The sequence below is a fragment of the Silurus aristotelis genome (assembly GCF_946808225.1).
Source record: "Silurus aristotelis genome assembly, chromosome: 17".
Lineage (NCBI taxonomy): Eukaryota > Metazoa > Chordata > Actinopteri > Siluriformes > Siluridae > Silurus > Silurus aristotelis.
The window spans coordinates 8,919,833-8,982,035 of NC_139590.1; the positions used below are offsets into that span (position 1 = coordinate 8,919,833).

General features: G+C 39.1%; 1 long non-coding RNA gene across 1 annotated transcript; it reads left to right on the plus strand.

Annotated features, from left to right (window-relative positions):
* Window positions 1-569: 569 nt before the first annotated feature.
* Window positions 570-38,190, plus strand: LOC310740592. Its single transcript, XR_014537686.1, has 3 exons — window positions 570-591; window positions 35,753-35,831; window positions 38,157-38,190. It is a non-coding gene; the product is annotated as an uncharacterized lncRNA (long non-coding RNA).
* The last annotated feature ends 24,013 nt before the right edge of the window (window positions 38,191-62,203 follow it).

A 62,203-nucleotide genomic window follows, 5' to 3' on the forward strand; every position in this document is an offset into this window, starting at 1 on the left:
GTGTGTTGTTTAATTTTCTGTAAATCTAGCTCTGACAGTAATGCCTGTTATAATTCAAATGAAATATTTTTTTAAATGCTTTGTTGTGATAAATAATGCTTTCTATTTAAGCAATATTGTTTAAACAAGAGTGGAGTTTATACTAAATGTCCAAACAGATGTGATTTGAATGCTAAGTGCTAGAGCTAAGATATTGCTATCAACATTTCTATAAATCTGGAATGAACTGAAATTTTGGACACAATACACACATGTACCTGTTTACTATAAAAAAAAAAAAAATCTCGGAATGCCACTTGACCAATCAGATTAGTCATCTGGAACAAATGGTTTTACACTTTGTTTTTGGATGAATTCACATAATCTAAAAAGTACTGTTATTTAAAAAAAGAAAGGTATAGATTTATTAATATGGTAAAGTTTTCTTTAAGGAAATGTTTAGGGTTCATAAAAGGTGTCTCAGTCTATGTTTTCCCCTATTGGAAGGATAAAGAAGTTTGTGATTTCCTGTTTCTCGGGACATGACAGGTTGTATTTTTTGTCTCATATTCTTCAGGACGGACAAAAAAAGAGATACTGGTACAGAAAACAGTGAGTGATAGCACTAACATGTTTCATTGACATGACACAAAACTTAATGTAACTATAAAAGGTTCAAAATCATTATATAACTTAATGCAACAGCGCTATTTTTCCTAATGTTAGCATGGCTGTGATGCGACCGTAGACACGAGTGCCACAGGTAATCACAACCGTGCTGAGATTCAGTACAACAGCATGATTGCAAGTCCAATATTGCTTTCATACAACAGTTCTATCAACCCAAAATTAATATTGACTAACTGACATTTCTGACACCATAACGCTGAATAATTTTATTTAATTTCACTCCATCAATGAAATTATTTCCCAAAGAAGCCACAGCTGGATCGAGGGTTGTGAGTTGCCATGCCAGCACACATTGATTGACAGCCTGTAGTTAAGTATATTAATGGTTTTATTAGCAAGCATAGCAACAACACTGCAATCCCAGACAAGTGAAGTGATACAAACAGTGATGTGTTATACTAAATGTCACTTTCCGATCAAATTAGTGGACCAGAACTATCTGTTATATAATATTAAACCTCCTCCTGTCTTTTGGCAGCTTATATCTGGTCAAAACAAGCTGTATTTTTTATTCCCAAGCCACAGCTGTCTACCAAAAACACGTGAGGACTGCTAAAGTAAGCACTTAAAACTGGCAGTTTCTCAAGCAGCAAACATTTTATGGCAAACAACTCAGGAAGTTGAGACAAATTGCCTACAAGTGTAAATGCATGTGATTCGATTTTACAATACATTAAAAATACAGCTATATCTGACCTATTATCATGTTCTTGACCATATTACGCATGCTGACATTAAATAGTGTTTGCTAAAGCTACACAGACTCCCTCACTAAGAGAAAACAAGCAGCTTACATTAGGAAACGTGTGGTTTCCTCAGGCAGTACACAATTTGACTCTAAAATGTACTTACGTAAGCCGGTGCACTGTCTCGCACACAATTTGCTCTATCTACTGCCTTCATCCCAGGAAGCTGTAATTTATAGTTATAACTGTAACATTACACCTTTAAATCTCTTAGGTCATTACTTTTAATTTATGTGGTGTCTCACACACATTTTAGATCTTTGTCATACGGCAGCTTATTCATGTCATGTCATGAACACACCACTTTGACCATGTGATACACCACCTCATATATGTCATACACCACCTCGGCCACATCATACACTACCTCATATATGTCATACACCACCTCAGATATGTCATACACCACCTCGGTCACATCATACACCACCTCTGTCACATCATGCACCACCTCGGTCACATCATACACCACCTCAAATATGTCATACACCACCTCGGTCACATCATACACCACTTCATACATGTCATACACCACCTCGGTCACATCATACACCACCTCAGATATGTCATACACCACCTCGGTCACATCATACACCACTTCATACATGTCATACACCACCTCGGTCACATCATACACCACCTCAGATATGTCATACACCACCTCGGTCACATCATACACCACCTCAGATATGTCATACACCACCTCGGTCACATAATACACCACCTTTGTCACGTCATACACCACTTTATACATGTCATACACCACCTCGGTCACATCATACACCACTTCATACATACCATACACCACCTCGGTCACGTCATACACCACCTCAGACATGTCATACACTACCTCAATCACATCACCACCACCTTGGACATGAGGTACGTCATACACCACCTCAGACATGTCATACACCACCTGAGGTACATCATCCCTACCTCAGACATGTCAAACACCACCTAAGGTATGTCATACACCACCTCAGACATGTCATACACCACCTGAGGTATGTCACACACCACCTCAGACATGTCATACACCACCTCAGACATGTCATACACCACCTGAGGTATGTCATACACCACCTCAAACATGTCATGCAGCACCTCAGACAAGTCATACATCACCTCAGATATGTCATACACCACCTCGGTCACATCATACACCACCTCTGTCACATCATACACCACCTTGATCACATCATACACCACCTCAGATATGTCATACACCACCTCAATCACATCATACACCACCTCAGATATGTCATACACCACCTCGGTCACATCATACACCACCTCTGTCACATCATACACCACCTCGATCACATCATACACCACCTCAGATATGTCATACACCACCTCGGTCACATCATACACCACTTCATACATATCATACACCACCTGAGTTATGTCAAACATTACCTCAGACATGTCATACATCACCTGGGGTATGTCATACACCACCTCCGACATGTCATACACCACCTCGGTCACGTCATACACTACCACAGACATGAGGTACGTCATACACCACCTGAGGTACATTATACGCTACCTAAGACATGTCAAACACCACCTGAGGTACGTCATACACCACCTCAGACATGCCATACACCACCTCAGACATGTCATACACCACCTGAGGTACGTCATACACCACCTCAGTCATGTCATAAACCACCTCAGGCCCGTCATACACTACATCAGACATGCATGTACCACCTCACCGATTTAAAAACTGGCCTATTTGTAAATATAACAGCATGAAAGCTAAAAGGGTTTCATTGTGCAAAGATTTCATATTCCACTCAAAAAAGCCAAACTCAAGAAAACTCTGTTTGAGTTTTGCTGCAAGTGAAATTTGTTCACTGGGGAAAAACATCCATTCATTTTAATTAAGTGTCCTAAATGATTGTATGAGATCGTATCTATTTTGTTGACGTGATTTTTTTCATCTTAGTAATCTAAGCTGTTAAATAAATATTGAATCTGACTCTCAGCCTGTGTGTAACTCTGAAAGTGAGTTTGCATGTGTGAGAGGTGTGTGTGTGTGTGTGTGTGTGTGTGTGTGTGTGTGTGTGTGTGTGTGTGTGTGTGTGTGTGTGTGAGTGTGTGTGTGTGTGTGTGTGTGTGTGTGTGTGTGTGTGTGTAGGGTCTGTGTTCTTCTTCCAGACCTGCATCTGCAGAGAGATGTGAATCAGAGCTGAAGGAAATTCATGAAAAAAAATCACCCAGTAGAAAAAAAAAAACTTGAAAGAGAGGGAAAGGGGAATAAGATCAAAAACAACAGGCCACAGATGTGTGAAAATATGCACCAAATTAATATTGCTGTGTGTTAAGCGTAACGCTGTCACTCAATTCTATACAAAGCTTGTTAAAGTATTCACTTCCTGTTACAGTGCAGGGCAGAGAAGCTGAACCCAGTGCCTTTTTTTCTGAAGGGTTCGTTTCATACAGTGCCAGCACAACGTCTCTTTCTGGTCCTCTGAAGCCGCTTAAGACTGTAACTCACAGTGACATCTTTGAAGTCACAGAGGTGTTTTCTCAGGCATAATTTTCATGCTTCGGTACAGGACAAAGCCAGGCTTTTCTCTCATAACAACAGAGTGAATATTTTTGCTGTTGTTGACTTTGTGTGCCACTGACACCGGTTTATATTTCAGAGAAATGCTGTCTCTTAAAGTCAAGAACAAAAGTGTCAGCACTAGCGTTGATAAAAGGGGGGGGAAATCATTCAGTGAGATGAGAGCTGTATTACATACTGCCTAGAGGTAAATCTAAATTTTGGCAAAATGTCAGACTGTTTTGAAGACCATAAAAGGAAATAAGTGTTAAGGCTGTATTGTGTTTTTATTCTCAACAATTCTATCACTGGTAACGGTTGTTTTATAGTGCAGGGGAGAATATAACCATCTCAAAGTCAATCTAAAGGACTTTGCACATGGATTCTGCTATACTGGATTAATACATATTTTTTTGCACACATTCTGACCATGTTGCTATTTTGCATTTTGTATTCTGCAGTAGACAGGTTCAAGGCCAGAACTAGTTAAATTTAAGTCATGACTGAATATTATAAGAGCAGAGACAAAGACAAGAACAAGTTCAAATGAAGCAAGGGCAAGCCAAGACCTTAGTCTTGGCCCAAAGCAGGACTCTGAAGCGCGGCAGGACTCTGAAGCGGCGGTTCAACGCCCTTGTCGCGTGGAAATTTATCCCGCTTATAAAAAAAAAATGTATCCCCCCTTATAAAGGTGATAGGTAAATGGGGAACAGGTGTAGGCAATTAGAGCAGGAAGCGGCTGAGTGAGAGTGCGAGCCTTTGAGAGAGGCGTGGCTGGTGGTTCTCTGACATACAATTAGTAAAATTCTTTACAATTAGTTCACCATATTTCTGCACTGAGCCAATACCTGGTTTTGTTTTCTAGAAAATAAGAGTTACCTATTGTCAAACTTTGAGCAAGTGAAAAATGAAAGGCAAGCATAATTTAATTCAAAAATCATATGCAAACCACTTTTAACAATGAACATTGTCACAAAGCATCTTTGCAGAAATAAATATAAATTCCAAATGTATACATTCATCCCCATAGGTTTTCCTAATGAGCAAGTTACAGGTGACTGTGGCAAAGAAAACCTCCTGAGCTGATTTGTGAGGGAAACCTTGAGAGAAAAAAGACTTTAAAGGAAACCCATCATGCTCATATGGGTGCTACCAAATAGTAAATAATTTCAGTAAATACTTTTCCCTCTATATTTTTGTAATATATGGTCAGAATTATGAAGTCTGTTTTGTTACCAGCTGTTTACTGATACAACTGTTAACCCTATGACCCATTAACCACATAAATTATTACCACTGCATCATTAAATCATTATCATCAAACCTTAGAAACCATTTTCTGGATGTATGACAATGTCCTATTCCCATTGATGTCCAGTCGATGGGTCTTCTTGCTTCCTATTGATGTCCAGTAGATGGTTCCTATTGTTTCCCAATTGATATCCAGTATATGGTTCCTGTTGGTTTTCATTAGTGTCCAGCAGATGGTTCCTGTTTATTCATATTGGTGTCCAGTAAATGGTTCTAATTGGTTCTGTTGATGTCCAGTAGATTATTCCTTGTTATGTCCAGCAGATGCTACCACGTGATCTACAAGCTGCCAAAGGTGATGGTCTTTAATGGTGTCCACTAGACATAACATGCCACTAATGAAAGACAAATTACCAGTACCACCCCAATTGGACCATTACACTAGCCATTAAATCCAATGCAATTCCTATTACAACCATTACAAATTCTATGAGGGTTTCAAATGAGTGAGTAATGTCCTTTCTACAGTCTTATACAGTTAGGCAACGTTGTGGAACCAGACGCTACTAAACAACTCATAAAATAGCATTTGAGATCATCATAGATCCAACACCAGCCTTTCCATGCCAGAGCCTTTAAACATTCAAAGAGGTCCAATGTCCAAACTCCACATGAAGTGGGATCCAAATGGCACTGGTACATCTCTAGATGGTTCAGGATGATTGCGGGGTTGGTATCTACTTCTTTAAAGATCCTTAAACTTCATGAGGTGAGACACAACTGGACCTTAGGATACCTCGGAATGGGTAGAGGAAACAGTGGCGCAGAAAGAAGCACATGAAAGAAGATCAGGGAGTTCAATGCTCTATGCGGGATTCTCCACAACAAACCAGTCTAACCAGGTCTTGCTTTGTAGATCATGTGTTGTGCACCGGTGCAAAATCATGCTGAAACTAGACAGAGCCTTACATAAAGTCTGACATGTTTGCTCTGGCATTAACATTACCTTCACTAGAACTAAGGGATCTAGCCCAAACCTGAAAATACATTAGCCTTAGATTGTTATCAATCCTTCAACAATTTTACTGTTGGCACTATGCATTCTCTCTATCCTAGCATCCACCAAACAGATTCATCTATCAGACCACCACATAGTGAACACTTCAGAACACATTTTAACTGCTCCAAAGTCCAGTCCGGTCTGCATGCGTTACACCACTCCACCTGATGCTTGGTATTGTGCATAGTGATCTTAGGCTTGTGAGCAACTGCCTGTCCACTGAAAACCCATTTTTTGAAGCTCAGAACACACACGCACTTCTTGTGCTGATGTTGCTTCCAGGGGCAGTTTGGAACTCTTCAGAGAGTGATGTTATTGAGGATGTTAGGGAGGATTTTAGGGAGGATTCGTCAGCCCTGAGCTTGGTGGATTTGCATGGTCTGCTGCCCAGTGGCTGAGCCGTTGCTTCTCACAAGACACTTCCATTCCACACTAAAAAGCAATTATATTTGACCGGGTCTTACTATCGCGCCGCTCGAACGTTTTCATTTCCGCATGAGGAATTTTTAAGAAGTTTATCTTATCGTATTATATATTAAACCTACATTATTGGCATACTTGGAGAGAATGTTATCATCATTATTATTCTTATTCTTATTAAAATTCATTTATTCATTCATCTCTAGTAACTGCTTCGTCCTTGTCATCGTGCCATAATGGAGTCAAAGAACTATACTGGGAATGTTAGGCGTGAGGCAAGAATACACACCACACACACACACACACACACACACACACACACACACACACACACACACACACACACACACACACAGAGACTCATTCACACCTTAGGGCAATTTAGCCTACATCTACCAAGAAAGCCCAGAGGAAACCCACATGAACACAGGAGGAATGTAGAAATCTGTGCAGACAGGAGACGGAGCTCAGGATCAGGTTCCTGGTTTGAGACAACCGACTGCACCTTGCATTTGACTCCCATCCACCCGATGCTACCGATGCCACTCATGCTCCATATCACAATCCATTCCAAGCGTGCGTTTGGATTTGTGGCTATGCTGCTCTCAGATTCTGTAGATTGGAAAGACTTGGACCTGCCCTGTCCTCTCGCCGGGCTGATGCCAGTTTGTTGGTGCGAGTTGGCATAGGGTTTACCTTGAAGCTGGAAGCCTGGCAGCTCTATTCAAATTAGACACAAATAAGCATGTGGTGGACGAGAAGACTGAGCTCTACAGGGACCGTAAGAGAGAAAAATAGAACTTTAATTAAAGTGGCAATACCTTCCTCCCACACAGATGCGTAAACACACACACACACACACACACACACACACACACACACACACACACACACACACACACACACACACACACACACACACAGAGGCAGTAATTTTTCCTCATTGTTTCAGTGTGTCTGCATGAAAGGTTTTTAATATACTTCTTTATTTGCCTGCCCACTTTAGTCCACATGGCCCAACCTGAGAAAAAGAATCTGGTTACCTGCACATTAAAGAGGGAGACTGTAAGGGGAACACACACCAGGGAACGCAACTAAACGAATGCCAAGTGAGAGTTGAATAAAATGAAGAAAAGGGAGGCAGTAAGGAACATAAAACGAATTAGGTGTTCTGCACTTCTGTGAGGTTTTAAGTTTTTGCCTATGATCACTATTAACACCAAATGCAGAAACATATTCCTTGTGCAGTGACTGTTTGCCATGCGCATTTTGACGATTAGATTGCCAGACGTTGCGTAATTACACGTCAGATAGAAAAAGAAAGCGCAAGAGTGATAAGGGAATATTGAATTTGCACTTCAATTAGAGTGTTTATAGAGTGTGGATTACACACTGGACTCTTGGGCCACACTGCTTTCTCAATTATAACACCATAGCGAGCGAGAGGGGGGGGGGGGGGGGGGGGAGAAGAATGATATAAAGAAGACTAGTAGAAGGAATGTAATGGGGAAATTATTTTTTTTAATATTATAGAGGAAGTGTGTCGGTGGGATATTATGTGTCTCTGTTGCAAAATGTCAGGAGATTTTATTCTCAGTTCGAGTTTATGGGTGAAGTATTTGTAAAGTGTGAACGTGTGAAAATGACACTCAGAGGCCTGACTCATGGTAGCTTCGATAACGTGTGCATGTTCCACAGCGTGAAACAATGAGTTCGACATTTGGTATTTAAGGATTTGCTATGATGTTGAGGTCAATTACAAGAAGTTGCTGTGGTAAATTATTATTACATTCACCAATGATTTAGTAGAACAACAACGCATCAACAACCCCTCCTCTTATTGCATAAGTTTCTACACCTTTTGCTGTAAAGCACACATCTTTTCTGATAAAAATTTTCTTAGTAGCACAGATTATACCCTTTAATTTCTTGCTTTATTTTCTTAAAAGGATACAAGGACTTTACAATTCAATTGTGGTCCACGATGATTGAAAATCACAACACAGGTCATATTTGACATGAATTTGGTGTTGTGCCGGAATAGGACCTTCATCAGACTGGATCTGGTCAGATCTATGAAACCCCAATCTAAAAGTTGAAACTTTAATAACCTTTTATGAGTATCTCCACAGAACACAGACACTTCTAATGAGCAAATGATTTAAAGAAACAATTACACCAATCTGCATGCCACACTAGATAGAGACTCTAACTAGTTAAAGTGGACGAATTTGTGGTCGTAATAGTGCATAGCTCAATTCATTCAACAAACTGTAACCATAAAATATAAAAGCACACAATTATGGAGAATGTCTATGTATGCACTAGCTTTACAAGTTCCCCTCACTGGAAACCTGATAAGGCACAAAGCGAGCTCCATGGAGACATTGTTTAATGGTGTTAAGGTTGGATTGGAAGAACTGGAGTGGAGGGTCTGACCTCAACCTCACTGAACACCTTTAGAATGAACTGAAACTGCATCCTCCTCGACATCACAATATCACAGTCTAATCTCATTCATATTCTTTTAGCTGAATGATCACAAATCCCCACAGCCATACACCAAACTGGAGGGAATAAATGTAATGAGATGTTCAACAAGCAAACAGCAGTGTGATGGTCAGGAGTACACATTCTATATAGCCAGCTATCTGTTAGATGGCAGGAGAATATTGTAGAGGTGACATGTGTGTGTGTGCAGTGGGTCAAATTGCTGTGTTACAGTGCCATGGTCCCCCGTTTAATCCTTGGGTTCTCTGGTTTCCTTCCACCTCTCAAAAACATGCCAGCTGGTCGATTGCCGATGATAAATTGTCCCTAGGTGTGAATGTGTGTTCATCGTGTGCTGCGATGGACTCCCCCATCTGTCCTATCCACTTTGAATTTCTGGGACGGGCTTCGGAACCCCTAATGACCATGATCAGGATGAAGCAGTTTCTAAAAGTAAGTGAGTCAGGAAATCATTTTGAGCTTTTCCTACGCAAGTTTAATAGTTTAATCACTGTGTTTAATCACTTAATCAAGTTTAATCACTGTGTTGTTCAACATCTCTTATTGCAACAGTTATTTCCACATGAAACCCAAAGCACCCAAAAAAATATTCGAAATTTTGTGAGGAGCATATTCATGTAGATCCTGAGAAAATAGAAAGGTTTTCACGTGAAAGAGAGTGTTTTTGAGATCTTTGCGAGTTACTCCAGTTGCTTCATTCAAACCTCTTTTTGTTCCTCTAGAGATTGCCTTTGCTGTGAAACAGTTCTATTGTTTTGAATGGATCAAATTTACTATTGTTCTCTTTTCTTCAAACCACCAGGGCGATTTCCTTAGGAACTATTGTAGTATTTGTGTTTGCTTTTATTTATGGCAAGTACCAACAAGTAGCAAAGTGGCTCCTTTGTCACCCTGATCAATGTAGGTAAAGTATAAAAGGAAAGGTTTTCATTCCATGTTAAAAAAAAAACCTTAAAATATCCAAGTGCTAAAATCTGTTTGCTCAACAACAGTCAATCAGCAATACTATGGTAGATTTCCCTTCAGTTCCAGGCTGTTTATTATGATGTAACATTTCACATGGTACTGGATGTTCTGATATGAATTGCAGACTGGACAAACCGTTTTAGCTCAAAGGCTCAGTTGGTTATATATAAATCCATATAGCATGGGGCGTCCATGGCTATATTCTAGGGTTTTTGTGCTAAAATTCTGTTTTTTTGCAAAGGTCATCTTGTTAGCAGTGCCACCCCTATGGGAGTGCTCGTAGCTCATCATTAGAGCAGTCTGAAGATCAGAGTGTAAAGCTGGAGCACAGCACAGGAGTGGCCCGGATACACTGCCAAATAGTAGAAAGGCTCGTAATAATAAAACCGGATCCTCAGCTTAATACAGCTGGTGCAAGTTCCATACATAACCTTCCATTTACCAGTCATAGACTGTGCTCATATTCACCTGCATTTCCTCTGAGTGCACAATCAGGTAACTTTTTCCTATACAGGAATGCGAGGAAAAGAAAGAGAAGGGAAACAAATCCTGAAAAGTGGGTAAAAAAAAAATCATGTAACCACAGTCTTGGGGTATATAACCCAGTGGATTATGGGTGTCTTAAGTGTGTAGCCTTTTACAGCAGGATTTGCCTGTGAGCTTGCGATAAATACCAGATCGCCTTTCATCAGCTTAGCCACTCTGCTCTGAAAGCAGTACTGCTCAAGGACATGCTTAGTTTTTTTTTAAACGAATAAACCAGAGAAAAGAATCAGGACAGGGTGAGAAGGAAAGACAAGACATGGGAGAGGAAAGCTAATTTCATTGCTTGGCATTGCTTTAAAAGACAATATGTGAGATAATGTGAATAATTAATTGAAACAGTCTCCTATTACGAGGGTGCTGGCGGCTTAATTACTGAGTGTGTTGTTTGCACAAGTGCCGCTGAGATTAGGGTATTTCAAAGAGAAATCTTGAACAGCAGCTACGAATGAGGGAGGGGGGGGGGGTGCTTTGGAGCAAGGGGGTAGGAAAGGGAAGAGATTTTCTGCATCTCAATGACATTCCATCAGTAAATCTTTTCGAACCTATAATTTAGGTTTTTACAAAAACCTATATTTTGTGGCTGATCGTGTTTGATGATGTTTACTGGCCCTGGTTTGAGCTGTTTGCACATCTGGAAATAAAAAAATGTTGCTTAAAAAGAAACCGGGACGGAAGACAGGGCACGTTGTGACAAACCATGTGTGGTTCTATTGGTTTGTATGTTCACACGTCGTTGTAACGTGAACTGTTTCTTCAGCTCCTTGGAGAAGCGGATGTTGAGAGGAAATCTGCATAATAATTAGTCGGGGAATAGAAAGCAGCCCCTTATCATGTCTAATAGAGATGAATACAAAAACACAGCAACAAATATAGACATAGACACACACACACACAAAAACACGGACACCTAGGTACGCTGCGTCAGCTGTATAGAAGAGTGCACACAATTGCAGTACACAAATTTCCCAGGCTTGTATATTTGCCAGAAACCAGAAACACAAAGACATAAAGCACTGTTTATTCTTTTCCTCTGGTGAAACCCTGAGTGTGTCGTTGTGAAAGCCTACAATAGTCTCCTTTTTTCTATTCAGAGAGGGTGTCATGTAAAGAAAGAAGCAACAGTTCAGACATTCACAGTTCCACAAATCCAAATATAAACGCAAGATCAAAATCCAACAGCAGGCAGAGGTCAGGGGATCGGCATACAGACTAAACTAGAGCAGACAAGAATCCAAAACAGGAATTGAATTAGGTCAACAGAGAAATAGTATTCAATAGAGACGGAAAATATGCTAGTGAGCATATACTTTGCGACATGATGATTAAAACAGTCCTTTTAGTGTTTATATGTGTGTAAATGGATGTAAATGCAAATGTTAGCATTCAATTACTATGCTGGTGAATGTGATTACTGAATCCAAATATGGCCGCTACAGATTCCACTTCATGGACACTACAGCAATGTGCTGTGACATGACAAAGGATTTAAAGAAGAACCCATTTTACAACATAAGATCCTTTACCGTTTCCAAAGCCGTTTAAGGAACCCTTTTTTCTATATGATTATAAGAATGCATGTAAAAAACTAGCAAAAGAGCACTAGCGTGGTTGAGCAGAAGGCACATTTTAGTTGCTATTTGTGGGAGGAATATACACCATTTACAGCATCTCATCCATTTTGGATTTTCCACTATGCATTTTTTTTTGCCAAAAGTTTAAAAGTCATAATTATGGTATGTGCTTTTTGACCATCGCATTCCACATTTAGTCTCAGTTTGCCCTTATAATCCCCTCCACTTCTCTGGGAAGATGTTCCACTAGAATTTAAAGTGTGCTTGTGGACATTTGTGTTCATCAGCCACAAGGGTGTAAAGTCAGGTACTGATGTAGGTGATGTGAGGAGGCCTAGGGTGCAGTGAATGTTTAAATTAAATTCAAAGGTGTTCAGAAGGGTTGATAACAGAGCTCTATAGAAGGCCACTTAAAATCTTCAACTCCAAACCATGAAGCTCGCTTTGTTATGCTTGAATAGGTATGGATTTCTAAGTTCATGTGAACGCAAAATGTTATTATAGCGCAACCAAAGACATCCAATTCAGGTGTGTGCCTCCAACTTGGTGGTAACAGTTTGTAGAAGAACCACATATGGCAGAAAAGGTCAAGTGTCCCATTACTTTTGTCCATATAGTGTATGAATCAGACACTTGATGTTCATCATATTATTACAATAAAATAATGGACAGAATGTTAAACGATTAAATACAGTACTTACAAAATATATTGGCAAAATGACAAATGTACATTGCACCGTAGTCTCTCGTATAACTGGCCAAGAGCACATAATATGACAGAAAACATATTTCTTTCGGACATCTGCTTATTTTTGCCATTAAATGTTACGTGACATCTCATCGTGTACTGTTATGTAACGATCGCCGTGCTAAGACACCACACTTTTCCCTGGAGTGAATCGAGGGAGCTGACCGGACTGGATGCTACAGCAGCACAACTATCCAACTATAGCACTACAATCCCATATGAACAGTGTTTAGAATTTCAGTTTGCACCTCTGACACTCTGAGCCTGGATTTAATATGTGCGTGTGGGTGGGTGTCAGATGGACTGTTGATCCATATCTTGTTCACTGGCTTCGTTCTGCATATCAGTGCTCCTCCATTCCATCCTGCTCACCTACTGACTGTCTCCTTCCTCAGCATGATTTTGTGCAGTGCTACAGGCTGAAGCTACTGTCTCAGCATCCATGACGAAATCACTGTCTCTCTTTTACACACACACACACACACACACACACACACACACACACACACACACACACACACACACACACAAATATAATCACTTCAGCTCGGGTTGCTCGGGCCTCTGTCTCCACTGAGAGCAGCCGCCTCCCTGCTGTAGGCTAAATCTGATTGTAGAATAAACAGAAAGAGATACCAAGACACAGAGAAAGCAAAGAATCGGCAGAGAGTAGCACCTAGCATAAAGCAGCGCGGGTGGCTTTAGCGTGTGCGCTTAGAGCTTTCTGGTATGGACAGACAGAGGCGGAAGAAACAAGAGAAGGCCTTTAAGCCAGTAAATCCACGACATAGACAATAATAGACGCAGGGGAGCTTTTAATAGATGTTTAATGAGTCTTCGCTAAAGCAAGTGGACTAACCACAGTATTACACCCCCCACCCCCCACCACCACCACCCCACTATGCATGATCCAGCACCAGCTATGTTCTATTCCACCAATTAGCTGTATTCACTGGAAGACTGGCCTAGATATTCCAGATGAATTTATTGCTCACTCTTTCTTTCTTTTTTTTCTTCCCCTGAGCAGCCTCTGTGCTCCATTCCGTGCTAATGAACTCGTTTAAGCTGAAAGAAAAAAAAAGCTTAGCCATAGCACACAGCGAGCAAAATAGTCATTATCGGAACAATTACATGTACAGAATTCCAGAAAACATTTTGATTTGCCGATCAAGTCCTTCCAGGGACTACATGGATACCCGCACGGAGACGGTACGGGCGCCTGCGCTCCATCAGCATGCACGGGGTAGAAGCACTTTATTGGGAATAATATGTTTCCACAAGCAAGCCAATAACTTCAGTACTCAGCGGATGAGTGTCCTATTTGCTATTTCAGAGCTTCCTGCTTGCATCCGCTGTCAAAAGAGCCAATTATCAATATTTTAATTAGCCAGCCGAAACATGAAAAACGAGGGTGAAATATTTGAAGTGAAAGGAGCTTGGATGCAGGCGGACCATTGCCAAAGATTTTGCTGATGGAATTCTAATTACTATATATTTGAGAGAAGCCGAGGGAAAGGGAGGTTTTCTCGATGCAGGGAGAAGCAAGGATTTGTACATGATCTCATTTAGATGGTGTGAGCTACATAGCGAAAATGTGGGCAGAAATCTTCTCAGTCAGAATGCACTGGGAAAAAAAACCCTAATGTGTACAAACGCATAGGGCCAGAGATTTTGAAAAACTTATTGTGTTTCTGTGCAGCTTGTAAAAAGAGCACAAGTTCTAATGCAAAAAGAAAACTTGTGAAAAATGGAGGAGCAGCGATGTGTAAACAATACAATTCCATCCATCAGGCGGCTGAAGTAATGCTTGTGTTCACACAGTCCACACAGTCCAGTGGCCTTTGTTTGTGATGTTACCTTTTGTTACCTTCGTTGGATTCTAGTGAGTATATCAGCTGCTATGGATTTGTCTTGTGATGGTGTGTGTTTTTGTGATCAGCTTGTTTTCACATGGATACCTAGTGTTAGCACAATCAGCCAGCATCAAGAATGCTATTATTCCAAGTATAATGTTGTGTAGTTCCGAAATTTTCATTTCTGTAGTTCCCAAATACGAAACAAAACTTTTTTTTATCCATATTGAAAAGTCTGACAAGCTCCCAGACACCAAAACATGATTTGCGTCATTCAATCTGCTTGACCATTTTTGCTATCTGATAGAAAGGAAACACAACACCTTTATCGATCAGTTCAGTGTAGTAATAAGAAAGACAGGTAATAATTTACCAGCTAGCAAAGATGGTTTTCCAGTTTGACCAGCCGAGCCTGTACTTTGGAGACTGGAGGCTAATTAGATATTTCAACACTGCAGTGATATATAGTTATTGAGTAAATGTACTTTGCTAATGAATTTTTTTTGTCTACTTTCTAGTTTTACAGAACAGCTATATAAGATATAAGCAACTTTTACTCTCTACTCAATTATATTTATGATTCAATACATGTACCTTTTACTCCACTACATTTTAATTGACAACATCCGTCACCAACTGTGGCTTATTTATTCTGCAGAAGAGGACAAATTTTCCATCGCCATTTGATTTGTCTATTAAATATTTATCTTTGAGTCTACATTCAAAAGTACTGTTCAAATCAGATACTCTAAGACTTTTACTCAAGTCATATTGGAATTAGTGACTTCTAACTTGTAATGGAGTAAGTTTTACTGTAAAGTATCTAGACCTTTATTGAAGTATGATTTTCAGATACACGTTATACAGTACCTCTGCAACTTATTTCTAGTACTTTGTAGGATTTAAGCTATGAATTCATTGACATTATAGTAAAACAACAAATTATTATTGCATTACCATTTATGGCATTAGCACTGTTTTATACTGTGCAGGTGAGAGTTAAATGCCTTGCTCATGGGTCCAGCAGTAGCAACTTGGTGGTGCTGGTTTGGTACTGGGACTAGCTTTCGACAAGTCCAACATCTTAAAAACTCAACTACCATTTTCCCTATATGGTCAAAAGTAATGTGACACCTGACTTTTCCAGCCATATGTGGTTCTTTCCAAATTGTTATCGCAAAGCTGAAGGCACACAATTGTATATAATGTCTTTTGGATGAAGTAGCATGACATTTTCTCTTCACTTGAAATAAGTGGAAGATTTCCTTCTATAGAGCTCTGACCTCAACCCTATTGAACACCTTTGGGATGAATTGGAATGCTGACTGCACCCCAGTCCTCCTCACATCACCTACATCAGTACCTGACTTTAACTTTAACTTTTATCACTGTAGTCAAGTCAAGTCAAGTTTATTTGTATAGCGCTTTTCACAACAGACATTGTCTCAAAGCAGCTTTACAGAAAACAACAGTGAAGGTGAATGGTGTGCGTTTGTCCCTGATGAGCAGCCGTGGCGACAGTGGCAAGGAAAAACTCCCTTAGATGATATGAGGAAGAAACCTTGAGAGGAACCAGACTCAAAGGGGAACCCATCCTCATATGGGTGACATCAAAAGTTTGGTCATAAATCTTTCAACAATACAGAACAATTTGTGATCATCATAGATCCAGCATCAGCTTCTCCATGCCAGGGCCTTTAAACACTCGGCATCTACTTCTCCATGATCATCCATAGGTCCATAATCTTCACGAGGTGGGACGTGACTGGAGCTGGCCAAACCTCAGGATGCCTCGGGATGGGGAGAGAAAGAGAAGCAGTGGAGAGGAATTAGCGTAGCTGCTGTTCATGATATTAACAGCACAAGTTGATAATGTGCATGTGATCAGATGTTCTGGAGCACAAGGTTATGATGTGATGTGTGTGATGTGTGTTATGTGTAGGCTTTGCTAAAAAGATATGTTTTTAATCTGCACTTAAACTGGAAGAGTGTATCTGAACCCCGAACACTGTCAGGAAGACTATTCCAGAGTTTAGGAGCTAAATGTGAAAATGCTCTACCGCCTTTAGTGGACTTTGCTATTCTAGGAACTACTAGAAGCCCAGAGTTTTGAGATCTCAGGGAGCGTGACGGATTGTAGCGTGTTAAGAGACTGGATAGATACATGGGAGCCAAACCATTTAGTGCTTTATAAGTGAGTAGCAGTAGTTTGTAGTCTATTCGAAACTTAATAGGAAGCCAATGTAGGGACGATAAGATTGGGGTTATATGATCGTATTTTCTTGACCTAGTAAGAACTCTTGCTGCGGCATTCTGAACTAACTGAAGCTTGTTTATTAATGATGCAGGACATCCACCTAGTAATGCATTACAGTAGTCTATTCTAGAGGTCATAAACGCATGGACGAGCTTCTCTGCATCAGATATAGATAACATATTTCTTAGCTTAGAAATATTTCTAAGGTGAAAGAAGGCTGTTTTTGTAACTTGATTGATGTGATTTTTGAAAGATAAGTTGCTGTCTAAAATAACTCCCAGGTCTTTTACCGTTGAACTAGTAGTTACAGAACAACCGTCTAAATACAGGCTGAGATGCTGGAGCTTCTGTGTACTATTTTTTGGGCCGATGAGCAAAATCTCCGTTTTATCAGAATTTAATAGCAGAAAGTTATGGGTCATCCAATCTCTTATTTCTTCAACACACTCAGTTATGCGAGCTAATTGAGCTGTATCGCCTGGTTTGGATGAAATATATAGCTGGGTATCATCAGCATAACAATGGAAGCTAATTCCATGCCTTCTAATAATATTTCCTAATGGAAGCATGTATATTGTAAAAAGCAGGGGTCCCAGAACTGACCCTTGTGGCACGCCATAATTTACTAGCATTATCCTGGATAGCTCTCCATTTAAATCTACGAAATGGTAACGATTGGACAGGTAGGATTTAAACCAGCTTAATGCCTGTCCCTGAATACCGATGTAATTCTGTAAGCGATCGAGGAGAAGATCATGATCTATAGTGTCGAACGCAGCACTAAGATCTAGTAAAACTAATAGGGAGATGTAGCCTTGGTCTGAAGCTAAAAACAGGTCGTTAGTGATTTTAACTAGAGCAGTTTCTGTGCTATGATGGGGCCTAAAACCTGACTGAAACTCTTCAAAGATATTGTTCTCCTGCAAGTGGTTACATAGCTGGGCAGCAACAATCTTTACACTGTAGTGTATGTATAAAAGAGACTATTGAGACAGGGACTTACAGAGAGCTTTTTTTTACATAGGGACAATAAAAATCATCCTGAGCATCACTGTACGGTTTGGGATTTGTGTGATTTCTATTCAAAATGAAAATAAAAGCCTCTCTGTCTTTGAAACAACATGTTACAGTTAATTTATACAGGACTAAATGCACCAGAGCCAAACATTTTAACATAAATGATTATCTATTGTTCTATCCAGACTAAACTATCATACTTTATCAAATTGTCTGTATTGTCTTGTATAGTCTGTTTTTGTCTTGTCTTGTCTTTTTTTCTCATGTACAGGTTTTATTTATGTCTGTACCTTTGAGAGTCACAAACAGCTGGAACCAAATTCCTTGTGTGTGTCAACACACTTGGCCAATAAACCTGATTCTGATTCTGATTTAGTTTGACTTATCTGCTGGTGTGATTGTTACCAAATTAGCAAAACTCAGTGCTTGTTATTAAAATGTACAGATCTTTGTATCCAGAAAATAAAAAGAATGGAGTGCATTTTCAATAAAAAAGAATTCACTGTCCTGGCTCACACAGCTTCTTTTAATGTGCGATTTGGCTCACTTACAGCATGCATCAAAGGTGTTAAAACAAACAGTATTAAACTATCATAACTATTTTTATACACAAAATTAAATCTATTTTTAACTGTAATTTTTTTTGTAGTATTACTAATTAACTGTTGCTAATTTAATACCTGTTTTTTTTTCCAAACATTTTATTTATTCAATATTCATCAATAGCAGGTGATTTTATTAATGAATAAATAAAGTGTCAGACAATCCGGTGAAATTCTTGCCTTTTCTGAAAGACGAAAGACACACTATCCTTTGATCTGCCATATTGATGATATAGGAGAATTGTGACGTATGTACAGTGCCAGTCAAACATTGGGAAACACCAGTCTATTAATGTTTTCCAGAGGCCCATGCATGTTTCTTTCGTTTTCATAAAACAAACTAGATGAAGATTTACTTTGACCAAACAAATTTATAAATGTATAGATATATAGACTTTATAAATAAGAACACACTATTGTCACCCAGACAGTTTGTTTTTCCAAACATCAGCTAAAATACGTGGCTATGTCTCTTGTAAAACTTGGTAAAAGTGTTTGGTTCTAGTTGGATATTTCTTTCTGATCTTGCGACCCAGCTCATCCCAGAGCAGTCCAATAGGATGTGGGTGCGGTGACTGGGCAGGTCATTGCATGAGAGATAACACACCAGCTGACTGTTTGCTCTCAAAATAATGCTTACAGAGCTTTGATGTGTGCTTCGGGTCATTGTCTTGTTGAAGTTGGTTTTACTTAGTGGCGGTTCAGATAGAATTGCATGGTGCTGAAGTATTCAATGGCGGCCATGTTGGTTTAGTTTTCTTTCCCCGGACAAAGTCTTCATCCTTCTCTGCTCCAAAACAACCTCAAACCATTCAGCTTCCTCCTCTATGTTTGACTGTGGGTGTGAGGTAGAGACCTGCACAAGACAGGTTTTTCACAAAATAGTTTCTCCCGCAAAAAAATTATTTTATTATACTCGTGCAGCCTGCAGGTAAAATGTAGTTTCAATGCACTGACTGCTTATTCCTGCTACTCTGCTTTTTACTTTCATTTGCTTCCATTTTGAATATGAATAAAAAAGAAACGGAAAATTAAGAAATATGTTTAGTTTTATTTAAGATTATTTTGTGTAAATAATGAACATAGACATGAACAAGGAACTTTTCAGAACATCAGCTGGAACGATATTTTATAACAAATCAGGCCACGGTTTTGTTGTGTTGTTTGTTCCTTTCGTTAATAATGAAGTGATACCTGTAGCCCTCAGTGATTCTCCTCTGTCTCCTGTCTGAGACATTGTTCCTCAGTGCCCTTTAGTAATTACTGCATACTTTTGTGCAGTAGATACATAACAGTTTATTGTTTTTTAGTACTTATTATTATTATTTAAAAATAGAATATTTAAGACCATTTTGTGGGAGTCCCGTGAATGATTTTATTCTCCCACAACCCGCACACACGAGTATTTTCCCGCCCGCACCCGCACCCCATTATATCTTGTCCAGCACCGCACTTGTTTGCATCGGGTTCCGCAGGAGTGCAGATCTCAAGTGTGAGGTAGTAACATCTTTTCTCCTGTTCTCCTGTTCTCAAAAGTGTCAAATTTGAACTTATCTATCCACAGAACATTCTTCTAGTCATTAGCTGTCCAATGCTTATGTTTTTACCTTTCCCTAGTTTGCTGCATATAAACCGAAGGAACATGCATGTGTCTCCAAAATAATAAAAGGACTAGGTGTTTGCAAACTTTTGACTCTCACTCTATATAGGTTTTGCCAATTGTAAATTAAAACCTCGGCACAAAATCAGAGTGTAGATGAAAAAGTTGACAAACTTGCGAAAGTGACGCACAGAGGAAGTGTTTCCTTGCGTCATCTCTTTTTCTTTGGAAGACTAAAGACTAGAATTGTACTATAAGACAGATCAGATGCTGAGATGAGTAATACATACCACTTCAATTCTTCTTTTCAGTTCCAACTCCCTAAATTCAAAGCATGACTTGTACATGGTTGAATCCTTTTAGTTTGACTGACACTGCTTAAATTGATAAAAAATTTTTACATTTCTTAACATATCTTTAAATTCACAGAAATCTCTTTAATAGGGTATGCAGACATGCATTACAACCCGTTAGCTGCTCTCAGTGAGACTATCCATTGATAGGGCCTCTGTAGTAAGTAAAAAGCTCCACCCAACCTTGTGCCACTCTGGTAATTGATTTATCTGACCATTAGAACAGAGTCTGAATGAATCAGCACATGGCAGTGTGTCAGAACCGATAGGAAGAATCTGACAGCTGAAAGACTTTCCTCACTTCCAGCTACTTGATTGGCTTTCTCACACCAGGGCTCCACACCACCTTGTGCCTCTGTGGCATCAAATTTTACATCAAAACAGATGAGGCATCATCCGTGATTACTTCTTTCCAATGGAACACAGCTTTCAAGTGTTTGGTAGAGTCCAGCAAGGTCACCAGTGAAATGCTCTGTGAAGTAAGAAAGGACCTTTAAACCTTTAAGGCCTACAGGTCACTAATAGGTTACAGATGTTAAGAAATTCCAGCTTCATATATTCTGAGCGAGAGAATCAATTGTGATACCTTAGAAGGATTAGCGAGATAATGAAGGATTCTGAATGAATTTCTGAATGGATACCATAAATGATAAAAAGAAGACACACAGCACAGGCGAGGGGATAATAACAGTCTATCACTAGCTTTTGGAGTTGCAAGCTGCTACACAGATAACTCCATAAAGCATACATACTTCAAACAGTGTACAATTTGCATGAAAGAAAAGCAGGGGAACGATGGCAGAATGATAAATACAAAAATGGCTGGTTTGACTATGCTGGATAGTTTAGCAGCGACATTTTTCCACAGCATTTAAGCTAGTTTTTATTAGCTTACCAAATTACAGTTTTATGTACGTCCACAATTTAAAAAAATTGGGACACTGTGTAAAATGTAAATAAAAACAGAAATCAATGATTTGCAAATAATTTTTTTTTTTAATTATATTAACAATAAAACATATTTAACATATAAAATATATATATATATATATATATATATATATATATATATATATATATATATATATATGTTAAAAGCTGAGAATATATACCATTTTAAGGAAATTTTGAATTTGATGCTGCTACAGGTCTTAAAAAAATTGGGACAGGGCCATGTTTACCTCTGTGTAGCATCATGTCCTCTGTCTGTATACATCTTGGAATTGGAAGACGTTTTGGGAGAGGAATGTTGTCCCAATCCTAATATGTATGTAGTACTGGATTTTAGCTGTTCAACAGGTCTGGGTGAACTTTGTTGTGTTTTTTGTCATTGTACTTAATATAAGTACATAAGCATAGAAAAATATTAATAACATACTGTAAATCACTTCATATTGCTGTATTCATACTAAACTAGTATACTGTACCCAGGACAATTATTACTTTGTTCAAATATACTGATCTCTGTTTCAACAAAATCAAAAGAATGGAGCTTGTTTTCATACAGAAATAGGACAAGTATGTCAGATTTGTGTGGGCCCACTGTGCTGGCTCACACACTGTTTTGTTTTCATAATTTAGAGAAAAGTAGAGAAAGAAGAATAAGGCAAGGCATGACTTTTTATTATATTGCATCATGAATCATGAATAGTACACATGGACGAAGTTTAGGAGGGGTGAATAGGCTATTTAATAACTTAATAGTGTAACAGGCAAATTGTTAATATACAAAATTTCAATGAGGGCTATTGATTAATTATATATATATATATATATATATATATTTTTTTTTTTTTTATTTATTTATGTGACCCCTGTTTTGGGAAGCTGCAACTCCACTTCCAGAACAATGTGGCTGGAGCAAGTGATTTGACCCTCTTTTTCTCTCTCGCTCTTTCTCTCTCGTATCCTTTCATTTTCATTCTCACACTAACACACACACAGACACACATACTTTGGACAGTGTGTAGTTATTAGCCGAACGCTTACCCCATAACACAAACAGCACAACAGTGGAACTCATTAAAGATGGCGTGGCTTTCTAATGAAACCTCATTAAAGTGCAGTCCGCTCGCAGCAGAACCCGAAACTCCTGCAAATGTACCAGTGTGCATGCAGGGGGAAAAAAAGAAAGTATAAAGAAAGAGCCATTTAGTATCATATACACATATTAGCGTGTTATAGCCTCCAGTGTAGCTGTAAATTACATCTAGTTTGTGAGAGAATATGACACATGCACACTCCTGCACATTAGTGTTCCATTTGTTCCCTCTCATTCTTTCTCGCTCTTTTATTCTCTTCATTCTCTCTCACTCCATCGCTCGCTGAGGCACATTTTCTGTCTAAGTTCTCTTCATTAAGCAACACACAGCACTTAACATTTCAGCCAAAGCCAAGCCCTAATCCCTCATCAGCAGCAGGGCAACTCGGCTTTTACTTCCATAACACAACTCTTCATCCTTCTAGAATCTCATATATGACTCTCTAACTAACCCGAGCCCACGTTCCCGCTCTCTCGCTATGAGAATGCAAATAGGATGGGGGGGCAATACACGTTACTGAAATGAGAAATGAAGAAAGTGAATGGTGAACGCAATGAGAGAGAGAGAGAGAGAGAGAGAGCGAGAGAGAGAGAGAGAGAGAGAGAGAGAGAGAGAGAGAGAGAGAGAGAGAGAGAGAGAGAGAGATGCACAGCATAGATTTGGTGGTCTTAGGTCACACTCGCTGTTGCTTTCAAACAAAAATGGAATTTCAATCCTCTCATTCCTTCTGTAGAGGAGTCCTCTAGAGAACACACACAAACACACACACACACACACACACACACACACACACACACACACACACACACACACATATATATGCACACACTGAAGCCAGTCATGGTGACCTTGAAGCTCCAAATCCATGCCCCAAATCTTTTACAGCTTAGACCGATTTTTGTTCACAGAAAGAGCAAGCCACACATCAGACACACCACTCATCATAGGCACACACACACACACACACACACACACACACACACACACACACACACACACACACACACGGCTGGCCACCATAAGGACAGATTATATTTGTTGTATTCGTCAGGCTTCCTGCAGACAAAGGGTTTGAGTGGAAGCATGTTGTCAGACATGCTGAAACACCTAATAAAATGGCTTTAAGCTGCCTGTCCCTCGGCAGCGGACTGCACAAACACAGCACCGATATTACACTCTCGTACTCAGGCCACGCTAGCAAACAGCCAATGGGCTTCAACGTTGTCTCTCGCAGCAAGATTTTGGTTTTGTTTGGTCCAGTGTGAAAGCCGTTTTTGAACTCTGATGTCGAAAACATCTGAAAGCCACCTTCTGGCCTCTGATTCAAATATGCCCAGGTGCAGCTCATGAACAGGATCTGATTTCAAGCCGTAGGGGGGCTATTAGAAATAACAAAGACTAAAGCCCGATGTGATCCGGATTAGTTTTACTGATAAATGTAATTAATACCAACAAACATCTCAGTGTTTAATTCCATTTCCTTTCATAGTCTTGCTCCACAGGACATTACTGACCTTTTCAACTTTTACTCTTCTACCAGAATGCTAAGATCTTCTATTTGTCTCTGTAGCTTTTCTAAGATGAAGATAAAGCTTTATTTTTAAAGCTAAAACAGTCTCTCATTTTACATTTACATTCATTCCATCCTTTTTCAAAGGAACTTCTAAAAACTAAGCTGGTGAGGTTAAGGGCCTTGCTCAGGGGCCCAGAACTGACCGCTTGGTGGTACTAGGATTTGAACTGGTGACCCAGCAATCCAAAGTTTTAACCACTGAGCTCCCACTTCCCACTTTACAGGAGGTCTCTCTGTCTTTGGACATGTTTTTTGTTCATCATGTGATGTTAGTTCGTGCGATGCTCTGTGATAATCTACAGCGCTGGATTTAAAATGTGGTCTATGAATAAACTTTGTCTTGACTATGCCTTGAGACCACCACAATCCCAGTTTATTTCAATCTCGTCTGTTAAGTTTCGACTCTTCAGTACGAATACATTTTAAGAATCATTCTCTTGTGTACATTTCTTTCATTTATACAAAGATCACTTTTCCATTGTAAATCTACCATAAATACTACAAATATGTTCCAGCATCATTAGCTGGCAGACATACACTATGTGGACAAAAGTTTGTGGACACCTAACCATGAGTTTGCTTTGTTCTTTATAATGTGTTATAATAACCTCCACTCTTCTTTTCTCATTTAGCCGCAAGTGCATTAGTAAAGTCATGTAGTGGTGTAGGTGAGGCGAGGAGGCCTGAGGTGTTTCACGTCATCCCAAAGGTGTTCAGTAGGGTTGAGGTCAGAGCTCTATAGCATGCCACTCAAGATCTTCCTCTCCAAACCATGTAAAGAACATGTTCATAGAGTTATATTATTATATTACATTATTATACACCTATAAAATGGTGTACCTCCGACTTTGTGGTAACACTTTGAGAAAGAACCACATATGGCTGGAAAAGTCATGTGCCCCAATACTTTTCTTCAATTCAGTGTTTGTTTAAAAGCCAAATCCAATCGGAACAATTCAAGTCTAATTTATATGTCGTTACACATCACCTGCACATACTGTACATCTCAGATCTTTCTTACTATCAGCTCCTCTTTTACTAAATGTCCCTGACCTTTCAGCTCTGCAACTGACAATAACATTTTTCTAATGCACAGTGCATCAGCTATATTACATCCCTAAATATAAGAATAATCCAGTATGATTTAATTAAATATCTGACTTAAATATATATAGTAAGAATTCTAATATATGTGATAGTGCTTTTGGAAAGATCTTCATTCCTACATAAAAACTGGAAATACAGTTCAATTGCTGTGTTTTGGGAATACTGGTAAACATCCCATCCAAATGTATACATGCATTCCAACCAGTCTAGAGTCTACATGAAATCCAATCTATATCAGTAATCTCCTGCAAGAGTAAGGACAGTTAAAGATACTATAACAAGTGAGGAGGAAATGGAAATCCAAGTGCAAAAGTACAAACGAAATGCATGAAAACAGAAAGTAACTGTCAGTGATCTCGCAGGACACGATGCACGGCCAGATAATTCTGTCAGAGATATGTGCGGGTGACTTGGTGAGTGAGGGACTGGATCACGGGTGCAGGTCTAGGTGAGTGAGGACCCAAATGCAGGATGCACACCGGGAGTAAGGAAAAAAAACAGGCTTTAATAAAGACAAAAAGGTAACTGAGCAATGAGGCAAACCAAGACTTTAGCTCGGGGCCAGATTATCCCTACCCCCTGAGATTATTATTGCCACCCTGCCTGCTCTGGATTCTGTTCCTGTTTCTGCTCCTGCTCCTGTTCCTGACCCCTGGTCTGCTCTTCCTCCCTAGTTACCCGGTTTGGACTCTGGACTGTTTTTGGTTTGTGTTTTGCTCTGCCCTGTAATGCTCAGTTTGCTGGTTTATAGATTTTTTTGGACCGTTTTGGTTTTTGGTTTTGGTTCTCTCCCTGTATTGCCCTGTTTGCCTGTGTTTTGACCCTGGACTGTTTTTGGACTGTGATTTTGCCTTGCCCTATTGGTCAGTTTTTTTTAATTAAAGCCTGTATTTTCCTTACTCCTTGTCGCATGTTGCATTTAGGTCCTCAATCACCATCACACCCGCAAGCGTTTCTGACAGTAACAAAAAAACATAACCTGAACGAGAAGCCATCAACTGTGGAACATAACACCCACCATGGAGGAGAAACATGAGACAAAGGGTGCTGTGAAATGTGAGACTTATAGACATGTGCTAAACAAGAGTGAAAAGTGATTAGTGATATGTGACTGTCATTTGATGGTGTAATGGCTCATGGGAATTGTTTTCCAGGGCCATATTTCTGACAGAGAGAATACTTGCAGGTTTTTGTTTTAGTTGACTGTTTCTTATCAACGAATTCCCCTTTTTAAATAATAATTATTTATTTATTTATTTTTGAGATAATTTGGTTCATAACTAAGAATTAAATCCCAAATTTGGCCTATGCTAGAATGGACCATCTTGGCTGGGAGGATTGCCAATGACATCATATTGTGTCCCTGAGAGTGTTTAGTTTGATGTTTATGCTTCCATTTGACAATAACCATTGTGCTTTTTGGGAAATTTGAATCTGGCAGTAATCTGAATGTCTTGATTCCTATTCTTTTAGTCAGAAACCATTCCCTGTAGCTCAGAATGGCTCCACCTGAACAGACTAAAGATTCATGGTGGTTTTTTGTGTAGGGTTTAACTCAAGAACCATGAGGATGGATTTGGATTGTAATGAATATAATCAGTTTGCTACAATGGCTCAAGGCTACAATTGTCTTGAACAATTTCGCATTCAAGTGTCCCTCAGTGAACAGTTTATAACCTCAACAATGATAGACTATAATGAATAGACATTCAGTGTCACCCAGATGAAGATGGGTTCCCTTTTGAGTCTGGTTCCTCTCAAGGTTTTTTCCACAGACCATCTCAGGGAGTTTTTCCTTGCCACCGTCACCACTGGCTCACTCATAAGGAGAAATAAATGTATAGGGACAAATGTATGAAGCTAAAATTAATATCAATTTAATCCGCTTTATTTAAAGTAATTTTGTAAAGCTGTTTTTGGGACAATGTCCACTGTTAAAAGTAAAATCCAATAAATAACATTCAATTGAACTGAATTCAATGGTCAATCTTTGGTTTGAGTTTCATTATAGTGGGGAAAGCTACCAAAAAAAAGCATTCAAATGCAAGGACAGCAGGAAAAGTGCTAAATTTATTTATTTATAATTTGTTTTTCATTCACTCTGTGGCTCTGTTCAAACCGATGGCCAGTTTTTTAATAAAATGCATTACGCATTAATTGTTACAATTGATTATGATTTCAAAAGGGCATCATGTGAGTTAAAATCAACTCTGCACTGACATTGCTTTTGTCAGAACAATCCCAGAACCAGGCTTGGTATATCATTAACTCAAATTCCAGACGAAAGAAAAGGCAAAACACGGCTTACAAAAGATCGCTTAGCATGCATTAGCGAAGGCACGCTGAGCATCTGAGGCACCTGATAAAAACTGGCCACTTAAACGTGTTGCCGTGGCAACTCTGTTATTGGAAAAGTAACGGAGAGGCACGTTTGTTTGCAAGCTCGCACGGCGTGTTTAATTACACATCTATGAACGGAATTGATCTCATTTGCATATGGAAATGTATCACAGGCCTGCAGAACGGTTTTGGCAGTTGCTGATTTGCTTTTTCGTCGCTGGGTGTGAAAATGTGTAGGATGGAGGAACAACAGAGACCAAATGAAGAGAGAGAGAGAGAGAGAGAGAGAGAGAGAGAGAGAGAGAGAGAGCAAGAAGCCAAAATGTGTGTGTGTGTGTGTGTGTGTGTGTGTGTGTGTGTGTGTGTGTGTGTGTGTGTGTGTGTGTGTGTGTGTGTGTGTGTGTGTGAAATGCTAGCCTGGGAATGGAGAATGAAGCTATTTCAAGTCTAACATATTTAGGCACCAGGGAGTATAGACAGTTTTAACTTTAGCAACACACACACACACACACACACACACACACACACACACACACACACACACACACACACATATACTGGACTGGACTGGACTGGAACAGCACAGTGTGGCTTTAATACAAGCACATGGACGCTTTAGTGACAATCACACTGGGACACTTAATATATATATATATATATATATATATATATATATATATATATATATATATATATATATATATATATATATATATACACACACACACACACACACACACACAGATATATATATATATATATATATATATATATATATATATATATATATATATATATATATAGTATATACAGTGAGGAAAATAAGTATTTGAACACCCTGCTATTTTGCAAGTTCTTCCACTTAGAAATCATAAAGGGGTCTGAAATTGTCATCGTAGGTGCATGTCCACTGTGAGAGACATAATCTAAAAAAAAAAATCCAGAAATCACAATATATGATTTTTAAACTATTTATTTGTATGATAGAGCTGCAAATTAGTATTTGAACACCTGTCTATCAGCTAGAATTCTGACCCTCAAAGACCTGTTACTCTGCCTTTAAAATGTCCCCCTCCACTACATTTATTATCCTAAATTAGATGTACCTGTTTGAGGTCGTTAGCTGCATAAAGACACCTGTCCACCCCATACAATCAGTAAGAATCCAACTACTAACAGCACATGTCCAGGCACGTCTTCATTTTGCCAATGACCATTTGGATGATCCAGAGGAGTCATGGGAGAAAGTCATGTGGTCAAATGAGACCAAAATAGAATTTTTGGGTCATAATTCCACTAAACGTGTTTGGAGGAAGAAGAATGATGAGTACCATCCCAAGAACACCATCCCTACTATGAAGCATGGGGGTGGTAGCATCATGCTTTGGGGGTGTTTTTCTGCACATGGGACAGGGCGACTGCACTGTATTAAGGAGAGGATGTATTGCGAGATTTTGGGGAACAACCTCCTTCCCTCAGTTAGAGCATTGAAGATGGGTCAAGGCTGGGTCTTCCAACATGACAATGACCGGAAGCACACAGCCAGGATAACCAAGAAGTGGCTCTGTAAGAAGCATATCAAGGTTCTGGCGTGGCCTAGCCAGTCTCCAGACCTAAACCCAATAGAGAATCTTTGGAGGGAACTCAAACTCCGTGTTTCTCAGCGACAGGCCAGAAACCTGACTGATCTAGAGAAGATCTGTGTGGAGGAGTGGGCCAAAATCCCTCCTGCAGTGTGTGCAAACCTGGTGAAAAACTACAGGAAACGTTTGACCTCTGTAATTGCAAACAAAGGCTACTGTACCAAATATTAACATTGACTTTCTCAGGTGTTCAAATACTTATTTGCAGCTGTATCATACAAATAAATAGTAAAAAAATCATATATTGTGATTTCTGGATAGTTTTTAATATATTTTTATTATTTTTTATTTTTATATTCTATTTCTATTTTCATGTTTGGAGGTTGGACAATCGTAAAAAGCATTTCACTACATGTTGTATGAATGCGTATGTGACAAATAAAATTTGAATTTGAATACACACACACACACACACACACACACACACACACACACACACACACACACACACACTCACACACACACACACACACACACACACAAAGACATGCGGGCACACCTAAGCTCTTTTATAATCTCGCTTTCTCTCCTATTATACCTCATCTAGCAGGTCAGTGTGCTGTAAATCCTAGAATAGAAAGCCCTTTCTCTTTTTCTCCTTTTCCTCCTGCATGGTGTTCGATATGGCAGACTCATGAGCAGTAAACAGGCACGTCACAAATCCTCTGAGGCCTTTCCTACACAATACTTGGGGCATGGATGTGTCACCGCACAGATGTTCTTCGCATGTGCGTACGTGCGAGCACGAAACTAATTGACGGTGACAGGAGGACAGGGGCAGGGCTCTCTGAAGTTCTCCGAGGTGCATGTACACAGGGAGACAATGACTTGGTGTGTGTGGAGCTCGCAGCACCCTGGCTTATGTTGCACGTCAGTTGTTACTGATGTAAGAAATGGGTTAATGAAGAAATTAATATAGCGAGAGATATAGAAGGACACAAACACACACACACACACAGACATACACAGACATACACTATATAGACAAAATTATTGGGACACCTGACCTTTCCTGCTATATGTGGTTCTTCTCCAAACTGTTACCACAAAGCTGGAGGCACATACTTGTGTTCACTTTAACTTGGAAACCCAAACTTGTTCCAGCATGTCAATGCTTCTGTGCACAAAGTGCACTCCTTGAAGATCTGGTTTACATGGTTTGGAGAGGAAGATACTAAATAGCTTGCTATAAAGCTCTGATCTCATCCCTTCTGAACACCTTTGGGATGAATTGGAATGCTGACTGCACCCTGCATCAGTACCTGACCAACACCCTTGTGACTGATGAAAACAAATGTCCACAAGCACACTCCAAAATCTGATGGAACATCTTCCCAAAAGAGTAGAGGGAATTAAAAGAGAATATTGGGACTGCATTTAGAATGTGGTGCTCAAAAAGCACATACCATACTTATGACTAGATGTCTGCAAACTTTTGGCAATATAGTGTACATGCACACACATACCGTATTTTTTGGACTATAAGCTGCTACTTTTTTCCCACGTTTTGAACCCCGCAGCTTGAACAGCGAAGCGGCTAATTTATGGATTTTTCCTGGGTTTTTCCCGGTTTCACAAGATTCAAGCCAAAAAACTGATGGAAATTTTTAAACGCACGACGATGCCAAAAGATAAACTTTTATATATAGATAAAGATAAAGAAATACAGTAGTTGTGAAAGGAAGGAGGAAGACAGTGAACCATGACTTTCTTGGTAGGCTACTGTTTAGATACAAACCGTTGTAATGCGTTGAGTCTGCTTTAAGGGAGAGCTCGCTAACTCCAGTTGCAACAGAAATCATATAAGCACAAACAGGTTTCTAAAACTCGTGCTTTTTTATTTTTCTTGGCAACAGCGTTACGGGTTAATCAAAGAAACTTAGAAATGAGCATCAGAAAATAATAAGGACATATTCCTCGGCCTTGCACACATGCAGTAATAGCGGAAAATTGCGGCGGCAGCCTATTCCCAAAATGCCGCTCTGCTTTTTAAAGGAGCCACAACATATTTCACCCGTTACACCGTGTAACAGACACTCTCTTTCGTTAAAGCCTGTGTAAAGTTCATTTGTTTCAATGTAGACAGCGGCTTATAGACAGGTGCGGCTTATTTATGTTCAAAATAAAAAAATATTTGTCAAATTCAGTGGGTGCGGCTTATATGTGGTGCGCTTTATAGTCCGGAAATTACAGGTACTCACTTATGCAAACTCATTAATGTCCAAGGAAGGATTCTTTAGGTTCAGCATCATGGTTCTAATCACTCGATGTGTTTTACATTGTAATTGTGTCAACATTAGTGCTATTCAAATATAAACTTAGTGTGATAGACCTCAGCCTTCCTGCCTCACGATCAGGACACAGCTCATGTACATTTCCTTATAAAAACAAAAAAAATATTTCCAAATAGCACATGTTATAGTTTAAGGTATCTATTTACCTGAACTTCCACACCGATAAGTGCTTCTTGAACATCCCATTCCACACATAGTCCAACCTCCACTCTTCTGGATAGGCTTTCCGGTAGATTTTGGAGTGTGACTGTGGCGATTTGTGTTCATTCAGTCACAAGATCATAAGTGCGAACAAGCACTGGTGATGTGTCAGGGGGCTTGGGGTGAAGTCAGTCTTCCAGTTCATGCTAATGGTGTTCAGTGAGGTCGAAGTGCAGGACACTCAAGTTCTTTCAGTTCAACCTTGAAATACCATATGTTCATGAAGTTTGCTATGTGCACAGTCATAATGAAAAGGTTTGTGACTTTTAGTGCCAGTCGACAGCATACAGAGACATCCTATACTATTGTTCCCTTCCAACTTTCTCACAAGAACCATGAACCATTATGGTCAGAAGTCCACCTGTTATGTAATGAAAATAAATTATACTGTAATATAAAGCTAAAATTTTATAAATGTGGAATTCAATATATAAAGCTTTTGTTGTATATACACCGATCAGGCATAACATTATGACCACCATAATGTTTCCCAGGCCTCCTCACCCTGTATGCTACTTGTGTATTTAGTGTATTTATAGTATATTTATATCTATCAGATGTTATGGGGAGAAAATGACACTAAATGGCAGATCCTTTTGATTACTGAAATGACCTGTGCGCTTAATGCCATGGAGTTCGGGATGTTTTTCTTGTCTAGAGCTGCTTGGGAAGGAATGTATTTAAGGTTGTGTCTAGACGATCAAGTTTGAAAAAAGAAAAAAAACATCAGGGAATGAAAGAGACTGATAAAGCAAGAGAAAAATTGGATGAGGGACATTTTGACCGATAAAGCTGATTGCATTTTTCTTTGCCATCATTTGGTGTAGTAAGTAGGATAAAAAAAACTTTTGCTTCGATCCTACTCAGTACTTTACTCACCATATTTAAAATATATAGTTTAATAGCATATACTGTATATTTACTATTTATACACACACGTTTAACAGTAGCCTAATACATAGTATAAGTGCAAAGAATTGATGTTAAGCAAAGACGCATTGGGAAAATAATAACATGAAATGTTTTCTACATAGAAAGTTTACTATAACCAGGTACCCTTCTTACAGATTTTAATTAAATCGGCTGCCATGACAAGGTGTGCAGAGGAGGGACATGGGGTATATTGGTAAAAAAATTCTGAGAAGCTGCTAGGCAGGAGGGAAAAAAGAAAGCCAAGGAGGAGGTTCATGGATATGGTGAGGGAAAACAGGCAGGTGGTCGGTTTGAAAAAGTCAGATGTAGAGGACAGGGTGAAATTGAGACGGCTGGTCCACTGTGGCGACCCCTAATGGGAGCAGCCAAATGAGGAAGAAGAAGAAGAAGAGGAAGAAGAATTGCATTGGCTGCTACGATATTTCTAAACATCTTAAAACCTAAAAGACTTTTACTGTCCAACTTACTTGTGTATTTCTAAATAAAACCTGACAATTAGCATTTGTATGTAAAAAGAAATATGTTACTTTCTTAACAGACTTTCAAGGATTGATGTCCATAAAATACATGTTCAGAAATTTTTATAATCATCAAATAAACAAATACATGCCTAAAGCATGTGCACAGATCTCCAGCAGACCTACATATTTTTTTCCTACATATTAATCTGTTGTATGGTTTAAAGACAGTGGCATTGAGTAAAAGACAGGAGGTGGCGCTGGAGGTAGCAGAGCTGAAGATGTTGAGGTTTTTGTTGGGAGAGACAACAATGGACAGGTTTAGAAATGGGTTTATTAGAGGGACAGGCATGTAGGACGTTTTGGAGACAAGGTGAGAGAGGCGAGATTGAGATGGTTTGGACATGTGCAGAGGAGGGACATGGGGTATATCAGTAGGAGAATGCTGAGGATGGAGCCACCAGGAAGGAGGAAAAGAGGAAGACCAAGGAGGAGGTTTATGAATGTGGTGAGGGAAGACATGCAGGTAGTTGGTTTGAAAGAAGCAGATGTAGAGGACAGGGTGGTATGGAGACGGATGATCCGCTGTGGCGACCCCTAATGGGAGAAGCCGAAAGAAGAAGAAGAAGAAGAAGAAGAAGAAGAAGAAGAAGAAGAAGAAGAAGAAGAAGAAAAAGAAGAAGAAGAAAAATCTAAAAACTACAAGCTTCTTCATTGTATAAGTAAAGTTACACGAAAATATTCCAAAATCTATACTTTGACTTCCCCTCTGTGGCACAGAAACATCCTCCAACCAAAACAATCCACTGTCTAATTACAATCTAATTACAACTTAAAGTAATTAAGCTTATTATCATTTCACTTTCACAGCACTTACCTATTCAACATGTTGATCAAAATGTGACATTCACAGCATGAGGAAATTACATTTGCCTTATCCAATATTATAACCTTCTATTTGTAAGAACATGACAGAACAAGGTCAGGGAAAGAGCATGAAATATATTATATGGACAGAATTATTAGGACATCTGACTATTCCAGCCATATGTGGTTCTTCCCCAAACTGTTACCACAAAGTTGGAGGCACACAATTGTACAGGAGGTCTATAGATGCACTAGCATATTCGTTTCCCTTCACTTGAGCTAGGAGACTCAAACCTGTTCCAGCATGACAATGCCTCTGTGCACAAAGCCAAAACATCTCCCTAGAAGAGTGAAGTTTATTATAACAGTAAATGGGGAGTAAATGTGGAATGGGACGTTCATTTGAAGACATATGAATACACAAACTTTTGTATATATAATTTTTCTCAACTATGACTTAGATCATAGCATATCAATAAAAGCCTACGCTTTTCTTTTTGCCTATGCTTGGGTCCTCCTCCATCGGCAGATACCTTTAGTAGGATCTTTAGTTCTTTGAAAAGTGACCACCTCCCATGTCACCTGATTTTACACACACACACACACACACACACACACACACACACACACACACACACACACACACACACACACACACACACACACACACTTTCACCACACATAACAGCAGATCAATGATGAGCACTAAAACTACTCGTGACCACTTCAGCTCTGCACAGGATGAGTCCAAGGACAGATGGTCCTGCCTCTGCTCTGCTGCTGCGTGGTGGTTTTAATTATATCACCAGTAAGCAACTTTATGATCATCTCACTTCATGTAAATAAGTAATTAATTAAAAACCCATTATACAGGAGGAATGTTTGCTGTACGTTCTCCACTGTACAGAAGTGATGCAGGCGAAATACGAACATGCCAGTTTTGTTAGTTTATTAGTTTTTTAATTTGGATTTATAATTATATTGTGATTACTGAATTATACATGGCTCATTCAAGAACAAATATGCAAACATCAGCTTTGAATGTGTTTTTTATTTTGGTTTACATTGTCAGTGGAAGGAATTATATATATTACCAAATAAGTATTTAGAATAAATCATTCTTTATTTTATTCAAGTGTTTTATTACACATAATTTATATGCATTATAATTATATATACATAATATATTTATTTATATCTGTGTGAAAAATGTTGATACACAAACAATAAAAACTGACATCTGATTTAATTATTCCACATTCATTTGGTAGTAAATGATTTTTGATTTCAATGCCATGTTCTGTTCATTGTTTTCTACATATGTTCCTGCTTCTGGCAACATATGAGAACCAATTATTTACTGTAGAATCTACATTAAGCTTGATAAATTATGATCAGCTACTGCAGTACGAACCTGGAAGCTTTCTCATAAATTACTATGTGTGTAAACATGCAACATCTGACTCGTAATTCCTATAACTTAGCATTGTAATATGATGGAAAATATATATTGAATAAACCACTAATGACTTGTTTTGGGTTATTGAATATTTATGAGCAGGTAAACAACTGATAATTGGGCACTGAGCAGCATTTCCGAGAGCATGACCAGTTTGCACTGTTCTACAACTGGCTAAGGGGTCTACACATTTGTGCTGTAGATAGCTAACATACAGTGAGAAAACTCTGCTCCTTGCTGAGGTAGTTGAATTAGTTCAGGTAGTTGATAGTAGTGTGTGCCTTCGTTTTTATAGGAGGTGGACACGGTTTTGGTACAATAATTATATGTAATATGTAATAAAGAAATGATGATGTAATGCAGTCGCACAACGTGGATGCTTTATCGGAGTGAACCACAAAACGATAAAACGAGGGCAAAAGGCTAATATTTGATGTGTTGCATATGAAGACTTCACAATGATTTACTAATTGAAATTAACTTTACTGTATTGTGTATTGTATCATCTTTCTTAGAATGTCAGATTTATGGGCAAGGACTAAGTTTCCCATCAGCCACTGCACCTTAATGTACTATCTTATGTTTGTTTATGCACCTGAGTCACATTCAAGTTCATTGACCCTTTGTGTGCATGTGTGTGTGTGTGTGTGTGTGTGTGTGTGTGTGTGTGTGTGTGTGTGTGTGTGTGTTTGTGATAGATAGATAGATAGATAGATAGATAGATAGATAGATAGATAGATAGATAGATAGATAGATAGATAGATAGATAGATAGATAGATAGATAGATAGATAGATTTTTGGTGACAAGGTGAGGGAGGCGAGATTGAGATGGTTTGGACATGTGCAGAGGAGGGACATGAGTTATATTGGTAGGAGAATGCTGAGGATGGAGCCACTAGGACGGAGGAAAAGAGGAAGGCCAAGGAGGAGGGTAATGGATGTGGTGAGGGAAGACATGCAGGTAGTTGGTGTGAAAGAGGCAGATGTAGAGGACAGAGGGGTATGGAGACTGATGATCCGCTGTGGCGACCCCTAATGGGAGCATAGATAGATAGATAGATAGATAGATAGATAGATAGATAGATAGATAGATAGATAGATAGATAGATAGATAGATAGATAGATAGATAGATAGATAGATAGATAGATAGATAGATAGATAGATAGATAGATAGATAGATAGATAGATAGATAGATAGATAGATAGATAGATAGATAGCAGTACAGTTTGTAAAATATGTCCTATTGGATCTAGTTTACAGCTAAATCACCATCATCATTTCATATCTAAATGAATTAATATTAAAGTTACATTTTCAACTGGCGCTCTCATTCCAACAGCAGTGTCATCCAACTCTCCCCTGTGTGCCTGCACTTCTCATTTCTCAGCTTGCAGCACTCTTACCCTCTTGCAGTCAATTATGAACAGTGAAAAGGCCACCAAGCTTTTTTCTTTTCTCACTTATTTTTTTTCCTGTGGCGAGTCTGGCGTCATTTAAATAATATTTAAAATATATCTCATTTAAAGCAGCATGGGAGAAAAAAACAGCATGCCTGTCTTTAATCATGGTCCAGAACAAAGGAGAAGAAAAACAAAGGAAGGAAATTCTGACACTGACTACGTCCTGCATCAGATTCTACTGAACCACATTGTATCATAGGGTTTATTTGCTGTGGGTGAGGATGAGCAGCTGAAAAATGGCAAGTTACAATAAAAGAGGGGAAAAAATTGATTGATAATAGTGTGATATATGTTCCCTCTCTCTCCCACTCGCCTTGGCTGTCATTTCTCTACCTCGTTTCTTTTTTTTTCACTCCAAAATGGCGCTTGGTAAAATCAATAAGCCAATATGTTTAGTCATAGATAACAGATGATCATAAGATAAGGCATAATGATTCCTAAAGAGACCACAAGTGTTCAAGAGAACAAGTGATATGAACATGAAAGCAAAAAAAAACAAAAAAAAGGGGGGGCGGATTAAGCTCACCAAAAAGGTAAGCTAATCTCATGAGAACACCAATCGCTGCTAAAGTAATGATGATATGGGAGACAAATGAAAGCAATATCTTGGAATAGAATTAGACGTCGCATAAAACGTGGATATTGAAGATTTAGAGCGTTTGTGCCAGATGCTACCGGCATCATACAGATGCACATGCGTTGTTGTATCATAAGCCAGACTCAAAGATCTCTGACAAACATGACAATCTATTATTTTGTCCTGGAATTTAACATAAACATAAACTACAAATAGAATACAAAGGCTTGTGAAGACTGGTATTTGGCCAACCATCACCTGCATATGCAAATCTACCTTTTTACATATAATTAAAACCTAAAAGTCTAAAATATATTTTAAACATGAAAGTTTAAAAACATAATCTGACTATGTAGATGTGAACGATAATATAAGTGCAGGTTGGTTATTTTATGCAGCAATAGACATTGATATTTCCACTGACGAAACACTGTGTCCAATTTGTCCAATATTTGATCTTTTCCAGGTTGAGCTGATGTTTACTGGAAGACATGCAACATGGCCAAATTTTTGTAAACACTTGAACATAATACCCATCTGGCATCTGGAAAGTATTCACAGCGCTTCTCTTTTTCCACATTTTGTTATGTTATAGACGTATTCTATAAATTAATTTTGACTCAAAATTTTAAGAACAATAACCCCATAATGACAACATGAAAGAAGTTTGTTTGAAATTTTTGCTAATGTATTAAAAATAAAATAGGAAATAAAATCACATGTACTAATCACATGGCTGGCCTACAATGCTAAAAACAAGCGCAGCAAAAGGGAACAAGAAGTTGTAGAAGGAATCCGTGATGTAAACATGCCTGAGAACAGAGACATCACCTGATCATCATCATCTTTTCTCTGCTTGTGTTCTATATGGTGGCTGTTTAGCCTGGATACATTCATTAGGTAACAGAATTTGAAATATATATTATATATGAGTTCCAGTTTCCAGTGTGACTCTAAAACAGAAAGTAGTAACGGCTATTTTTTATTTAAGTACATGTCAGAGCCCGAACTTCATTAATTTAACTTGAAAAAGTGTAGTCAGTACTTCAACTTTTACCAGTCTTTTAAAACATGAGCATCTGTATTTCTACTCTAATGGAGGGTGTGTGTTCTTTTGCCATCTCTGCACCAGGAACTGAGGCCCAAACATGTTCCAGCAATTGAGTAATTTTACATTCATAGATGATTTCATTTACAAAAAAACAACAACCATGTATTTAGAGGATTGGACAAGTATATATGCATTTATTATGAGCTTTATGTTCAAAACAAATGCGCCATCTGTTCAGAGTCCATTGGGCTTTTCATTTACATTTACATTTACATTTACATTTGCGGGATTTAGCAGACGCCCTTGTCCAGTGCGACGTTCAAAAGTGCTTTGAGTCTCTATCAATGAATAAATCGCTAGATAACAATTTAAGATAAATCAGCCTGCAACTCCATTAAGGGTTGTTTTTTTTGTTTGTTTTTTCAAAAGTGGTAGCGTGAAGCTCTGGAGCAATATGAAGTATAACCACTTTGCAGTGTCTAATTAATAGCCATGAACTACTCACTAATGGCTAAATTTTACAAGAAGATTACTCCGATCCTATGTGAAACCTTTCACCAGAGTGTGTACCTCTCTGAGAGAGAAGATTTTTAGGAAGGAAAGAACATTCAACTATCCAAAGAACATAGGAAGCTCTGGTTTAATGTCTGAATCCTGAATGAGAAGGATTAATTCTCTCATTAAGGTTTTGAGATATTGATTGGAAGATTGAAAGGTCCTCAATCTGAGCCTTCATCCTTTTCCACAAGTACTATACAGGGCCTGATTCTGCTTTCGAACACCACATTTTGTTCAAATCTGCAATCTCCGATCAGGCAATTCACCCCACTTAAGACGACTGATATGAAAACCCTCGAGACGTTTCTCCCAGTCCCCCTTTTACCAGCTGAATCCTTTAAGAGAGCAATTCCTCAATCACTTTAACTACTGCTTAGTGATGCTGTGTGATACAGTGTGTGATGTTTCAGCGTGTGTGTTGTCTCGTTTTAAAACGTCCTCGAGGGAATTTCTGTGCTGCTACGTCTGGTTGATTTGCCAATGCGCAGGTTTTTTGTTCCTCCCTTCAGGAACTTATAACTGCCATGTGCATACGTCAAAACTAACTGCTATTAATCTGCTCTTTGTCACACAACATGGATCTTCTCGTATAGAACTGCTTTTTTTTTTTTGCATGTAGAGGCACATGATAGCTGGGGGAGTCTTTAAAACACTTGCTGTTATTACTGCCTCCGGACGCAGGCCTAATGAGTTGTCGGCTCTTGTGATAAGCTTTCACTTAATTGTGTCTTTTGAACACAAGCATGAACAGTGTGTAGACTCATTACAGACGATTGCACTTCTAGAGTTTCAGGACTGAACGAATTACCCCAAGGCTTCCTCATTATATGCTCTCTAATGCAGCCTGCACAATTCCATTAGATTTTTCTATTTAAAAAAGTAAAAAAAAAAGGAGCAGTGCATTGATGTTTATACAGACTGTATGCAACATAAAGCACAACTGTAATTGATAATTGGCTGTACAATGACTAATCAGGCACACATGGATGCGTTTTCTTTAAATTCTCATCTAGTCTGTGTATCAATTTGCAACTAAATGGAAACAGTCCACTCTCTGGAATCGATAATGCTTGTTCTCACTCGCTCACACACACACACACACACACACACACACACACACACACACACACACACACACACACACACACACACACACACACACACACACACACACACACAGTCACTAGTCATAGCTTTGGGTTGGTTCCAGCGTTGTGGTGATGGAGGTGGCTGGTGTGTAAAGACCTCACCATTCAATTCCCGTCTGGAGCAGTGGAGAATACTAATCAGAGACGCCGAGCAGTCACGCACTTTCCATTTCTTCATCAGAATGTGGGGTCCCTGGTCCTGCTGGCTGTGTGATAAGCTGGTAGCGCCCTCTATGGGTTTTGCCACTTAACATTTTTGCCTTCTTCTGTGCACACTAACAAAGGACCAATGCACACACACACACATAAATGTACCACACAAAATAGTTGTCTGCTTTATTTATTTGCGTAAACTCTTTTAATGGTTCTATGTAGGAAACTTTTTTTTTTTTTTTTACTGCTATGGCTTTGTAATGTTTTCCTCATCTCCAATAATCCCTTTATCCTGGTCAGGGTCACAGTGGATGCAGTCACTGGGAGTGAGGCGTTGAAATCTCACCTGACACCATGCTCATTTTCTTTCACACATAAAGGGAATTGAGACTGGCTGGTTTCCCTACTGGCATGTTGTTGGGAGGTGAGAGGAAAATGGAGGATCCAGTAAGTAGACGTGCCAATGCTACTTGCAGCACCTCACTCGGTTAATTAAAAAATAGCTAAAACTACCCAAGAAAAGAAAAAAAGATGCCATGTTTTGCCATTTATCAGAAAGTCTTCAGAGTATTGGGTCACCTGACTTTCCCTGCCATATGTGGTTCTCCTCCAAACTGGTACCACCAAGCTTGAGGTACACAATTGTCTAGGAAGTCTTTGGATCCAAATCCAAACCCAAACCTGTTCCAGCATGGCAATGACCCTTTGCACAAAGCGAGCTTCATGGTTTACATGGTTTGTAGAGAAAGATCTTGTGGCCTGCTATAGAGCCCTGATCTCAACCCTACTGAACACCTTTGTGATGAAATGAAACACTGACTGCACCCCAGGCCTCCTCACATCACCTACATCAGTACCTGATGTGCAGTATAGGCACATTGCACTATGCTGCCTGAGATCCTCCAGCACTGCATGACTGGTATCACCTTCTCTCAGGGTACATACTCAGTAAGTATACCTCAAGGCTCTTCTCTGTTCTGGCACTGAGGTGGTGGAATGAACTTCCCCTAGATGTCCGAACAGCAGCGTCACTGGCTAACTTCAAGCATCGGGTGAAGACCTACCTTTTCCTGAAACACTTGCTTTGGCTTTTACTAGCTAGCTAGTCTTTTACCAAACTAGCATGTTTCCAAGTTTGCTTTGTTTTTTTACAAGAAAAAAATCTTCTCAACTGAGTTGTAGACTGATTTATCTTATGTTTGTAATCTAGCGAACCTGTGTAGATTTATTAATTGATAGAGACTCAAAGCCCATGTGTATGTTGCTCTGGACATGGGCGTCTGCCAAATGCCATTAATGTACATGTACCTGACTTTACTAACACCCTTGTGGCTGATAAACTCAAATTTCCACAAGCACACTTCAAAATCTAGTGGAACATCTTCCCAGAAGAGTGGAGGTTATTATAAGAGCAAATTGGGACTAAATGTGGAATGTGCGATATTTAAAAAGCACATACCCTACTTATGACCAGGTATTTGCTAACATTTGGCAATATTGCGTATATAGGATATGTACTGTCTTCTATACATTGTAGACCTCTGAAAAGTTTCAGAGACTGAAGTTGAAGAAGGAATAGAAGCTTTGCTCACTGTAGCAGCACAGATGTTGGCATAATGGCAGCTGGTGGAGGTGGGAACACCTGTCCCACACTGCCCACCTGACTGGCAACTTTGTTTCCCTGGTGTCTGTGCACTGACAGATGGTGTCCGTAGAATCTGATCAACCCTTATGCCCCAACCCCCCCAACCTCCCCCAACTCTGTTCCCTTGCCATGCCCATAAATGAGGCCTTATACCCAGGTAAAGAGCTCTCCTGCCATGGGAACACACAGGTCAAACTCAGCCTACTTGTCCAGCTTCTTCACCGCAGCACAGGTCAGTGGTGTACAGAGGCGCTAAACTGGCAGGCTGACATGCTCGGATAAATACAAACATTAGTGTCCCCAAGTGGTCAGTGTTTGAACTGCATTAGTATACTAATTTACTTGTTATAAATACAGTGACTAACATATTACTGAGTAGTAGTGGGGCAGCCTGTTCCTAGAACTAATTAATAAAAGCAAACACAATTTCTTCTAATTGACTGCTTGTACTTAAAAAATTTCAGTGATGATTCAAGGACTTTCCATTCTTGAATTCTATTGCCTTTTATTAGGATTAAAAGCTATTGAAGCTTGAAAGAAGAGCCCTGAAAGTGTTATTTGGCTTGTTTCTCTATCTGAAACTATTTACAGCTCAAAATATATGCATCTGTATTTAGATTTAAAACCTGAAGTAGGTGTGGCTTAAACAGGATGGTGGCTAACTAACGTACACTACATGTACAAAAGTTTGTGGACACCTTACAATAAGATTGTGTTTTTTTAACATTCCATTTCGAAATCAGGCCCAAATTGCTCATATAGTAACCTTCACTTTTCTGGGAAGATGTTTCACAAAATTTTGGAGTGTGCGTGTGGAGATTTTTGATCGTTCAGCCACAAGGGTGTTGGTAAAATCAAGCAATGATGTAGGGTGAGGAGACCTGGGGTGCAGTCAGTGTTCCAATTCAGCCCAAAGGTGTTTAATAGGGTTGAGTTCAGAGATCTATAGCCTGGCAGTCAAGATCTTCCACTCCAGCCTATGTACACCATACCTTCATCCAAAGACATCCTATATCATTTTGTGCCTCCAACTTTATAGCACCAGATTGGTGAAGAACCACATATGGGTGGTAAAGTCGGCTGTCCCAATACTTTTGACCATATAGTGAAATGTGTTTTATTTTCCAAAAAATAGAAGACAAGAAACTAGTAACATCATTTAAATCATAGTGACCCTGACCAGGCAGTTACTAAGGAGGTTGTAAATGTATCCTATATTTCTGCATTTATGTTAATAGAAAGTTGTTTTTTTGTGCTATGAGCTTTAATTATATCTTCACGTCCACATGCAGGAAAGTAAAAACCTCGCGTTTCCACAGGATCCTCTTTACAATACATACCACGGGTTGTCAACATATATACAGTAAATATTTTTGCCATGTTTTCTTTTTTAATAAAAAAACCCCCCAATTTCAGTTTATGCATAACACACAATCCTTTATATATTATGTATGTATTTATATTCTTATATTAATATATTCAAATTTTATTTACGCATGTCTCTGCTTTATGTTAGAGCGGGTAAACATGGACATCATAACCTTATCTGATCGGCTCGCACGAAATGCTCTAACATGAAAATGAAATTCGAATGCGTTTTTTTATTTTCTTTCACAATTTGACACACGGAATTTCGGAGCGAAATCACATAGTTGGACCAAGCGGAACTTTCAATTTATTCATTCTAATTTGATTGGATGGCAAAAAGTGATCTAGATGCAAACCCGCAGTCCCTCGTGAAGGTCTGCTCACGTCTGCACCACCGGCATGCTCATTAGGAAAGATGGAGATGATGGAAAGATGAAAATGTAGTCCCAGGATTGAGGTCACACTTATGCAACCTGTACGTGTAGCTGAGGAATGGCGAAATGAAGAGATTAAAGATTGTGCTCGCTCGTGCAAACATCATAACATCGTGTTACACATGGTAAATGATTTATTTTGCTTTTCGTTCCACCCACGGTTACAGGGACGTATTCAAAACTTCACAGGCCATTCAGAGGACGGAAAACATCACCGTGCAGAGAAGAACCGTGTCTTAGTTTGTAATAATGATGAAGATGAATTGTACACAAGGACATGATCAAAGAATGAAAAAGTTTTCATTGCAGGTTGGCTTCGGTGGATTTTAACATGCAAAAACACTTAGTTGAAAAGATTTCTGTTGCCTCTTGGGACTCATATGTAACAACAAGAATGAGAACAACAGTAGCAAACAGTTATTGCATGTTCTTGAAGCTGATTGGAGAGTTCATGTATTGGATGACCCATGGGTTAAAGAGCAACGAGGTCAAAAGTTGTCTTGGCTAAGCTCGATAAATGTGTCTTTGGATAATGGTGTTGAAAAGTTGATTTATCACACTCATTCGTAACCTCCTGACATCCACGTTCTTGCTGTTAATGTCCATGTCCGTGCCAATTAGAGAACTGTGAAGGAAGTGGATTCCGATAACTGTCTCTTGTCAGCGACGATTGAAAGTCAATCCTGTGCTAGTCAGTGATGTCTGAGTGTACTCATTACCATCCAGTATGAGTTAGGTCAAATACCATTTTCTCCTACAAAAGCAGCAAAAGTCCATGTTTTCTCCTTATGTCTGTCATTACTGCTCCCTCTGGACCCATAATGGCACATTATGTGATCCTCCGTTGTCACGTAAAACAAGAATAGCACGGTCTCGACTGCAACTGCTTCTGTCACGGCAATGTTTTATTCCTCTATAACCAGCCAGAGAACACTTCCCTCTGCGAAACAATTTTTGATGATAAAAGAGAACAGTCTGCCATTTTGGCTCAATTTGCTTTACTTTTTTTTTTTTCTGGAGAATGCTCTAAGTAAAGGCCTTCTGAGACTCCTGGTGTTTGACATGACTGACTAAAAGATTTTGCATGACAACCACCATTAGGAGTAAAATTGTTATGAAGTGCTTTGAGAAACTGGTTCTGAATCACTACACTGTGGAATCACACACACCCACCTACACTGGACCCACACCGGTTTGCTTATTGCCTGAACAGGTCGACGGAAAATGGACAGAATTTCCACGGCTCTTAATTTAGTCCTCACCCACCTGGATCAAAACAATACCTATATCAGAATGCTGTTCCTTTACTTTAGTTCTGCATTCACTGCAGTCCTCCCCAGTGTACTGATCACTAAGCTCAATGACCTGGATATCTGCACCTCCACTTGCAGGTGGATTGTGGACTTTCTCACCAACAGACCTTAATCTGTTAGGTTGGGCAAACAGGCATCCTCAACCCTTATTCGGAACACACTGGCATCCCATAGGGTGCTGTTCTGCATAACTCTAACATCTTCATTAAGTATGCAGATGACATCACCGTGTTCTGCCAGATCAGCAAAACCGACGAATTGGCCTACAGGGAAGAGATCTGAAGACTGACAGCATGGTGTGCCACCAACAATCAGACCCTCAACGCCACGAAGACTAAAGAGCTCATTGTGGACTTTCAGAAACCTAACAGCAGGAGATATTTCCCAGTCTACATCAATAAAACTGAGGTAGAGCGAGTCTCCAGCTTTAAGTTCTTGAGAGTTCACATCTCTGAGGATCTGTCCTGGCACCAGAACACTTTAGCTCTGGTGTGTAACTTCTGTACGGTTGTACATGCACAATGTACATATTGCATATCATAAATTTATATACCCCACGTTTTCTACAAATATTGTACCTTACACACATCTGCACTAATATCTTATTAATATGTATACTGTATCTATATATACACACCTTACATACTGTATATCATTTATACTGGATCTCTATATATATACACCTTACATACCACACATCCTGCCTTTCACATATACATGTACATATATTTACTGTACTTCATTATTCAGCTTTTTGCACATCCATCCATCCATCTATCTATCTATCTATCTATCTATCTATCTATCTATCTATCTATCTATCTATCTATCTATCTATCTATCTATCTATCTATCTATCTATCTAATCAGTACATCTCAATGTCAACCTGCCAAAATATACCAATTACTACTCATAGTCTAACGACCAACATGTTATTGGAAGCACTGGGTCAACAGTAGGTGGTAGGTGGAAGTAGGTGGTCTTAAATGTTTACGCTTAATTGGCCAAAACTGATAAGCCATTTAAAAACAGGGGTCACCAAATACCGGGCCATGGACCAGTACCAGGCCATCAATCATTTGTTACTGAAAAAAAAAGCAAAATAAAAACTTTTTTCTTTTTCATATTTTGATTTCATTCAATTAAGAAAGGTCCCCTGGTGGTCTAGTGGTTAAGATGCAGCGCTCCCACCGCTGCGACCCGGGTTCGATTCCCGGTCAGGGAACCATCCCCAGCCACTGTTAGTGCCGGTCCCAAGCCCGGATAAATTGGGGAGGGTTGCGTTAGGAAGGGCATCCAGCGTAAAACATGTGCCAAATCAAACGTGCGGAGGATCCGCTGTGGCGACCCCTAACGGGAGAAGCCGAAAAGAAAGTTTTTTGATTTCATTCAATTAAATTTTCTTTTGTGGCCTGCAGGATGTTTTACTTTTTATAAAAAGACCACTTCTGCCTGCCAATTACCCGAACTTGTTTTTAAGATAATTCATATTTAAAAAGACTGAAAAGTAAAAGAGGAATTAGGGAGTGGCGTATATTCATACATCAAAAACCCTTTAAAATTCTGTATGTTGTATTGTATCAACTGCCTATTATGAGTTATTCTGAATATTCTTGAGATTGCAGCCTATAGCATAAGTTAAGCATGATAACCTCATGAGTTCATTTTTGTTATGTTATTAACAATATTGTTATCCTGCCCCAACCAAACCTATAGCTACCAGCCTGTTCTGGTTTTGATTCAATTCAATACATCCATGTCTAAAGCACCACTCATATTAGAACTGTTTACATGCTGTTTTGCACACTTACACATTTCTGCCACCAACTGCTGCTATACAGTAGTGTGTATGGTTTACAAGTACCTTCTAAGTTTACAGGGTTTTTTGTTTGTTTTTTTTGTACAATATACTGTATACCATATAGAGCATTTGTGTATTTGGTGTATCTGTCTTGCACTGTTGTGCACTAGGTTGCACATAATACACTCTATGTGGCTAGGACAACTTGATGGATTTAGTCATGGGAACTTCAATTAACTTCCATGACTTCCATCCATGTGGTCTGTGTTTGAGTCGGTAAACCCTTCGTACCCAGATCCTATAGGATCAGAACAGCAAGTAATGTTGTTGCAAACCAGAGATCTGATTAATGTCAGTACGGTGTTTCATGTGTTGTTCTTGCATCTATGTGGGTTTCTCTGAGGTCCTCAGGTTCCCTCCTACTGCCCAAATGCCTGCTGGTAGTTAGAGTGGTGAGTCTTAATCACTAGGTGTGAATGGATGTGATGCCCGGTGATGAACAGGCATCCTGTTCCATGTGTATTATCATTTCACACCATAGGCTCTAGATCTAGAAAAACCCTGGCCCGGATGAAGCTATTACTGAAGATACACTTTAACACAGTGCAATGCATAATCTCAAAAGAAATAGATTTGCCTGGATCTAAGCAAAATGATATAACAATCAGCGGGGGACAGTAAGAAAGTAAATTTAATTCATTAAGTTAAGGTTTTTCCGGTATATAAACTTTACTGTAGTATTTCAATTTATTTCCAAAAAGTCGGTTCAGGGTAGAGCCCGCGCTCTGTTTTGAACTTGTTTTGATTGCGCTTGGTGGAATCTAATGGTCACGAACACACAGTTCAGCGTCAGAGCAGAACATTTTGAGAAGAATAAATGATGGAAGAAATTCCTGACTCGAACTCGCCACAACACCCATGGCCTTTTTTTGCACGATTTCTTTTATAAGTAGTTGAAAAGAAGGTTTTGAGCTCATGATCATATGAATAGATATCAATCAGTATTTGACTCATTAAGATCAATGTATTCATAAAGACAAAAATTATAAGAGCGTTATAGTCATAATAAATCATAGTACTTTGGATACTTAAGTACATTTGAAGGCAAATACTTTTGTACTTTTACTCAAGTGAAAGTTTAAAGGTAGCACTTTTACTGGAGTCATATTTTACCTACTGTATCTCTACTTTTATTCAACTACATGGTTTGTGTACTTCGTCCACCACTGATAACAATATAATGATTTTATTTTCAATCAATCTGTATAGTGTCTGAAAAAAATCAGGCAACATATCAATAGGGGAAAACTGGTAGTGCCAAATGAATGAACCAGTCAGTGGACTCGAGTCACTCCAGAAATCGGTTGCATTGTAATTCATCAGAAGATTTTTCTATGATTAAAAGTTGAAGTAGTTGCTCTTCTTGCATAGACCAAAATGGGAGTTGATGAAGCTTCATATTAAATGCCACAACGATTCAATTTAAAATGCAAAACTCGAGGCACCGGAGATAAAGTAAACGTCAGAACTCACTGTAGAATCCCTGGCAATAATTAGAAAAAAAACAAAAAAAAAACAAGACGCAAACCATTGTGGAATGAAAAAAAAATATTGTGGAATCTTCAGGCGCCATCAGAGTGTGGATCAGAGTCAACCGGGCTGTCAGAATGCTTGTTTACATCATTCTAAAGCCAAATGCCATTTATTTGGCACTGCGCTCTGTCTGGAAATCCTGCCACATCCCGAACTGAGATCGGGAGCGAGAAAGTTAAGCTATAAAAATCTACAATGATGCATTGTTTTTTTTTTTCTTCCCTTCTTTCTTTCTCACATTTCCCCTCTGTGCAGTGCATCTGGGGACTCTCCATCATCAGCGAGTGTGTAATGAATCCACAGAGACGCGTTTGGGCAAATAATTGAACTGTTATCACTCACGACTTAATTACACACACAGGGAGTCGCTCGGCAGAAGCAGCCAACGAGCGAGCCACTCAGTCAACTCCAGAAAAAAAGAGAAAATAAGAGACTCTGTGTGTGCGTGTGTGTGTGTGTGTGTGTGTGTGTGTGTGTGTGTGTGTGTGTGTGTGTGTGTGTGTGTGACAGTTTCATCATTTTGGGAGAGCAATAAAGAAATTAGCAAGCTAACATTCAAAGGCATGGCATGGATGAAGATTTGACAAACCTGTTCTGCAATATATATATATATATATATATATATATATATATATATATATATATATATATATATATATATATATATATATATAATTATATATATATATATAATAAAAATGTTGTTATTGACAAGAAGGTTTGAAGGCAGCTAAAAGTTTTAGGTGACAGGGATGTAGTTGTATTAGCATGATGCTAATCAGCTGCTGGCAGCATGGGATGAGCAGGCGGTCTCAGCCTGGTGCCGTGGCACCCCGGGTCGGCTGCATGGAGTTTGAAGTTTAATGATGCCAGCTGCCGACTCTGCCAGCCTGCGGGCACTAACGAGCTGGCGATGCCAAAAGAGCGGGGCACCTGGATGCCAGGCACGTGAGGCAAACAAACTGTACGGACGATGAAGCCGAATCCCCGTGAAAGAGGGCGCCAGGCATGCAGAGGCTCCGGTGTTCTTTGAAGAGCGCCCTCTCCCCAGCACCCTCCTCCATTTCCATATTTCATTACACACTGCTGAGCGACAGGCCCCTGCCAGATGTTCTATTTTCAGCTATTTAAATTTTGACCTGCTTTTCGCCTGCTACTGTGCATGAAGAACAGAAGTGGGGTACGGGGTGGTGGGGAGGGGAAGAGATTTCAATCAACACCAGCACAGATGCTGGGATGGATAAGAAGGTGGAAGGGGGGGTGGTTTATTGTGTCGCTCTCTGAGAGAGCAAAGAGAGATTTAACCCTGTTTAAATCCCACAGTATGTTTGCCTCAGAGGCTCAGTGACTTGCTGCATATCAACTTCAATCCACCCACTGCAATGTATTAAAACCATTAAACTCACACTGCAGTTTTTTTTTTTCCTTTCTGAATGGCTCGTATACAAAGAGCATCAAAGATGTGCAAAATATTGGTGCAAATAAAGAAATCATGAGTATATACCTCAGCATCTCCCTCCATGAGTTCTGGACCGTGGGCACTGCATCTCCTGGCAGCTATTAACATGGAATTTGTATCGAGACCTTATAAAACCAATATTTCACACCAAACTATTGGGACGTAGCTGACCTTTCTCCGGGTGAGAGAGAGAAAGAATACATGCATCACAGGAATACATTCCTAAAAAAAAAAAAAAATTCTTCAAGGGTTCTTAATGCACACTAATGCCTGGCTCACACTGGCATATAGTCCTTTATGATTGTTGCTTGTCAGACTGTATGAACATGTTCCTCATATCACACTGTAGAATGTCTAAGTTGTCATGATGTCAGACTGACCTCCAGACATTCATGACCTCCAGACTGGTCTATTGTAATGCATTACTAGGTGGATGTCCTGCATCATTAATAAACAAGCTACAGTTTGTCCAGAATGCAGCAGCCAGAGTTCTCATAAGGTCGAGAAAATATGACCATATAACCCCAATCTTATCGTCCCTACACTGGCTACCTGTTAAGTTTCGAATCGACTACAAACTACTGCTACTTACTAACAAATCTCTAAATGGTTTGGCTCCCATGTATCTTTCCAGCCTTCTAACACGCTACAATCCATCACGCTCCCTGAGCTCTCAAAACTCCGGACTTCTAGTAGTTCCTAGAATAGCAAAGTCCACTAAAGGTGGTAGAGCATTTTCACATTTAGCTCCTAAACTTTGGAATAGTCTTCCTGACAGTGTCCGGGGCTCAGACACACTCTCCCAGTTTAAGTGCAGATTAAAGACGTATTTCTTTAGCAAAACCTACACATAACACACATCACATATCATAACCATGTGCTCCAGTACATCTGATCACATGCACATTATCAACTTGTGCTTGTTAATATTACGAAGAGCAGCTACTCTAATTTCTCTCCACTGCTTCTCTTTCTCTACTCATCCCGAGGCATCCTGAGGTTGCTCCAGCCCCAGACCTTATAAAAATTGTGGACCTTTAAAGAAGTAGATGCTGACTCCGAGAACATCCCGAACCATCTAAAGACGTGCCAGTGCCAATTGGATCCCACTTCATGTGGTGTTTTGACATTGGACCTCTTTGAGTGTTTAAAGGCTCTGGCATGGAGAAGCTGGTGTTGGATCTATGATGGTTGCAAATGTTGAGCTACTTTATGAGTTTCTCAGTAGCTCCTGGTTCCATAATCTCAAATGACTGTATAAGGCTGTAGGAAGAACATTACCCATAACTCACTCTCCAGTGTTCTGTATTGTTAAAAGACTATAATCACACTCTTGATATCATCTAAATGAGGATGGGTTCCTCTTTTGAGTCTGGAGGACACACTTCTTTTAGGACTACTGATGCTTTAACGCTTTACTCTAAAAGACAAAAGTACACCAGGACTCCCTTAAGCAACACGTGAGTAATCCAAAGAGTCTCGATCTATGAAATGGACAGACAAATCTTACCATTTTAATCATACCTCCACAATTTTCTTGCATGTTCTATATGCAGTGGTGGACAGTAACCAAGTAAATGTAATTTGTTACTTAAATACCTTTTTCTCATTTGCCACCAATCAGGGTAGAGGGCACGCTCTGTTTTCAACTTGTTTTGATCGCCGCTTGATGGTATCTACTAAAAAAAGAAACATACAGTTCAGCATACATTCTACAGCAAGTAGAACTTGGAAGAAACTCCTGACCCGAACTGACCACAACACCCGTGGGATTACTTGCGTGATTTTTTTAAAGGTAGTCGAAAAGAAGGTTTTTGGGCTTGTGATGAATAGATATCAATCAGTGTTTGACTCATTGATATCAATGTATTAATAGACTGGTGTGCTGAGAGTAACATGAAGTCTTTTCACATAAACTGAATTTAATCAAGAATCTTGTGACAAAAATGATAAGAACATTATCGCCATAATAAATCATAGTACTTTGGATACTTAAATACATTTGAAAGCAAATACTTTCATACATTCACTCAAGTGAAAGTTTAAAGGCAGCACTTTTACTTGAGTAATATTTTACCGAGTATTTCTACTTTAACTCAATTATATATTTTGTGTACTTCGTTTTGAGCATTGAGAGGAAACGGTCAGGTTGGAGAACTCTAACGTGGATTTGTAGACAAATTCAAATTCCAGATTCATTTTCCCTTTTTGCCAGAGAATTATTATTAGGGTTGAAAGATGTAGAAGGGTTTTGCAACCCTTCTACATCCATTAAGCACTTCCCTGAAAATAGGGCTCAAAATTTTCTTAAGGGTCAGACAGATAGATAGATCGACAGATTTGCAGGAATCTGTGCTGTCAACACTCGAGCCCATTAATCACTCTAACCCAATCATCTGTAAGCTGTGCCTGGTGCATAACCCAATCACTTGCGAGCTTGCTCTGCTCGTAATCCAATCAGAAGCGAGCAGTCCCACATGGCACTTGACTCTACTTGCCAGCACCTCTGAACTGATGCCAGGCAAGACATCATCCAGAGCTCATCTCAGGTCACTCTCAGCAAGCCAAGCAGGATAAGAAATGGACGAAGAAATGATGAATCTCTCTGCATTGTACACAATAAGGATGAGCAATGCATTTACTGCCTTTCTTTATGACATGCTGACAATGCTGGCATTTTCACTTCAGGCTTTATTTTCAAGTTTTCCAACAGCATTGTGGTCAGGCTCATATTTATTTATTTCCCCCCCAAAAAACAGGCCAAGTTAAACATTTCAATAAGATACTGATGTTTGAAACACCAAAGGGATAGTGGCATCGCACCACATCTCCACTGCTGTTAAGATATACAGAGGAACGACAGTAAACTTGGTCACAAATTTCATATTCCCAATTTTACAGAAACTGTAAACATGCAACCTAAAGCCTTTAATCCACTTGTACTTACAAAGCCTGTCCTGCAAGTACAAAAAAAACCCCAAACCAAATAAATCAGTTCCCACTATGATCAAGACATTTTCTGTCACTGTTCATAATGTAATATATTCAACAATATCGGAGCAGCTTAGAAGAGCAAACAAGGGTTATTGCTTCTTAGGCTTGTGTGTCTGTGTGGATAAAACTGCTGGCAGAAAATCCACAGTGATATCTCCCAGGCTTGATGTTCCAGTCTGACAAGGGAGCACAAGTTCTGGTAATAAGTTGATACTGGAACTCTAGCAAAGTCTAATGAAATAGGAAAGACTGAAAGAAAATAATAAATAAAAAAAAAGAAAGGCTAAGAGCGTTCCACACAGCTAATATTTGCCCATCCACTCGCTTGTATAAGAGCTTGCTATTCTGAGAGACAGAATAATCCAAAAGCCAACATTGGAGACTTAAACTCAGAGAACACGGAGCCCTGAACCAAATACACACACACACACACACACACACACTCACACACACTCACACACACTCACACACACTCAGTCACTTTAGATCCTTTCTGGAACATTTCTAAGGCGAACAAACTACTTTAAAGATAATAAAGTATACCTGAAGTCAATAAGGACGTGCCGCTACACAAGTTTTTGTGCTGATGAGAGGTGAAGGTCTTCAAGAAGAACGTTAATGTACACTAGACCGATCTAATTACTGCCGATAGCGATGGTGGGACCGTAGAAATATCACGGCTCTTTGTGTAGATGTTTCGCATCTGGGAAAACATAAGGTCTTGCGTTTTGCACCACAGCGTTTTTCTCTCAAATCTCAATGCTAAGATGAAATTGATTCTCCTAAAACAGCATTTTGAAGATCCTGCTGACAGAGCTCAGGTTTATATTAACACCTTGTGAACAGATTAAGAGCATGTTTTTTATTTATTTATTTATTTATTTTTACATTTTCTGGTACTGGAATGTACTGAGAGGCCATGCATTACTTATTTTCTCGTGATCTTAACATAAAAAAAGAGATGTTTTTAAGTTTCACGACTTAATTTCCTCATGATTTTTTTTTTACACTCATGATCAGTATTTAGTTTTACTGTGCATTCGAGAATAAGAGCAGGTTCTAGAGGCAGAATCTTCGCAGCATCAAGGATGATCACATTTTACTTTGATACTTAGATTTAATGAGACTATTAAAACTATTTTATTTATTTAGAAATAAAATCTATACTTGCTGTGGGAAATTAGTACATTTATGATAGAGATTTCAGACGCCAACATGTACTCTATGATATACACCGGTAACATTCACAAGGTGCAAGATTTTCTCAAGATACAATTACTTCCTGATAATGAGAAAACATCTGTTACGGCGAAATCGCGAGAAAACAATTTTTTTTTTATGGCAAGATCGCAAGAAAACAAAATTTTATATGGCGATATCGTGAGAAAACCACATTTTGTTATGGCGAGATAGCGAGAAAATAACATTTGTTATGGCGAGATCACGAGAAAACATTTGTTATGGCGAGATCATGGGAAAAAACACATTTTGTTATGGCGAGATCGCGAGAAAGCGAAATTTTATATGGCGAGATCGCGAGAAAGCGAAATTTTATATGGCGAGATCGCGAGAAAACCACATTTTGTTATGGCGAGATAGCGAGAAAATAACATTTGTTATGGCAAAATCACAAGAAAACATTTTGTTATGGCGAGATCGCGAGAAAACATTTGTTATGGCGAGATTGCGAGAAAACATTTGTTATGGCGAGATCATGGGAAAAAACATTTTGTTATGGCGAGATCGCGAGAAAGCGAAATTTTATATGGCGAGATCGCGAGAAAGCGAAATTTTATATGGCGAGATCGCGAGAAAGCGAAATTTTATATGGCGAGATCGCGAGAAAACCACATTTTGTTATGGCGGGATTGCGAGAAAACCACATTTTGTTATGGCGAGATAGCGAGAAAATAACATTTGTTATGGCAAAATCACAAGAAAACATTTTGTTATGGCGAGATCGCGAGAAAACATTTGTTATGGCGAGATCATGGGAAAAAACACATTTTGTTATGGCGAGATCGCGAGAAAACCACATTTTTTTATGGCGAGATCGCGAGAAAACCACATTTTGTTATGGCGAGATCGCGAGAAAACATTTGTTATGCCGAGAAAATGATGTCGATCACGAGAAGACAAGAAAAAAAATAATTAGGACTGTAGGACTTCCATAGGAAAGCCCTCAGGACAAACAGCTTTGGGGTTGCTCAGTGACATGATTTCACCTTTAAAAAGAGGCAAAAAAAAGAGTTTGGTGTAGGAATGACTGCAGCTCCTCATAAAGAAAATGGCAATGACATTTGGTAGATATTACAGCAAGTAATTTAACTTTTAATTAGATTAGCCTGCAAGATGTGTAAATATTAAATTAATACATAATATTTTAGCATTTTCTCCACTATGTAACTATAAATGCATAGAACATAGACAGGACCTACATAAACAGTAGTTGTAGCAAATTAATGAAGTAAGAAGAATAAAACACTTGGAGGAATAATGTTGTTGGAATTAATGACCACACTTGGATTATTTACCTAGAAAAAATGGAGAACTGAAGCACGCCCCGATGAGTTTTATGCCTCACATTACTGCTATATTTATTGCCTATAGATAGCAGTCTCTTTTGGAGCTCTGTTGCATCAGTCAGCCGTCCATTAATCAAATGAAACGCAGTTTGCTTAAATAGTTTCAACGATTTTCTTAGCAAGTACTTCATTTTTTGTTTAACCAGCTATTTGTATGTGTTACAGTTTATGGATCATTAAGTCTTTTCGATGGTTATTTATACGGATGACTCTCTGTAAATGAAAGACAGTCTATAGAAAATAGATAGAAATCATAGACGGGACAGTCCAGTGTCTGCACAGAACCTAAAGTGATAATAAAATATGAGTCTACATTTCACACCTGTCCTCCACTATCTAAAGCTGTCTGAAGCTGCTCCTGACTGGCAGCTGTAGGGTGCTTGTTTCCCGTTCAGGTTGACTCTTTTAAGTATTTCATCCAGCTGCTGTCTTAACTCTGATGGCTACGGAGCTGTTATTACATGTCCAGCATGACCAGAGAAATGGAAATAGATTCTTCATATTAATGCATCTGCCTATATGGCATGCTAATTGAAGGGAGAGGAAGAGAGAGACAGTGTGTGAGAATGAGAGAGAAAATGTAAGAGTGAGCCAGAAATACAGTGTGTGTGTGTGTGTGTGTGTGAGAGAAAGAGAGAGATATAGAAAGAGTGAAAGATTGCAAGAGAGAGAAAAAGAGAGAGATAGTGAGAGTGAGCCAGGCAGACAGTGTGAGTGTGTGTGTGTGTGTAAAAGAGAGAGTGAGGTAGAAAAAAAAAAAAAAGAGAGAGAGAGAGAGAGAGAGAGCATCTGAGAGTGAGCCAGACTGACAATGTGTGTGAGGAAGAGTGAAAGAGAGAGGGGACGTTGTGAATAAATGTGTTGTGTTGAACGTTTTAATTTAGCCTCTTTTATAATTATTTATATTTTCAATAAAAACGGTCAAACAAACGTACGCTGCATTAATCGCACATTAATAAAATTAGAGTCGTTAAAATGAATTTGTGTCAATATCAGTATATATATTAGGGCTGTCTGTACGCAAATGTACGCATTAACAGAGGTAAAAAGAGGCGAAATTAAAACTTTCAATGCAACACATTTATTCACTACGTCCTGCCGTATATATATATATAATATATAATAGTAACTAGTTACAGTTACTCGTTACTTCATTAAAAAAGTAACTCCGTTACTTTGTTGATTACTTACACCAAAAAGTATTGCGTTACTGTTAAAAGTAACTTTTTCATTACTTTTTTAAAGTTCCCATTGATGCTCTTTTATGCGTTATGGTCTATACAAACACAAAACTGACTTAAACACAGAGTAATTTTTAAACACTATTTTATTGAGGTCAGACCAACACAAACTGAATATATCACAAGGATTTCTGAAATAAATAACAAAACAAGCTGAATAATATATTCACAATCAAAAACTAAAGTGGCTTCTGCTGTTGTGTTGAGCTCTTAAAAATGTTCCTTTCACAGCTGAAGTATGAAAACAGAACACCGGGTTAGCTTCTAGCTACTAGCTCCTCAGGCATGGAGGTCCTGGAGCAGCTTCAACAGATTGGAGTTGCTGTTTATCGCAGTAGATACGAGCTTCGAACCAGAAAGACACAACTTACATTTGACTTAAAAGTTTTTGTCTTTATACTCAACTAAAGTAAAATAATGAGCATATTTCCACTTTGAGAAACTCGTGTTGCCCTCGCCTCGACTCGCCATTACTGCCGCACAGACCCGAATAAACGGAGACACGCCCACAGCGCGTCTTCTTCGTGTTTACAGAGGGTAATCCACCAATCCTACAATGCGACGCTGCTGTAAGCAAGTTAGGCTGTAGTCTACACTTCAGCCCAAATTCATTCATTTATAAAAGTAACGGGTAACCCACCATACGGTAACGGAGTTACTTTATTTTTTTAAAGTAACGCGTTACAGTATTAGTTACTGTCAAAAGTAACGCGTTACCGGTACTATTATTCTTACCGGTAACGCGTTACTGCCCAACACTGTAAAAAAAAAAAAATATATATATATATATATATATACACACACACATACATACATACATACACACACACACACACACACACACACACACACACAGGCGATCAAAATTAGAACAATTTATAAACAATTGAACAATTCAGAAATAATGTCATCTTCACTCAACAGTTAAAGTAGTTTTTGTCCTGTCCATACCATGCTACCAGAACATCTTTTACACAAAATAACTAAGGCATTTAAAAAAAAAAATAACATTATTTTGCAGAAAACACACTGATCAAAATTGGAGAACAACAATGACTGTAGCATGGAAAAAGATTACAACAAAATTTTCTGAAGGTTACAACAGTCAGCAATTAGTAGGAAGTGTACAGGCCTCTGCTCTGAATGACTTTAGCACATCTGCGGCCACAGGACAGCACTAGTCTCTCACTAGTGTCTGGTGTGATTTTGGTCCACTCTTCTTCCAGTCTCCTTCACAGATCGGTGACTGTAGTGGGTTTCTTGGCCATAAGTTTGTCACCAAGGATTTTCCAGAGGTTCTCTATTGGGTTGAGATCAGGACTCTGGGCAGGCCATGTCATTATTTCAATGTTTTCAGTTTTAAGGAACTGCTTTACCCGTTTTGCTGTGTGACATGGAGCGTTGTCCTGCATGAACACTGCGGGCTGATTGGGTGATGAACGCAGGGAAGGAACCATATGTTGTTGAAGAAGGTTCTGATAAACATTTGCATTGCCTCTGCCATGTAGCTGTATAAGAGGCCCAACTCCTGCTGCAGAAAACATGCCCCAAACCATGACACTTCCTCCTCCACTTTCCACTGACTTCTTTACACACTTTGGGTTCAGTCTTTCTCCAGTTTGTCTCCAGACATAATGTTTCCCATCGGACCCAAATAAATTAAAGTTGCTTTCATTACTGAAGTGAACTTTGGACCAGTTCTCCTCTGTCCACACAACATGCTTAGTCTAGCCTTTTGATTCTTTCTGCTAATGAGAGGTTTGGTCAAATGCAGAGTGGGCTTTCAGTCCAAATGCTCTTAAACATCGAAACACTGTATGATGAGACAGATCCTTACCCTGTTCAGCGCTGAACTGGTGAGCAATTCCAGCTGGAGTGTGGAAACGATTGCCCATTGAGATCCTCCGCAGTATCCTGTCCTCTCTTGTATTTGTCTTCCGGAGACGACCAGCCTTCTTGGCGGACTTGAATAAATTTGTAATGTTGTAAAGATTCAATATTATTGAAATCACAGATTTGGAACGACCAACTTGTCTTGCTATGGCTGATAGGGTCATCCCTTTGGCCTTCATCTGGACAACCTGCTGGAGGCTTTCAGTCACTTTAGAACGGCCCACCATCTTGCAGAGTCAGTGAAACTGGAAGCGAGGCTGCAGGTTAAATAGGGGTTGACAGATAATCAAGGAAATTAGCACCAGGTACCAGATTAACACCAATAACTGGGAGGTATCGGAAAGTGTTCTCTAATTTTGATCAGTGTGTTTTCTGCAAAATAATGTTTTTTTTAAATGCCTTAGTTATTTTGTGGAAAAGGTGTTCTGGTAGCATGGTATAGACAGGACAAAAACTCCTTCAACTGTTGAGCAGTGAAGATGACATTATTTCAGAACTGTTCAATTGTTTATAAATTGTTCTCTAATTTTGATCGCCAGTGTATATATAAAAAAAAACTCCACACAAAAATCATTTTTAATCACTAAACATTTGTTTACAGAGTCTCAAATCAAGCACCAAAAAACCTACCATGATGCAAACAACCGGCATTTAAAACCGTCCGTGTGGAAACATAGCGAAAGTTCCGTTCGGGGTCCTGATGATTTACGCCGTTTTTAAAACACCACAATTACTTTAAAACAGTCACAGGAATACTTTGTCTTCATGCTCTATGTTGAGTTGATGGTTTTACTGACAATAAACAAACATTTGCATAAAGCATCAATAGTTGGCTATATTGATTAGAGCATTAAAAACTTGAAAAGTATTGATTAAAGGTACATTTAGAACAGATAAAATGTGCGATTAAGTTGTGACTAATCGCGAGTTAACTTATTATTATTTTAATAAATGGACAGCCCTAATATATATATATATATATGAGAGAGAAAGAGAGAACATGAGAGTGAGCCAGAGTGCCAGTGTGTGTGTGAGACAGTGTATGAAAGAGAGACGAACAGGGTTGAGTGAAATTGTGAGTGGGACAGGCTGACAGTGTGTGTGTGTGTGTGTGTGTGTGTGTGTGAGTGAGAAGGAGAGAACATGTACGAGTGAGCCAGACCCACAATGCGTATGAGAGAGAAATGAACAGTGCAAGAACTCGAGTGAGAGAGAAAGTAATCCCCTGTAACAGTACACAGGCTTGAAGTGTGTTGTTCCTAAAAGACCTCCTCCCTGTATTGGTTTTGTAGTGCACTTACCAATTGGTGTTCTGTGTGTGTGTGTGTGTGAGCACATTTTTACACAACAGTGATCCTCAGGTGACCTGCAGGAGGCCATTTGCAGCACCCCTGCCCTTCCATCCTCCTCATGTTCTCATTATCTACTCATCAGAACTGTCACCAGGACAACAGAAAGCCCTTCGACCTCAGGTGGTGAGAAGAGGTCAGTGATCCCTGGCCTGTCTCACCGCTCAGACGTGTCGCAGCCAGTGGACACCAAACAGCTGATTTTACGCCATCTGGACCCTCACAGCTGTCAACTCAGGCCAGACATGTGGGAGTCTTAAATGGCTGTACAAGACAAGACAATTAGCCAGGAGATCTTTCAAGCGTGTTAAAAAAGAAAAAAAAATAGTATAAAGACCAAAAAAAAAAAAAAAAAAGTGTAACAAGTGAAACTGCTTTAAATTTTTTTGAAAAAGTAATGAGAAAGGGAAGCAGCTGTTTACTGAAGTCTGCCAACCTTTCAGATATTTCAGCGCTATTAAGTGAGATATTTTTTCTCTCAACTATTCATCACTCCTTGAGGCCTACAGTAAAAAAAACCATCTCTCTAAAGACTAAAATAACTATTCTGTCATTAGCGAAGGAAACTAGTCGGCTAATAAACTTTTGGAAGGGCGGCTGTTTTCAGTGCTTGAAGGTCTGCTTGACATTTGGTGGCATCGCGTAAGCTTCTCATCCGCCACCACGCACAATCTTGCCTGAGAGAAGCTACGCGTGACCCAGTGGCATTTACCGCGGGGGAGAAAAAAAAAAAAAAAAAAAAAAAGAGTCATTCTTATGAAGAGGATTCGGATAAAGAGCTACTCGATTTGATCAGTTCATTGAATCTCCTGTGGGAACGGCGCTAGTGGATATTAACTGCTAACTCTGCACAGTAATACAAGACTATGCCTTTTACCATGCAGAACAGTGACAATCCGTTAGTTACTAATATTAACTTTTTTACCACACCGCTGTTGAATTCTCAAATCTGATTGGCCGTCTTGAGTGTTTCCAAACAGCAGCTTTGACAATAGTGGTCTCTGAAATCACAGATTTTATATTAAACTGTCTAATAATAGTAAAAGTTTGCGCACCTTAACGGCAAACACTCGACATTATCTGAGGCTAAAATCTAATTCCTTATCATTGTTAAAAATCCCACTGGTTTTATAATGACCCTTTATTTTCTCAAGGTGTTAATTTACCACTAATTGAAGGAGCCTCTGTGTTGTCTAAATTAGGAATCTTCTACCCGGGCAAAATCTCCCATTGCTCGTCAGAATCCTGACAATGTGTAGAGTTTTTCTCCTCAGTCGTCTTTAGCTCAAAAGAGGCTGGTGAGGGAATGAGAGAGGTGCCATATTCATGGATACTCCACATTATTACATGCATGTACATATATTGTATATACACACACTAAGCAGCCATAACATTAAAACATCTCGTTACAATGGCATCAATCGCATGGGTGGGATTTATTATATACTCAGTACTATATATTATACATACACTCAGAAGAAGACCAAGTTACACTCGTTCACAGCTACAGACCTCCCTAATATCATTGGCATCATCCAGCACTATAATATTCCCCATTACACTGCAAACATTGTTCAGAAATGGTTTAAGAATTATGGAGTTGACTGCCCCAAACCTCAATTCGATCAAGTATCTGTAACCGAAGTCAAATCTACATTGCAGCTTACAGGATTTAAGTGCCAGACACCACATAATACCTTAAGAAATCTTGGGAAGTCCAGGCCTTGAACAACTCTGATTGTTATTGGGTTATTGCTGATTGGTGGATAAACACTGCCTGGTGTAAAAAAGTGTCACCAAAAAGACTTAACTAAGCAAACAGGTAAATGGTTTGTAGTAGATAATTACCGCAGTGATTAACACAGTTTAGCTCAGATCATGAAAAAAATGATGCAGTGTTTCAGAAGGGTCAAATTAAGTCAAACTG